General features: G+C 39.0%; 5 protein-coding genes and 1 pseudogene across 6 annotated transcripts; 4 read left to right on the top strand and 2 right to left on the bottom strand.

Annotated features, from left to right (window-relative positions):
* Nucleotides 1–1,163, top strand: part of LOC104422860 — a 7,690-nt pseudogene extending 6,527 nt beyond the window's left edge.
* Nucleotides 1,164–21,675: 20,512 nt separating this feature from the next.
* Nucleotides 21,676–24,664, top strand: LOC104422772 (pyruvate decarboxylase 2). The gene is made up of 6 exons (XM_010035231.3): nucleotides 21,676–22,222; nucleotides 22,620–22,783; nucleotides 22,874–23,524; nucleotides 23,627–23,744; nucleotides 24,049–24,237; nucleotides 24,331–24,664. The coding sequence occupies exons 1-6, from the start codon at nucleotides 21,698–21,700 to the stop codon at nucleotides 24,499–24,501; spliced, it is 1,818 nt and encodes a 605-aa protein (XP_010033533.2). The 5' UTR covers nucleotides 21,676–21,697; the 3' UTR covers nucleotides 24,502–24,664.
* A 10,229-nt stretch (nucleotides 24,665–34,893) lies between these two features.
* LOC104423053 (kinetochore-associated protein KNL-2 homolog) lies at nucleotides 34,894–41,250 on the bottom strand. 2 transcript variants are annotated; one of them, XM_039307742.1, is made up of 12 exons: nucleotides 41,097–41,250; nucleotides 40,924–41,012; nucleotides 40,188–40,344; nucleotides 39,616–39,730; nucleotides 39,008–39,124; nucleotides 38,721–38,834; nucleotides 38,521–38,600; nucleotides 36,750–36,795; nucleotides 36,017–36,075; nucleotides 35,800–35,851; nucleotides 35,219–35,279; nucleotides 34,894–35,098 (listed from the first exon to the last, which is right to left on the bottom strand). In XM_039307742.1, exons 1-11 carry the CDS (start codon nucleotides 41,169–41,171, stop codon nucleotides 35,275–35,277), a joined length of 909 nt encoding a protein of 302 aa, XP_039163676.1. In that variant the 5' UTR covers nucleotides 41,172–41,250; the 3' UTR covers nucleotides 34,894–35,098; nucleotides 35,219–35,274. The 2 variants fall into 2 exon arrangements, with proteins under 2 accessions (XP_039163676.1, XP_010033846.3); XM_010035544.3 differs by lacking the exons at nucleotides 34,894–35,098; nucleotides 35,219–35,279 and adding an exon at nucleotides 35,284–35,386.
* A 9,948-nt stretch (nucleotides 41,251–51,198) lies between these two features.
* Nucleotides 51,199–55,559, top strand: LOC104423256. The gene is made up of 3 exons (XM_010035798.3): nucleotides 51,199–51,438; nucleotides 52,958–54,622; nucleotides 55,147–55,559. The coding sequence occupies exons 2-3, from the start codon at nucleotides 52,960–52,962 to the stop codon at nucleotides 55,527–55,529; spliced, it is 2,046 nt and encodes a 681-aa protein (XP_010034100.2). The 5' UTR covers nucleotides 51,199–51,438; nucleotides 52,958–52,959; the 3' UTR covers nucleotides 55,530–55,559.
* A 4,983-nt stretch (nucleotides 55,560–60,542) lies between these two features.
* LOC104423355 (transcription factor bHLH140) lies at nucleotides 60,543–64,634 on the bottom strand. Its single transcript, XM_039300874.1, is given in 7 exon segments — nucleotides 60,543–61,101; nucleotides 61,851–62,021; nucleotides 62,101–62,752; nucleotides 63,092–63,465; nucleotides 63,543–64,028; nucleotides 64,337–64,455; nucleotides 64,581–64,634. Coding segments are annotated over 7 exon segments (2,163 nt in total). The 5' UTR covers nucleotides 64,618–64,634; the 3' UTR covers nucleotides 60,543–60,777.
* A 2,099-nt stretch (nucleotides 64,635–66,733) lies between these two features.
* LOC104423584 (transcription factor IIIA) lies at nucleotides 66,734–69,443 on the top strand. The gene is made up of 6 exons (XM_010036077.3): nucleotides 66,734–66,945; nucleotides 67,116–67,253; nucleotides 68,012–68,306; nucleotides 68,406–68,641; nucleotides 68,772–68,915; nucleotides 69,040–69,443. The coding sequence occupies exons 1-6, from the start codon at nucleotides 66,814–66,816 to the stop codon at nucleotides 69,172–69,174; spliced, it is 1,080 nt and encodes a 359-aa protein (XP_010034379.2). The 5' UTR covers nucleotides 66,734–66,813; the 3' UTR covers nucleotides 69,175–69,443.
* Nucleotides 69,444–71,277: the final 1,834 nt, after the last annotated feature.

Below are 71,277 nucleotides of genomic sequence, written 5' to 3'. Positions count from 1 at the left end.
CCGGAGGGCCATCCATTGAAGTGTGAACCCAAGGAGCCCTTGAGGGTGAATGTCCTCTTCGAGCACATACAGGACATGCTCTCTAGTGAATCAGCTGTGATTGCTGAGACTGGAGAGTCTTGGTTCAACTGCCAGAAGCTGAAATTACCAAGAGGCTGCGGGTAAGTGGGTGTCATTGTATGGATTCAATCCCTTGTCTTTAACTTTTTGATCTGGAGCTACTTGAAGAAAACAAACTGAAATTGTTTAAATGGGGGTCTGCAGGTACGAGTTCCAAATGCAGTATGGATCTATTGGATGGTCCATTGGCGCAACTCTTGGGTATGCACAGGCAGTGCCGGAGAAGAGAGTCATTGCATGCATTGGAGATGGTAGCTTTCAGGTATGGAATGGTTTCTGATATCTGTTGTATTGCTAAGCACATTCGAACGGACCATCATGAATGAGGTAGTTATGCATAGAGCTTCTGTCAAGAAGATATCCACTAGTTTTGCAAGCTCAGCCTATAAAGATGCTAGTAATCCTGTTGAGCAATTTGCATAGGTGGAGTTATGTCATACAATACAAGTCATGCACTGACCTCATTCATTTCCTTCCCTTTTCCTACTGAATTTGATTTTTTTGATCTTGTCATGTTGATGGAATGTAAGAGATGAGTAATGTCTGTGGAATTCATGGGGTGATTTTCACACTCTAGGCAACTGCCCAAGATGTGTCGACTATGCTGCGATGTGGGCAAAACAACATCATCTTCCTGATAAACAATGGTGGCTACACCATTCAAGTTGTGGTCCGTGATGGTCCCTACAATGTGATCAAGAATTGGAATTACACTGGCCTGGTGGAAGCGATTCACAACGGCGAAAGCAAGTGCTGGACAGCTAAAGTAAGTTGCTTGTATGCGAGTTACAGGGGCGACAATTTGCTAATTCAGGAAATCCCTCCATAGTGAGACAATAAAATCCAACGTTTGCAGGCTCTCTACGAGGAGGAGCTTATTGAAGCGATTCAGACAGCGACAGGGCCCAAGAAGGATTGCTTGTGCTTCATAGAGGTGATAATTCACAAGGAGGACACCAGCAAAGAGGTTCTGGAATGGGGGGCCCGCATCTCGGCCGCCAACGGTCGCCTTCCCAATCCTCAGTAGAAGCCTTGATTCTCATCAGTATGTTGCTTCAAGTACTACTGTAATTCAAAACAGAGCATCTTCTCGAGTATTGCCAATGCTCCGCGAAATGAAAATAACCATGTCTCCTGATTGGTGATATTGATAATATATGTTGACCATCGGCTTCGAGTCGACATCTTAAACATGTGGAAGGAACAACTGCGAATGCGCAAATTATGTTTGGTGGGCTTAGAGTCGGGGACAGGGGCCTCCATGAATGCATGCATTGCCTCAAATCTATCTTTGATTGGTATGAGGATCCTTCAAGTAGCCTTATCAAACAAGTGGGTTAGGTCGGGTTTGGGTAAGATTATAAATGGTCTGACCAAACTGACCTCTTTAACTCATTTATTCATAATGCAAATCCATTAACTTATACCCAACTTATACTAGAACACTTTAATATTTAATCTAATGTAGGAAAACTCATATCCAAACTTAAGTAAGAGTGTGGGAACAAGTGAGCATGAGATCGAGTGAGAGTGAGAGCGAGAGAAAATAAAGAGAGAGTCATAAAAGTAGATTGGGTCTAATTAAATTGTAAACCTATTTATAACTCATTTACAACCCACTTAGAACTTGTGTTATGTTAAAACTCATTTATGACTTGTTTACGAGGTACGGATACCTAGAGTGCCAAAACTTGGGGACACTTAAGTGTCAAAAGTTTGGAGAGTGACACTTAAGTGCCAAAATTGGATCAAAATTAATTATTTAAGTGTCACTCCAACCAAAATCCGACCAAAATGCCAATGTGGAGATTTTTGGCAAAGGAAGTGCAAAATGACATCGTTTTGCACACGACGTGGCTAGACAATACAAAAATGACATCGTTTTGGTACTGATGTGGTAAAAAAAAAAAATATAAAAATTATTAAATTAAATTTAAAACTAAATTTATTTAAAACATTTAAAAATAAAATAAAAATATAAAAAAAACTAAATTTTTTTAAAAAGGGCAGGTGGCGAGAGGGGGAGGGTCGGCGGGAACATATCATTTAACTTCTAAGGGTTTATTTGGTAATATTTTTGTTCTCGAGAACAATTTTAAACAGAAAAATATGTTTGGTAACTATACAAGAATTCTATTCTGGAATATAAAAAATAATGAAAATATATTTGGTATGACCCTAAAAATTTCTATTCCCATTTTTTTTTATTTAATTATAAAAATATATAAAATTTCAAAATTTGGATAAAACTAGACTTTTGTAATAATTTGATTGATCAAGATATTTTAAAATGACCTAAGAAAATCCAACAAAATAGTTAGCCAAAAAATGGATGGTTGAAATCGGAAATAGAGAGTCCCATTGGTTTATAACTTACAATATAAGGAGGTTGGTAGTAAATTTTTGGGCATTACAATAAACTGTATAGTTTTTTTGCGAAAAAGAGTAAATGTTGTTTGGAGTCATCAAGTTTTTGTGACCTAAAATGGTCTCTACAAGAAATAACATTGAAAAATCCATATAGTAAAGTTCTTAAAGCTTATTCAATTTCGAATCCAATTTTCACCAAAATATTTTCATATTTCTTATGATAAACTAATTCTAAACTAGAATTAACATTCAAATATAGTAAAACTACACAAATTCTAATTTCTAAATTTTTTCCTTATTTTATTTTTTTCCAAAAATGAGACTTGGATTGGTTAGGGACCTTGTGTTGATTGTGCAAAGACGAGTATTAAATTATATTGAGCTTGTTATTCTAAAATGACCTTATTTATATTTTGTTCACGGGAACAAAGAGTAAGTTTTTCTACTTTATTCTGAAGCCGAGGAAGGGTCGTGCGTGTGAGATAGCATACTTGCCAAAAATTTTGTTTTCATTTTCCCTGACTCGTATCATAGGCAAATTTTCTAGCTAAAGATGCTTAGGTAACAATATCAAGAAAAAGGTAACTCCAATCCTTATGACATTCCATTTAGCTAATACCAGCCTCTAGATCCTCCAAGCTATTGACGCCCTCCATTGTAAATGATTTTGTTTCTCTTAGTCCTGCTCTTGAACTCCGCTGGAAAATCTCCTTAAGTCTATGTATGGACTTAGTTTGTTGTGGTCCCCATGGAGGAGCATCTTGATTCTTAACTTAGGCTTTCGACAAGCCTGGTCAAATTCCTTATTGCTCTTGAAAAAGATAACATTTTGATTGATTTGTCGGGGGCTTCTTGATGGATAGCTTATGGTATCTATTGTGAAGGTATGATAACCGTTCAATGGTTGTGTCTTCTCTAGTGATTGCCATTAGCTCTATCCATGTTCATTTATTCCTGTAGATCACCTTGCCCATACTTCATATAACCATCCTAATAGTATTTTGAGTATTGTGTAGATGTTGATGGTCATTCCATGACTATTTTATAACATGTGTCTTTGATTCTGGCTATGTTGGCGACTTGATTATTGTTCAAAGTGTCTCTATTCAAAAAGTTGCTACCAAGGATCATATAGGCGGCCGCCAACCGTTTATCATCTAATTTCAACAACGAGACACGTGGCATTTCTTTATCTTATCGTCGATAGTCCTGCATGCATCAGACATCATCCATGATAGGCACGGTAGATGTAGTATTTTATTAATACATTCATGATGGGATGCAATTGGAACGCACCGTTTCACCTTGATACGCTACGATGAATAGACACTATTGAAATGTTATGAAGAGAGATGTATAAAAGCCTTCTGAAGACAACCGTTGATCGTTGTTGTTGGAAAAATGTATGCTCCTTTTTCTCTCCCTTTTCCATCAAGGCGCTCCATTTTCTTCTTTACGAGAACAGTTTACATTTACGCCGTGGAAATCGGATGCTCTCCTTGTGATTGCATACAGACCAATGTGAAGTAATTTTGTTTGTGTTTCATCGGCAATTCAACGTTCGTTCTGGGGCTAATTGTTGTTTTCACATTGGATAAAGGTAAGTCGTCTTTCGCCGACTTGAGATCTAACATTGGTATCAGAGTTAGGTCGTGATTTCTGCTTTGTTTTCATCTAATTTACTCGCTTACCACATGATATCGAGATCAAGAGATTGAATTCTACATTGCTTTGGATGTTTATCGCTTGGAATTACAATCTGAATCCTCAAAATCGAATCGAAGCGAAGAATGGGTTCGGATTCATGCACACTCGTACAGATTTGGCCATTTTTAAGAATATTTTTTCAACCAAAATCAATTTTTAAATATACAAGGTGAAAGTACTTGTTGAGACAAGTTCGACGATGGGTAGATCGTTGCTGGAGAATGCCAGACGTGCCCACACGTGCAGCCAGAAGCCGCTATGCGTGGGCATCATGCGCTTGAAGCGTTGTGAACGTTAGCGCGTGCGCGACACGCACCGGTTGTTGAACCGGCACATGCGCGACACGCGCCGATCGGTGAACCGGCGTGTGATGACGTCATTGTGACGTCATCCAATGATCGGTTGCCGGTCGACGTCACCGATGACGTCACCGACGGCGGCGGTTGGCCGGCAGGTCGCCGGCTGGTGACTCGACCCGAAACTTACTCACGACCTAACCCGACACTGACCCGTGACCCGACCCGACCGTTGACCGGTCAACGGGTCGGACTGGTCAACTGGTCTGGCAGTCAAACCGGTCGGATTGGTCACCGGTTGGACCGATCGGACTAGTGGACTGGCCAGGAGCCATTTGGCTCGCTAGTGCGTGCACCACACGCGCCACGCACTCAGGCGACGCGTGTGAACGCGTGTGAGGTCGGATTGGAGCGTGGTTGGTGGCATTTGGTTCGTATGAATGTGCTCTACATGATGGTATAATTATTTTATACTTTTGAATTTTATAAATGTATGAAAATGTGTAGGAAACCCTAAGTATGCGTATTTTTTGGGGGTTTAATGTATAGTTTATTCATTTGCAGCTGTTATTTTTTTTTTTATGCTTTAGGAAATACAGTTTCTAGCCTATATGAAATTGATGTCATATATACCATGTAGAGCTTGGTTCGATGATACCATGTATATAGTTTAATATACTTGCAATTTTCTAGTTCCTTGAAAATTCAAACAATGGTAGGAAATCCTTGTTTTTCCATTACATGTTTAATTGCATTTTGATTATAGTTTTAGCATGATTGTTTATTGTACCTTGGTTCACATCATGTTATGTTTTTTTGTGTTAATGGAAAATTGTAAAAATTACATGAGATCATGTAATTATTTTTCTTGGTGAGAGTTCGTAGGTTGGTAGAATTGAAAGAAGTTCTCACATAGAACTTAAAATTTGCACAAATTAAACTAATTAATGATAATAGAACAATCGTATATAGAAGTTGATTGGGAACATAATGAACTTTTGTTTTTGTATCATTTGTTGAATTATTATTAAGTTAGTTTGTCTTTGCTGCAAATTAAAATATGTGTGTTACTTTGTAAAGTGTGCTAGTATTGATTCTACGTTTATTATGTCAATGTGTTATAGCAATTGATTATGACTTCGGCATCCAAGACCATAGTGGCTGACCTCAATAAGGGTGAGAAGCTGAACGGTGACAATTATGATATTTGATATCGAAAGATTCAGTATATCCTTGAGGAGCAAGAGGTTTTGGAAACCCTCAACCATACTATGGATGAACTTGAGCATGGAACTTTAGCTCAACACATGAGAGATTTAGAAGCTTATCAAGCTTGGAAAAAAAAAATAGCATTGCTCGCATCACGTTGTTGAGCTGTATGCAAGATGATCTCATGTGTGAATTTGAAAGTTATAATAAAGCTCAAGTTATGTGGGTTGCCTTGAAAGATAAGTTTGGGGGTACATCTGCCACTAAGCTGAGAAGACTCATCATCAAGTTTGACACATTCCAAAAGAGCCAAAATGTAACGATGAGGCAGCATCTTTGGAAGATGTTAAACATGATTTGTGAGTTGAAGTCGGCAGGTCACTCCCTTACTGATGAACAGTAAGTTCAGGCTATTATAAGGCCTCTTCTTGACAATTGAGAGTATATGAAAATCAATATAACGCATAATAAGAATATTGTCACTTTTGATGATATAATGCGTCATTTGGAATTAGAGGATGAGCGCCTAAAGGCTGTGAGATCCTCTACCCATGCTTATGTTGCCGAATTGAGTTCACGCAAAGTTTCGGGCTTCAAGCGTAAAATGAACTCTCAATTCAACAACAAAGGGAAGAAGATTGATCAAGCACCTAAAAGAGATAAGACCTTCTAACGCAAAAAGCGTGGTGGGAAGAAAGACAAGACCAAGATGAAGTGCTACAATTGTGGCAAGATTGGTCACTTTGTTCGTGAATGCACTAAGTCGAAAGTACCTTATTACTCAATTACTTTAAGTAATGCTTTTATTTCTAGCGCTGTAATGCTTGCTGAAGCTCATCTAATGTGGACTATAGACTCAGGAGTAACTGACCATGTAGCTAGAGATCAAGAAGCATTTGTGGAGTATCGTCGGATTCAGCCTGGAAGAAGATGGATATATATTGGGAATAACTCGATAATTGAAGTGAATGATATCGGCATATGTAAATTAATTTTACGCAGTGGTCGAAAACTATTCCTACATGATATTCTTTATGCTCTAGATATTCGACGAAACTTGGTCTCCATAGTTGTTCTTCTTAGCTTAGGTTATGTATTGAATTTTCATGGTGATTATGTTGACATTTTGTATGTCATGTGTCGAATAGTTTTATGGTGTTAGACATTGACTATGATTAATAGAATATTAATGTCGATGGTTGTTTTTTTTTAATTGCATATTTTAATAATGTTGAGAATGATGCAAGTACTTGGCATGCTAGATTAGGTCATATTGGGTTGCAAAGAATGCAAAGATTAGCTGGAGAATGCCTTTTAGGGTCACTCACTAATGTTAATCTACCCGTATGTGAACATTGTCTAGCGGGAAAAGCAACTAGAAAACCATTTGGTAAAGAGGCTAGAGCCAAATTTCCATTACAACTCATACATTCTGACATTTGTGGTTTTTTTAATGTGAGGGCGAGGCATGGAACCTCATATTTCATCACTTTCATAGATAACTTCATGTGTTTTGGTTATGTCTTTCTGATCTCCCATAAGTTAGAAGTCATAAGTTAGAAGTATTAGACTACTTTAGACGATATATAGTGATAGTAGAGAATTAGTTAAACCAAATAATAAAGGCATCGAGAACCGATCGCGGACGTGAGTATCTATCTGAGCAATTCAAGGCTCTTTGTGATGAAAATGGAATTGTACGGCAATTGACTATTCCTGGTACTCCACAACAAAATGGGGTGGCTAAGAGAAGCTATGTAGCACCGACACGTGACACGTCATTTCTAAAAAAGTAGAGAATTTCGACACGTTTCGACACGTTAAATATTAAATAAATATTTTTATATATAAACGCATAAATAAGTAAATAATAATAAAAAGAGTCTAGAATTAGTCTATACTAAAAACATTAATCATACATTTGTTAATATCACTCATTCTTTTAATTTGACAAGTTCAACTACATTTCATTGTAATAAACCATAAAACTTGAAGGAAAAAACAAGTAATCAACATTCAACCATAAAACTTTTTGTTATATTACATCAAGTAATATAACAAAAAGTCATTCATTTACATTATCCACTTCTTCTGCAAAAAAAAAATAGACTCCATCTCCGGCTCATCAAGTGAAAGATTTGCAACTTCAAGCACCCCAACATCTTCAAACGAGTCAAATGCATCTCCGCCAATATCCCACATCTTAGTCTCTCCTTCTGCGTATTGTGGGCTTTTTCTTGATAGAAGACGGAAATTGCTATGAATAAAAACCAAATCTTCTGCACGTTTTGGGGTCATCTTATTTCTTCTCGCCGAGTGCACAAATGAATAAGTACTCCAATTTCTCTCAGCACATGATGAAAAAGAAGGTTGTGCAAGAAGCTTTAAGGCTATGCTTTGAAGTATCGGTGCACATGCACCATGATTGACCCACCAAGCCTTAGGATCCATTGAATATCGATTTTGAATGGAATCAAATTCTCTAAAATCCCCATTTTTACTTGCAAAATCTACGTACTACAAATTCACCTTGTTGCGCTAATCTAAGTTAAGAAAGTATTTCTTGAAGCATTTCAATATTTCTTGGTTGATCTCCTTATTCTTGTATGGAGAAATTCGAGTAGAATCTTCATCAAGCCATTGATCACTATAGTACCTTTATTTAATAAAATGAAATAAAATTAGAAAACAATAATAAATAAAATGAGTATTATATTATCATGTTAAAGAAAGAATAACTACTAAAGTAATAATCACATACAATTTTAGAACTTACCTAAGATTTAAGGCATGTGCCAAGTAATAAAGTAGAGTGTTGTTCTTTGTCCAACGATCTACAAGAATTGTGTGAATCACCTCATAAAATGTGGACTTCTCATCTAGCCTCTTCACTTCATGTGCATATATAACTTTCTTTACTTTTTCAATCATCGAACCCCACATATCATAAACTAAGTGAAGACAAGGCTTATCGGTGTCACAAACTCTAAGCATATCATAGATAGGAGTCGTGAAGGAAAGTATATAATCAATCAAATCCCACCAAAAATCATCCAACACCTTCTCCTTGACAAGCTTAGCTTTCTCTTGATTAACATCCCGATAGATATTCCATTTGTCACAAATCACCATGTTTTGAAGACCACTTTTTATCAACTTGAATCTCTTAAGCATCACAATCATTGAAGCAAAACGTGTATCCTCTACAGAAAACAACTTCAAGCTAACAAACTCATTGTATATTGCTAATCTCATAGAATGGTTCATGATGAAATATTTGATATGCATAACTTCCTTAACAATATATGAAATCCAACTGCATTCCTCATAAACTATTTGATTGATCTCAATATTTTTTGCGGCGCAAATGTTCTTCAAAGCTAGATTAAGGGCGTGCATCACACAAGGCGTACACATAATGGATGGAAATTCTTGCTCAATGAGTTGTCCCGCGCCCTTATCCGTAATTACTTGGACCACATTCTCATGCCCAATTTCATTGATAACTCCTTTCAGCAAGTTAAAAATGAAATGCATATCTTTGTTTCTCCCGAGCAATCAACCGATTTTATAAACATTGGTTCTCCATCCGATACCGCCATGAAATTAATAAGCGGTCTTCTATGTGAGTCGCTCCATCCATCACTCACAATACTTACACCTTTCTCCTTCCACATGATTTTGATAGGTGTACACAATCTATCAATATTTGCCTTCTCCTTTTGCAACAAAGTGGTCATCAACAAATTATATTTCGGTGGTACATAACCCGCAATATTATGATTAGCAGCATAATTGAAAGCGGATTGAAAATAATGATTCCTTGCTAGGTTAAACGGCAAGCCCGCTGAATAAAACATCCTAGCAATCTCACAATCTAGATGTTCCCGTTGAGTCATATTAAATACATTTTCAATTGATTTTCCACTCCTACTTTCACCTTTCCTTTTTTTGGAGTTCAATGATAAACCCATTCCATTACCACCATCACCACTAAGTGAATAACTAGCAGGAGGCAAAGGTACATTTCTAGGTGCAATACTCATTAACTTAGTATTGACCTCTTCCTCTAATCTTTCCATCTCGAAAAGATCCTTTTTTTTTCCTACTTTTGTACACTTTCCAATTCATTTTCCACTTATCATCATCAAATGGCACATCACTCTTGTATATGAACTCTTAAAATCTTTTTCACAAAAGTTGCATTTCCAAGACAAATTTCCCCCCACATCAGTATGATTAACTAACTTAGTAACATACCTCCATAGTGGTTGTTTTACAACTTCGTTGCTAGAGGTAGCTTGTGTACTTGAAGTACTACTAGCCATGTTTGAACTTGAAGACATTTTGCAAAAAAAAAAGAAAAAATAAACATGTTAATATCAATTGCTATAAGATTTCAAGTCGGAAGCAAGTGAACTAACATCAACGCCAATCAAACACCAAGAAGAAAAAAATCAGAATAGAGCACAATCCATATCGCCTTAAAAATCGAGCTAATATGGTTGAAATCTCAACAGGATAAGACTCATGAACTCGAGACTCTGCGCTTGAGCTCGGGTGGAATATTTTATTTTGTGGCGAATTCATGGATCAGTGCTGATCGAGCCAGTAAATCCCATAGTTCTGTTCTGTTTTGGTTCAAATTTAGTTTATTTTGACGTAGCCATTTGACAGTCACCAAGCTTCATTAAAATCTCATCAGGAAATTGAAGAATTACTAACTTCAATTGCAGATTTCGCAAAGTGAAGTGAGATTATGGACATAAACATGTTGTAACTATTAAAGCAAGTCTAGAGATGCAGCAAGCCTGTTTCTACTAAACCCCGAAAGCCATATACAAGCAAAGAAGAGGATTCCAATTGGAGTCCCCACTCGACAAGGAGAGATTAACCAACATATAGTTAGAGACAACAAAATCCATCCAAACCCTACTGAGAAGCTTTCTCTTTCGATATTTCTTCCAGCAAAAATCTAGACTTTGCAGCGAAATCAACAGGAGCAATTCCTCTCACTGTTAGCCTTTGCCTCTTTTCGCAACCCCAAAACTGAAACACAAGCGCAAAAGACGAGTACCCACCTCGGAATCAATACTTTGAATTCGAAAGGCAGCTCAGATTTATGGCGACGATCGTGATGGTAGAGAGAGTTTCCAAGCAGCAATTGACGTAAAAGACAATTCATGGAAAATCTCACAATCAAGTGAAAAAACAGAACGGACGGAGCACCAAAATCTGAAAAAAAGAAAGAGAATGTGAAGCATCAGTCAGCGAGTAGTCTACCGAACAAAAACAACAACCACCCGGGGAGCGAAATCGGCAAAAGAACGGCACAAGAGCGCCGGAGACAGAGAGACGGAAAGAGGGTCCGAAAATCCCCCTTTCCCCGAACTAGGGTTTGCCAAAAAAATCCCAAATCGCAAGATGCTAACCTGAGGTGCGGGGGCTACGGTGAGTCGGCAACTGGTGGGGTGGGCCGCGCGGTCGGCAAAGCAACACCGGCGACACTCACGGCAAAGAAGAGAATCGAAGTGGTCTGCTCACTGCTCGGGCTCATTCGCTACGATTGAAGAAGACAGAGAAGACTGAAGTGAAGATGAAGAATCCGTGCGTGCGAGTGCAAATGTGAAATGACGTTTTAACTTTTATTTTTTTTCTACTTTTTTCATATATTTATATTTAGAGCCCAAAACTTTTGAAAATTTATAAAAATAACCCCGTGCGTGTCGGAGTCACGTGTCGGAATTTTTGACTCGCATGTCGGAGCGTGTCGAAAAAGTTGACCGTGTGTCGGTTTTCCCGACACGCGTTGACCGCATGTCGGAGCGTGTCGAAGCGTGTCGGAGCGTGTCAGACACGTGTCGGAGTGTCGGACACGACACGAAGGGTCCTGGAGAGTGTCCGTGCTTCATAGGAGAGAAGGAATAGAATCCTATTGGAAATTGTTAGGTCTATGATGACGCATACAAATTTATCTGTCTCCTATTGGGGAGATGCGTTATTGACTGTTGCCTATGTATTTAATCGAGTGCCCTCAAAATCGGTCACTTTCACTACTTATCAATTATGAACTGGTAGGAAACTAAACTTGAGTAGTTTACGTCCATAGAGATGTGCAGCTTATGTTCACGATTATTCCCATTAATATGGAAAATTAGGTCATAGAGGGAAGAAATGTATCTTCATAAGATATTCTGAACACTTCAAAGGATACATGTTCATAGGTGAACAAGCTGATGGAAGTGTGACCAAAATGGAGTCACGAGATGTCATGTTCTTGGAGAACGATTTTCCTAATAGAGGTGAGATTGATAAGGACTTCCAAGTATATGATATGAAAGTTCCTGATAACACACCCACTGATGTTATAGAGGGAAATGAAATTTTACATCAACATGCAAGACCTAATGGGAGTGTTGCATTACCTAATGAATTGAATTCAAGAGAAATTCAATTGCGTAAAAGTAATTGTAAAAGTATTCCTCGTCGTTATTTTGAAATTGAAGGGGAAACATTTATGATTGCTTAAAAAGATGATGCCGAGCCTAAGACTGTTCTAGAGGCTCTGTCATCCTCTAATAAGGAAGAATGGAGAAAAGTTTTGGAAAATGAAATGGAGTCAATGAGGGCAAATCATGTCTGGGACTTGGTTGATCTACCACATAATCGTAAGGTCATTGGAAACAAATGGGTCTTCAAGATTAAGCGAAGGTCGGATGGATCCATTGAAAAGTATAAGGCTCGCCTTGTAGTGAAAGATTATACTCAACAAGAGGGTATAGACTATAAGGAAACATTTTCACCAGTTGTAAGGTTTACCTCAATACGCCTTATTTTAGCTATTGTTGTACATTTGGATCTTGAATTATATCAAATGAACGTAAAGACGGCATTTCTCAATGGAGAATTAGATGAAGAAATCTATATGAAACAACCAATAGGTTTCATAGCTAAATATCAAGAGTATAAAATTTGCAAGCTTCATCGCTCATTATATGACCTTAAGCAATCATCTAGACAATGATATCTTCGTTTTCATCAAGCCATAACCACTTTTAGTTTCACGATGATTGAAGAAGATCACTGTGTATATGTCAAGCGGTCCGAAGGTAAATTTGTGATTTTATCACTTTATGTTAACGATATTCTATTGGTTAGAAATGACAAGGTTTTGGTTATCACCATAAAAGAATGGTTGCCCTCCAATTTTGAAATGAAGGACATGGGAGAAGTTGCTTATATATTGGGAGTTAAAGATCGAAAGAGATCGATCAAGGAAACTCCTTACTTTATCACAAGAGTCTTATATAATGAAGATTCTTGAGCATTTCAATATGCAGCATTGCAATCGTATTGATACCCCTATCATGTAAGGTGAAGGCCTAAGTACTAAGATGTGTCCTAAAACTTCAGAAGAAATTAAAGTGATGGAAATCATTCCTTATGCTAGTGCGGTCGAAAGTTTGATATATACTATGATGTGTACTAGACCTAACATATGTTATGCCGTGGGATTGGTGAGCTGATATCAATCATTTTCCGGTCAAGCACATTGGAAAACAGTGAAGAGGATCTTGAGATACTTGAAGGGCACCATGGACTATCGACTTTATTACTAAGGGAATGATTTATGCCTATTGAGTTATTCAGATGTCGATCGGGGTGGAGACCTGGATGAGCGTAAATCGACTTCTAGATATGCGTTCTTGCTCAATGGAGGTGCAATTTCTTGGAATAGTAAGAAACAAACATGCTCAGCCTTATCTACGATGGAGGCTGAATTTATTGCATGTTTTGCCGCAGTGCAAGAAGCAGTATGGCTAAAACGTTTCTTGGAAAATTTAGCCATTATCACTGAGGTTCCAAGATCGGTGATAGTTTATTGCGATAGTCAAGCAGCTATTGCCTATGTGAAGGATCCCAAGTATCATGGAAGGACAAAGCACATTGACATAAAGAATAACACATATCACATTCTACGCAATCCTAGTGACATCATGTGGGTCAAGAATATGTCTCTAGGAATAGCCTTCGTAAATGGATCAGCAACCATTCTATTGGTTGAAACGTATTGTAGGATCACTTCTTGACTTGGATGAGCATAAATTGACTTCTAGATATGCGTTCTTGCTCAATGGAGGTGTAATTTATTGGAATAGTAAGAAACAAACATGCACAGCCTTATCTACGATAGAGGCAGAATTTATTGCATGTTCTGCCGCAGTGCAAGAAGCAGTATGGCTAAAACGTTTCTTCGAAAATTTAGCCACTATCACTGAGGTTCCAATACCGACGATAGTTTATTACGATATTCAAGCAGCCATTACCTATGTGAAGGATCCCAAGTATCAGGGAAGGACAAAACACATTAACATAAAGAATAACTTCATAAGAGACATAATAGCACATAAAGAAGTGATCCTACAATACGTTTCAACCAATAGAATGGTTGCTGATCCATTTACGAAGGTTGTTCCTAGAGACATATTCTTGACCCACAAGATGTCACTAGGATTGTGTAGAATGCGATATGTGTTATTGTAGAGGATCATTGGTTTATGTATTTGTGAACATATGTATTGTACTTGTTTGTTTATTAGTGACTTAATGTTTTATCAATAAGACAAATACAGTATGAGACTAGCACTACACACATATATTATTGAAAAGTATATCAGCAGGTAATGATTGACTCACTCACATGAGCAATCGCCTCAAGTGCTTTAGATAGCACATTGAGATGAGACGTTATGTACAAATAAACGCTAAAGAGCAAGTTAGTACATAAAACATGTCGCCTTGATTGGAGTCAAGATGAGGTTTGTGATTTGTTTATAGTAAGACCGAACATGATAGTCCCGCAATCATGTATGTCTGTAAGATGCCGGATGCGAGTACTTAATTGGGTGGTATAGAAAGCGAGCTGATATAGCACTCAGCTAAACATGAGTACGTGAGAAGCACGTGACTATGTTTAGGCTAAGTATAGTGGATATATTTAATAAATGACATACGCTCTTATAGAAAAAGAAATCCACTATAGCATGTAATTCATACTACATGTGCATTGTACAACCGCTAAGGGAAAGTGAGTAAAATTATCCCTATTTACTTATCGTGTGAGCCCTTGAGGTAATTTATAATTTACATTATTTTTGTGCCCTATGTTACTTCTGACTATGTTCTCGAAGTAAAAGATTAATGTTGCTACTTTAGCATGTTGCTGGCGATCATGAATAGATATGGCCTTACAAGACGTGTCTAGGAAAACATTTGTTCTGAAATGGAGAGAGGCATGAGTGCGAAGGAAGACTATTGTTGTTTTACATTTATTACATGTATTTATTGGTCGACCAATTATATCACCTTATGTGGTTGCGGATATAATTGTAAATACATGGTGTTGTGAGAATAGTCAAGTATAGCCTTTAAGGGATAGGTATACTTGGACTGATGTAACAAAATATGTCTAGGGCACTGTGAGACATCGATTGCTTATTTCTTTTCGAGGTTGTAGCTATTATGTCATCCCTAACATGTGCATAATTTGAGCTCCCAAATGCAGGTGTACTCATTGGTTGCACGACTTATTTGCTAGTATGAATTGTTTTGTAAAGTTGATGAATGTTGAATGCCTTACATTATTGATAGAGCGCTATCAAGCCCATCATATATCCGAGTGAGAGATGCAGTATTTTATTAATACGTTCATGATGGGGTGCAATTGGAACGTACCGTTTCACCTTGATACGCTACGATGGACATACACTATTGAAATGGTATGAAGAGAGATGTATAAAAGCCTCCTGAAGACAACTGTTGATCGTTGTTGTTGGAAGAATGTGTGCTCCTTTTTCTCTCCCCTTTCCATCAAGGCGCTCCATTTTCTTCTTTACGAGAATAGTTTGCATTTACGCCATGGAAATTAGATGCTCTCCTTGTGATTGCATTCAGAGCAACATGAAGTAATTTTATTCGTGTTTCATCAGCAATTCAATGTTCGTTCGAGGGCTAATTGTTGTTTGCGCAATGGATAAAGGTAAGTCGTCTTCCGCCAAATTGAGATCTAACAGTAGGTGTCAACACAAACATGGGATGGCAATGATTAGGATGGTCAGTCTCATTTTGTCTATTATAGAGGGACATGAAGAGGGCTACCTAACTCATCACTTTCCATTGCAAAGCCAAAAAAACCTAATGGCCAAATGCAACTTGATGTCGCCGTCCACCAAATCCAGCCAATGTATCATCAAAATGTATCTTTTACTTTTCAGAAATCAATGTTAAATTTCGTGAAACTGGTTTTTGTATATCGTATAATTTGGAATTTTAATTAAATATTAAATCACTTTTTCATAAGTATTACTTGACATGGTTATTTTGCGGATTAATTTCAATATGATTCTGGCTTAACTCAACATTAAGAGTGCACAAAATGGATTACCCGAGCTAGAAACAGCCCAAATCAGATTCGGTCCTGTTCTCAGGAGTGTTGGTTTGGTTCCTGATTCCTAAAAGTGATATCGGTGTCCAAATGGTTCTGTTCCTAGTTCCAATGGGAAATCGGACCAGATCGACTACATATATTTTTTAAAATTTCTTTTAAATAATAAAAGTGACCAGCTTTTTTTTTATTATTATTTCTTTATAATAGAAGGAATCAAGTAATGGGAAGAAAAGAGTGATTAATTTCATAAGACTAAATTGGTCCTTTCGGTTCAGGGACCGATCACCACTACTTAAGACGGGGGTGAAAGAATAAGACACCAGGAGAAAATGATAGACTTGGGAATGAGGAGGTGACCTTTCATACGGGATGAATTTTGACCATTAAGCCAGCGTTGTGTGCCAGGTGCACGAGGAAAGAAAAGATGCTCAAGGTAATGAACATTAAATGGGATTTTGTCTACGAGAATAATTTGTCACTTTCAATGCATGCATTAAAAAACGAAAGTGTTTTTAATTAGTGTTTTAAAGACATTTAATGCTGAGCAAATTCTTTACTAGACATAACCATTACCTTACCTTGAGAAGACTGGAGTAGAAGAAGGGTCAGTACCGTATGTAGTATTTGCAAAATGTTGTTGTTGTCCAAGTCTCCCATGTAACTTGTACCAAATTTCTTAATATAGCCAAATTTACCATAGTAATGACAAGTCCGAGCGGCCCCTAAGGTATCGGTAGACATGTGGGACTGTCTATAAAGATGTTGGCCTTGGCCTCTCCTTATTCCTGTGCCTCGACCTCCACTTCGGCCTCCATGACCATTATATCCTCCACAATATCCTTTATCGCTCCTATTACCACCACTAGTTCGAGATTGGGACACAAAAGCTTAACTTTCTACCACATACGTGGTGCCATGAGAAAACTCACGAGATACTGGAAAACTCTGAGCAAATTACCTATGAGTGATTTAATAGTCTCTCTCCCCAAGAATCTTAAATTTAATGGTTTCATAGTCTAGACCGAGACTTCTTAGGAATCCCATTATAGCAAATCGTTCTCTCTAAAGTTGCATTTGTTGGACATTGGCTGAAATAGGGAGAACAATAGTCAACTTCTCATATATCCTCTTATAATTAGCAAAGTACAATATAATAGGACACCCCTTCCTTTCAAATTGGTAAAACTCTGCGATAGCTCATAAATCTGTGAAAAGTTATTTTGGCCAAAATATAATACATCGAAATATTCCTAAGATTATTTGGCTATGTCAACGTTAGATTGATTGTATTACTTTCCATAGAGTTCAGCATCTGACTAAAAACAAGTGCATCAACAACGTCCCAAGTTGGATCATATGTGGGTTTAGGCTCAGTCGAGTGTATATGCTGATGTCTACTTGCTAAAGTTAGTTTCACAATTTTCTTCCATTGATGAAAGTTAGCACTACCCTCAAACTTCTTATCAATAATTCAACCAAAAGAAGAGGAAATCACCTTAGTTATCACAATATTATTCTTCTTAGGATCACCCACAATTTCACTTCTCTCAAGATCACCCATTCTCCAATAATAAGAAACCATCACAATATTTTTCTTTAAGCAACTCAACTTCAATAGTTCAATAATCCAGCACAATTGAAAAATAAATCACCACATAAAAGATTCTCCATTACCCACAAACGCTACCAATTGAGAGACCATAACTACATTATTCAAAAACCCACAAGTTAAATGCTGAAAAACAAGAAACCCTAAGTAGTCCTGCTAAAAGATAACAGACTTGGCCAACGGATTAGATAAATTGTCGATGAGAATTGGTCATTGTCGATGATGGAGGGGAAGCGCGCAAGGCAACGTGCGAGGACAGTGCAAGGAAGTCGCGTTGGAGAAAGCATGCAAGGGAGACGCACTAGCAAAGAGGAAACACGCAAGGGTAGCGCAAGGAAGACACATTGGAGAAAGTGCGCAAGGGAGACACGCTAGTGGAGAGGGCTCACCGTTTTGGCAATTAGTTGACGGCGATGAGCGGTTGCTGTGTCGACTAGGGTTAAGGACCCTACTCGGATGCCATGTGAAAGGAAAATTGTTGATCATATTATTCACCAAATATCACTATATTTGTATTAGTAATCAGCAACAAATAGGCCTTAAGGGTCCTAAAGACCGTTTTAACATTTTTACTTCCAACAATCATGTCTCCTGATTGGTGATTTTGTTGATATCTATTAATCTGATGATTATAAACATGTGGAAGGAACAATTGCTTATGCACAAGCTATGTTTGGCGGGCTAGGAGTGGGGGACTATGTAGCACTGACACGGACACGCGACACACGACACAACACGACACGACATATTGACACATCATTTTAAAAAATAAAATTCCAACATGTTCCGACACGTTATATATTAAATATATATTTGTATATATAAATAAAAATAATAATTATAATATAGAACTAAATTTTAATCCAATATTTGTTAATATCATTCAGTGTTTTAATTTGACAAAGATTGAACAAGAAATTCAAAAATTGCAAACACAAAGAGTAAACTTAAAGGAATATCTCATGTTTTCTTACACTTGTCGGACATTAGTGAGATTTCTTATAGTCATAGACAGAGTTCGGAGTTCATGGTATAGACTAGCTTGGAGCTCTTTTGTAAAATAAGGTTCAAGAAAAATGAAAATCCAAGACAATGACTCTCGAAGTATGACCAAAAGAAAAAGAAATCACTAAATTTGACATGGAAAATGTGAGAGATAACTCACAAGCTAATAACATAGAACAAAAGAGATAACTCATAGGCGACTGCTTGCGAGAGGAGGAAAGAAGCCAAAATATATATATATATATATAAAATCACAACTTTAAGTATGCGGGGGCGGTGGAGCAACACCGTCGAAAAGAGTGGCATTCCATCGTCATTCACGAGAAGGTCAAAACTCATAAGTAAGAAACTTGAGAATGAGAATTTTCTTCTTTGTCCTTTATTTTTGTTATTTTCATTATTTTTTCATATATTTATATTTTGACCCCTCAAGTATTAAAAATTTTAAAATTGACCACATGCGTGTGAGAATTACGTGTCAAAATTTTAGACTTGTGTGTCGGAGCGTGTCAGAAAAAGTTGATCGCATGTTGGATATTTTGACACTCGTTGATCGCCACGTGTCGAAGCGTGTCGGAGTGTCGGACACGACATTAAGGCTCCTAAAGAGTATCGGTACTTATTAGATGGGGGACCTCCATGAATACATGCATTGCCTCCAATCTATCTTGGATTAGTTTCTCTGCTTTTTTCGCCCCAAAAAAAAATGTTCTCTACTTTTGGAACATGTGAAATGATATAGAAGTGTAATTCCCGTAGTCTCCGGAATCAAGTCACGGCATGATCCACCGTCTTCTAACTTATGTTCAAAGTTAATCCCTTCTTCCTACAAATAATTACTTATAAATAAATAAATAAAATCCACTTTCGAGCTTGGGGACAGGACTTTTAGCTTATAGCATGGGCACTTTACTCCAAGATACGATTTTATCTTTCGGAGGTTGAGAGGAAAAACGCAGTTCAAATTAGGTGGCTCCATATGAAATTCGATAGCAATACAGTAATTACTATAATTCTCTGCCCAGTCGTCAGGAACCTGGTGGAAAGCAAAAGAAAAAGAAAGAAACATCGCGTAGAATGTAGGAAAAAAGTTTTGTGGTTTGGCCCCCAATCTAAGGAATAAGTTTCAATTTTTAGCCCAAAAGGCAGAAAAGCTCGAAGTTTCAAACATAGGACGACAATGATCCGAGGTTGGTCAGGTTCATTTACTTTACTGTAGAGGGGCATATAAAAAGGGCTTCCGCCCGTCATTTTCCATGGCAAAAGGCAAGCAAACCAGGGGTCGAATCCAACTCGACGTCGCGGTCTTCCGAAACCAGCCGATGTATCGTTTCCAAGGACCGCTCGCCGGAATTTTGGCCCCCCAAACACAGCGTCCATGACCAAGAAAAACAAAAAAACAAAAAATACTGTCCACCAATAGATCTCATCTCACCCAGCTATCGGGCAGTGTTTCACGTGAGCAAAAGTACCTTTTCCTTTTGACACGTTAAGTCGCATGTCACTGCTGTCGGCCCATGCATTTAAAAGTACAAGTATATCTTTCTTTTCGGAAATCAGCCTTTAATTTCGCTAGACTGGTTCATATGTTGAATAATTTTCAATTTTTTAATTAAATGTCAAATACTTTTTAAGTATTACTTAACATGGATATTTTACGGATTGATTTCAATATGGTTACAGCTAAATCATGGTGAGGGTGAAAGAATATGATGCTAAGAGAAAAAGATAAATCCAGACACTTCTAAACAACCGTTGATAAGAATCTATGTTGACTTTTCATGTGGGATGAATTTTGATCACGAAATCAATGTGAGAAAAAAGATGCTTTGAATATAAGTAGGGTAGGGTTTTTCTCGATGAGAATATATTTTCTCACTTTGAAAAACTTTATCGTTAAAATTGAAAGTATATTAATAAGTGCTCTACAAACATTCGTTAATAAAATCCATATGAACACTAGAAATATGCACATCCCGAAATAAATAAGTTACTCTATCTTGAAATCTACTCTACAAGGACATGAAAATCTACCCTAGTTTTAGAATTGCTTGAAACTATAACATGCCGGTTTCATAGCTTCTAAAGTACTTCAAATCATTTACGCCTTCTCCTACTATGCCCTAAAGAGAAACACATTCAAGAAAAATGTTGCAATCCCAATTATCAACACATTCAACACTCACGGAAAAAACATCCGGCTCATTCATAATTCTGTACACGTTGATGGCTAACAGCCACGTAAATCCGAAGCGCAACAAACAGCAAAAATAAAATCAAAAGAGTGAAATGTAATTCATTCCCATTACTCGATGGGCGTAAACGGTGTGCACGCGGGTTTTCAAATCTCGAAGCCTCGGAAACCATCAGGCGACCTCTGGTACCCCGTGGCGCGACTCTCGTTTTGGGGTCACGCGACTCACGCCCACAATTTCTAAACAGGGAGTTAAATATGCCCTGCCCCCAGTTCCACGGTGGTTCCACGGTCCGAACGGTGTGGAACCTAAGCATGTGGCAGGCAGGGGGCGGTCGATGTGACACTTCCAACAACACCCAAGAAATTCCACCTTTAAAAAAATCAATCCTCCAAAAAGACCAACAAAATTCAATCATGATTACTCTTCCGCCTTATTCACCGGTAATTGCCAACACCTTCTCTCTCTCTCTCTCTCTCTCTCTCTCCACAGCTAAGCCGCCCATTGTATTTTCTCCCTCCCTCTCTCTCTCTCTCTCTCTCTCTCTCGTTGGCATATATAAAGACTGCATTTTTTAACCTTTCTTCCACGCACAAACCCACAAAAACTCCAGAAGCACCCCGCCAGCCTCCTTTGCCACTCCTCGCTTCACCTTCTCCTTCTCCTTCTCCCTCCATCTCCCCCTCCTCCTCCTCCTCCTCCCCCTCCCCCCTCCCCCTCCGCCACCTCCGCCGCCGCCATGGACACCGGCATCGGAACGCTCAGCTCATACAAGCCCCCTGCAACGACGTCGGGTCCCCCCAACGGCGCCGCCGCGGCCATCCAGGGCTCGGGCCCCGCGCCCGCGGTGGTCGCCTCCCCCGACTCCACCATGGGCCGCCACATCGCCAACCGGCTCGTCCAGATCGGCGTCACCGACGTCTTCGCCGTCCCCGGCGACTTCAACCTCACGCTCCTCGACCACCTCATCGCCGAGCCGGGGCTCAACCTCGTCGGCTGCTGCAACGAGCTCAACGCCGGGTACGCCGCCGACGGCTACGCCCGCGCCCGCGGCGTCGGGGCCTGCGTCGTGACGTTCACCGTCGGCGGGCTCAGCGTGCTCAACGCCATCGCCGGGGCCTACAGCGAGAACCTGCCGGTGGTCTGCATCGTCGGCGGGCCCAACTCCAACGACTACGGGACGAACAGGGTACTTCACCATACCATCGGGTTGCCTGATTTCAGCCAAGAGCTTCGGTGTTTTCAGACTGTTACTTGCTTCCAGGTATCTCTTCGGTCCCCTCTCTTTGATTCTTTTTGCTGAAACTAATTTTTTATTCGGATCGATCTTTGTCTGAAGTGTGCCTCTCTATGATTCTTTTTGCGGAAACTAATTTTTTATTCGGATCGATCTTTGTCTGAAGTGGGTATATTGACTAGAAACATCGCTTCGAGGACTTTCAAGAATTAGTCATATTATAGTGCTTGTCGCTTTTTGGGTCTTGTTGTTTGTGGTGGGTCTGTTCTGTGAGATGATAATAATATACTAATGGTTGCTTAGTATTTTGGGATGGGAGTCCGAGCTGGAGCTTTTGCATAGATTGTTGTGAGAGGGGTATGTATGTTAAGTGCAGATCGAATGAACTTGATTTGTTGATTGTCTCCGTTTCGCCTTTTTCTAGGCTGTGGTGAATAATTTGGAAGATGCACATGAACTGATCGATACCGCGATCTCGACTGCTCTGAAAGAAAGCAAGCCCGTTTACATAAGCATAAGCTGCAACTTGCCTGCCATACCTCACCCGACTTTCAGTCGTGAGCCGGTTCCATTTGCACTCTCTCCCAAGTAATTTTTCATCTGTTCAGTCGATCAAGTCTATTTGCTGCATTAGATTATAACTAGAGTGATGTGATTGATTAATTTTTATCGACACAGATTGACTAATCAGATGGGATTGGAAGCTGCGGTAGAGGCAGCTGCAGAGTTCTTGAACAAGGCAGTGAAGCCGGTAATGGTGGGTGGCCCGAAACTCCGGGTTGCAAAGGCTTCTGAAGCCTTCGTAGAACTAGCTGATGCATGCGGCTATGCTGTAGCTGTGATGCCATCGGCAAAAGGGCAAGTGCCCGAGCACCATCCCCGCTTCATCGGGACTTACTGGGGTGCGGTGAGCACTGCATTCTGTGCCGAGATCGTGGAATCTGCAGATGCCTATTTATTTGCTGGCCCCATTTTCAATGACTACAGCTCCGTTGGGTATTCCCTCCTTCTCAAGAAGGAGAAGGCCATTATTTTGCAGCCTGATAGGGTTGTGATCGGAAATGGACCTGCTTTCGGTTGTATTCTGATGAAGGATTTTCTTAAAGCGCTCTCGAAGCGAGTCAAGCGGAACACAACTGCTTATGAGAATTATCACAGGATTTTTGTTCCAGACGGCCATCCATTGAAGTGTGAACCCAAGGAGCCCTTGAGGGTCAATGTCCTGTTCAAGCACATACAGGACATGGTCTCTAGTGAATCAGCTGTGATTGCTGAGACTGGAGACTCTTGGTTCAACTGCCAGAAGCTGAAACTACCACGAGGCTGTGGGTACGTGGGTGTAGTTGCATAAATTAGGTCTCTTGTCTTCAACTTTTTGATCTGGCACTACTTAAGAAAACGAACTGAAATTGTTTGAATGGGGGTATGCAGGTATGAGTTCCAAATGCAGTATGGATCTATTGGATGGTCCGTCGGGGCAACCCTCGGGTATGCACAGGCAGTGCCAGAGAAGAGAGTCATTGCATGCATTGGAGATGGTAGCTTCCAGGTATGGAATGGTATCTTATCTCTGTTATATTTCTTAGCACATTCGAACGAAAATGACATAGCTATACATAGAGCTTCTGTCAAGAAGATATCCACTAGTTTTGCAGGCTCAACCTATGAACAAGCAAGTAATCCTTTTAAGCATTTTGCATAGGTGAAGAGTTTAGTCATACAATGCCAGTCATGCACTGACCTTATTCATCTCCCTCCCTTTTTCTACTAAAATTGATTATTTTAATCTTGTTTTGTTAATTGAATGGAAGAAATAAATAATGTAAGATTCGTGGGTGACTTTTGCACCTTAGGTAACTGCCCAAGATGTGTCAACTATGCTGCGATGTGGGCAGAACACCATCATCTTCCTGATAAACAATGGCGGCTACACCATTGAAGTTGAGATCCATGATGGCCCCTACAATGTGATCAAGAATTGGAACTACACTGGCCTGGTGGAAGCAATTCACAATGGCGAGGGCAAGTGCTGGACCACAAAAGTAAGTTGCTTGTGTACGAATTATAGTTACGACAATTTGCCAATTCAACAAATCCCTCCACAGTAAAATAATAAAATCTGCTCATGTTTGTAGGTTTTCTATGAGGAGGAGCTTATTGAAGCGATCCAGACGGCGACAGGGCCCAAGAAAGATAGCTTGTGCTTCATAGAGGTGATAGTTCACAAGGACGACACCAGCAAAGAGCTTCTGGAGTGGGGCTCCCGGGTCTCAGCCGCCAATAGTCGCCCTCCTAATCCTCAGTAGAAGCCTTGATTCTTATCACTATGTTGCTTGAAGTACTTGTTGTGTACATAAAAACACAGCATCTTCTTGAGTATTGCCGATCCCTGCGATGATTTCTTAGTTTTGTGCAATGAAAACAATCACGTCTCCTGGTTTTGGTATTTAATAATATCTGTTGACTGTCCGGGTTCTGTCCACATCCTAAACATGTGGTAGGAGCAACTGCGAACGCGTAGGTTAGGTTTGTTTGGCTTGGCGTGGGGGACCTCAAATCTATCTTTGTTTAGCGCGATGGGGACCCTCCAAGTTGTCGACTTTTGGAACATGTGAAATGAGTAGGACTCTGATTGCCTTGATCTCCTGAATCATAGCAGCGTGATCCACCGTCTTCTAACCAACCTTCAAAGTTAAGCTCTCCTTGTTCCCCGGGCGTTTTAGGGCGTGCATGGAAACGTTCCGGAACACTTCTGTACGGTTGCGTTTTGTTATTCTTTTTTTTTTTTTTGTTTCGGAACGAAATAAGAACAAAAAAACAACAATTTGTTGTTTCTTGCTCCAGTAAAAAAAACGAAGGAAACGTTTCTTCTCTCTCTTCTTCTTCTTTTCTTCTTTTCTTCTTCTTTTTTTTCTTCTTTTTTCTTTCGCCGGTCGCCGGCCTCGCCATGGTCGGACCGGCCGTCGAGGCTCGGCCTCGCCGGATCTGGCGAGCCCGAGCTCGCCCGGCCAAGGCGAGGCCGGCGTCGCCCAACCACGGCGAGGCTCGGCCTCGTCGGCCGATCCCGGAGGCCGGTGGCCGGCCGAAAAAAGAAAAAAATAAAAAGAAAGGAAAAATGAAAAATAAAATAAAAATATTTAAAAAATTAAAAGAAACAAAAAAGAATAAAATTTACCAAACGTGTTTCGTTCATTTTTTTATTTCCGGAAACGTTACCAAACACGTTCTTTTGTTCAAAAATTGTTCCCTGAATGTAGAAACACTTTTTTTGTTTTTGTTCCGGAACAAAAAAAAAATAACGAAACGTTACCATTCGCACCCTTAGGCATGCCGCGTTTGTTATTGTTTCTTTTTCTGTTTTTAAACAATTTATTTTGTTTTTTTGTTCTTGAGAATAAAAAATGAACATAAACACGTTTGTGTGCGTTTTTGTTCCAAAATTATTTTGTTTTCGAAACATATTTGGAACGAAACAAGAAACAAAAAAAAGGTTTTGTTTCTTGTTTCGTAACAAAATTTAAGAACACTTTTCTTCTTCTTTTCTTCTTTTTATTTCCTTTTTCTTTGGCCGGCGAGCCTCGCTGTGGCTGGGCGAGGCCGCTGGCCCTCGTCGGCCGGTCGCCGGCCATGGCGAGGCGGCGACCGGCCAAAAGAAGAAAAAAGAAAAAGAAAAAAAGGAAAAATAAATAAGAAAATAAGAAAGAAAATAGAAAAAATAAAATAAAAATATTAAAAAATTAAAAGAAATAAAAAAATTATACAAATTTACCAAACGTGTTTATGTTCATTTTTATTAAAGAATAAGTTTACAAACGTGTTTCTTTGTTCAAAAATTATTTCCTGAACAAAAACATTTTTTTTTCGTAGCTCTAACGATTTTAAACATAAATGTTATCAAACGCGCCCTTACCTTATAGCTTGGGCACTTCAAGATACGAAATTTTCTATTGCGGGTCGAGAGGAAAAATGCAGTTCAAGTTAAGTGGTTACATTATCGAATGTCGGCATCGATCATGTCCCGACCTTTGACACATGATGCTAGTGTACTTGCTAGACGGACGATCTGCATCGCACGACATCCCATCGGGTTTTGTCCCGATTCTAAAGAGGCAAAGCTAATACCCGCCTCTATTGCCTTTGATCTTTCTTGCATTTGATGGAGACGTCACCATGCTGCCTTTGATAAAACGTGGATTCCAACGATAGCTGCGCCTAAACTGGCTCTCAATCATATGCAGGTCCAGAAATTTTTGGGGACGGGTATGAATAGGATCGTGGGATTGGCGCGCATTAGGATGAACGGGACCCTTTGCTTGGTTCCGTCCTTCTCGGGTCGAAAGTCGCATCCGCTCGGCCGGTCCCTCTAATCGACACTCGAAGGGACTTTGGTGGTGAGATCTGTCTTGCCACGAAATGTAATTTAGTGTTGATGGAAGAACCAGATTTTTTTTTTCTCTTTTTGAGATGGTAGAACCGGTTCATTTGAAGTAAATCTGCGTTCATTACAAGTAAAAATGGACTTCTCGTTTGTGAGGAAAATTACCAGAAAACAAATAATTCTTAAACCTATTATATTGGTGTTAATTTAATAAAAAAATCTTTCAATTGTACCAATTGAGTCATAAACATTTTCAAATTTTACTAACTGAATTCATCCAGTCAAATTTTGCCGAACATTGCTGACATAGATGATGATCGTCTACGTGGCACAATCAATTTGTCTTGCCATGAAAGATAATCAATTGTAGATATTAGGGCTAGTTCATTTGAAGTAAATTGCATGCATCACAAGTAAAGATGGACTTGTCTATAATGCCAAGAAGAAAAGCTGAACTTATTTGTGGGCAATGTCTTGTTTTCAAAACCAGGATAATATCTATTTTAGTGAGGTATATTAATTACTAATATCATCTTTTACTTTGCGATAAACCACAGTCATCAATAGTAAAGTGACTTTGTTTGTGATAAACCTTGTTTATTTATGGAAAACATTAGTTGTTTCTAGTAACTTGAAGGTAATTCACATTTATTGCCAGTAAAATCCATGAATTTTTGGTAGATCTTACTAGTTCACGGTAAACTTTTTTCAGTTCTCAGTAATATTACTTAAAAGGGGTAAATTGCACTTCTTACTAATGAAACTAAGTTATTTTTGCAAAAAAAAAAAATTGGGGAAAATAGAAAGAAATGAAAATTCACCAAGAGCAATAAATACATGTTCCTTCTACACTTATCAACATACTTTCTCCAAACAATAGATGAGTTCTCAACAAATATAGAAAAAACAGAGGAAGAAATATTTAAAAAAAATACCTGTGTAATTACATATATCTGCGGTCAAGCTTAAAAGTACCTCCAAAATAATAAAAAAAAAAAAAAAAAAATTCCATACAGAGCGTCAATCTCTTCCACTCAGGATCCCATGATAAGATATCCCCATAGCAGACATTATGATACCAAATATTCTTTCCATCAAATCGAATATCTTATCGATGATGTGGACAATTCCAATAGTAATTAAAAGATTATTAATTTGGTTGTTTTTTTTTTTTCTCCCGTTTAACTCATATAAGAATTATAATACGATATCCATCAAGTTTCTATTCAATGAGCATTTTCCTCTAAAAACATCTAATGCATTTTTTTTCCTTTGGATTCTTGTTATTCTTTCTTTTCTTAAGCATCTTACTGTTCAATAAAATATATGGATTGGTTGGTTGACCAAATCCTGACCCCAAGATAGAGAGTGTACCTATGTGAGTTTAGGTAAAATTATAGCCCATGGTGAATCGGTTAGCTCTTTTCTCTTCCTCCGCCCCCCCCTCTTTTTTTAATTGTAAAGCTAATTTGAGTTCATACCCTTATTGCTCTAGAATATTTTTTTCTATTAGGTATTCATATCGATGTCGATATTATCACCTTTTGTCGGGCAATGTCCCTACCTTAATATGGAAGTAAATAAGGAACATTATGTTCACTTTTACATCTTAGATGATGATTCTGTTTTCCATGAGATAAACTTCATATGAAACTTCATATAGAACCTATTTAATTTAGGAAAAATTGTCCAAAAAGATTGTCAATTTAGTCATTTCGGCCAATATTGGCTGAAAATCGATGACATGGATGACAATTGGCTTACGTGGTGTAATGTAACCGACACTAAGGTGAACACTTTTTTGGATCTTTTTGAAATTTCTCTGAATTTTTCCTTTTCTTTTTTCCTTTCATATGTTTCCCTTTTTTTTGTTTCCTTTCACTTGTGACCAGTACTCATCTTAAAAAGGAGAAAAAAAAGGATTTTTTTTATAAAAAAATACAACAATTGTCTGCACCAACAACAATTCCAACTCTTGTGCTTGAAAGTCTTCCATTTCTTATGGTCAAAGAGCTCATATACAGGATGCCTAAACAAGTCATGCTCTCTCGATTATCAAGAGAAATTTCGAACAAAGAATTAACAATAGCATATTTGAGATTTGAGATTTAAGTAAAAGTTGATAATTTTTTATGAGGCAAAAAAAAAAAAACTTCGTGTAGATTAGGAATACAATTAGAGATGTGGCTTTTTATGAGACAAAAAAGTTCAGGATAGAATTGGGATAATTATCAATTTAGTGATTTCGGCCAATTTTGACTGAAAATCGATGACATGGATGACAATTGGCTTACGTGGTGTGATGTAACCGACACTAAGGTGAACAATTTTTCACATCTTTTTTAAATTTCTCTTAATTTTTCCTTTTCTTTTTTCCTTTCATATGTTTCTCTTTTTTTGTTTCCTTTTGCTTGTGACCAGTACTCATCTTAAAAAGGAGAAAAAAGAAAAAAACAAAGGAAGTTTTTAAAAAAATACAACAATTGTCTGCACCAACGACAATTCCAACTCTTGTGCCTGAAAGTCTTCCATTTCTTATGGTCAAAGAGCTCACATACAGGATGCCTAAACAAGTCATGCTCTCTCGATTGTCAAGAGAAATTTCGAACAAAGAATTAACGAGAGCAAATTTGAGATTTGAGATTTAAGTAAAAGTTGATAATTTTTTATGAGGCAAAAAAAAAAAATCTGGTAGATTAGGAATACACTTAGAGTTGTGGCTTTTTTATGAGACAAAAAAAGTTCAAGATAGAATTGGGATGATTATAATTTTAGTGATTTCGGCCAATTTTGGCTGAAAATCGATGACATGGATGACAATTGGCTTACATGGTGTGATGTAATCGACACTAAGGTGAACATTTTTTTGCAACTTTTTTAAATTTCTCTGAATTTTTCCTTTTCTTGTTTCCTTTCATATGTTTCCCTTTTTTTGTTTCCTTTTGCTTGTGACCTTAAAAAGGAGAAAAAAAAAGGAAATTTTTTTAAAAATACAACAATTGTCCGCACCAACGTCAGTATTCCAACTCTTGTGCTTGAAAGTCTTCCATTTCTTACGGTCAAAGAGCTCACATACAAGATGCCTAAACAAGTCATGCTCTCTCGATTGTCAAGAGAAATTTTGAACAAAGAATTAACAATAGCATACTTGAGATTTGAGATTTAAGTAAAAGTTGATAATTTTATATGAGGCAAAAGAAAAAAACTTCGGGTAGATTAGGAATACACTTAGAGTTGTGGCTTTTTTATGAGACAAAAAAAGTTCAGGGTAGAATTGAGATAATTATCAATTTAGTGATTTCGGCCAATTTTGGTTGAAAATCGATGACATGGATGATAATTGGCTTACGTGGTGTGATGTTAACCGACACTAAGGTGAACAATTTTTTGCATCTTTTTTAAATTTCTCTGAATTTTTCCTTTTCTTTTTTCCTTTCATATGTTTCCCTTTTTTTGTTTCCTTTTGCTTGTGACCAGTACTCATCTTAAAAAGGAGAAAAAAAAAGGAAATTTTTTAAAAAATACAACAATTGTCCGCAACCAACATCAATATTCCAACTCTTATGCTTGAAATTCTTCCATTTCTTATGGTCAAAGAGCTCACATATAGGATGCCTAAACAAGTCATGCTCTCTCGATTGTCAAGAGAAATTTCTAACAAAGAATTAATGAGAGCAGATTTGAGATTTGAGATTTAAGTAAAAGTTGATATTTTTTTATGAGGCAAAAAAAAAAAAAACTTCGGGTAGATTAGAATACACTTAGAGTTGTGGGTTTTTTATGAGACAAAAAAAGTTCAGGGTAGAATTGGGATAATTATCAATTTAGTGATTTCGGCCAATTTTGGTTGAAAATCGATGACATGGATGATAATTGGCTTACGTGGTGTGATGTTAACCGACACTAAGGTGAACAATTTTTGCATCTTTTTTAAATTTCTCTGAATTTTTCCTCTTTTTTTTCCTTTCATATGTTTCCCTTTTTTTGTTTCCTTTTGCTTGTGACCTTAAAAAGGAGAAAAAAAAAAGGAAATTTTTTAAAAAATACAACAATTGTCTACACCAACGTCAATATTCCAACTCTTGTGCTTGAAAGTCTTCCATTTCATATGGTCAAAGAGCTTGCATACAGGATGCCTAAACAAGTCATGCTCTCTCGATTGTCAAGAGAAATTTCGAACAAAGAATTAACGAGAGCAGATTTGAGATTTGAGATTTAAGTAAAAGTTGATAATTTTTTATGAGGCAAAAAAAAAATTAAGGTAGATTAGGATTACACTTAGAGTTGTGGCTTTTTTATGAGACAAAAAAAGTTCGGGGTAGAATTGAGATAATTATCAATTTAGTGATTTCGGCCAATTTTGGCTGAAAATCGATGACATGGATGATAATTAGCTTACGTGGTGTGATGTAATTGACACTAAGGTGAACAATTTTTTGCATCTTTTTTAAATTTCTCTGAATTTTTCCTTTTCTTTTTTCCTTTCATATGTTTCCCTTTTTTTTATTTCCTTTTGCTTGTGGCCAGTACTCATCTTAAAAAGGAGAAAAAAAAAAAGGAAATTTTTAAAAAAATACAACAATTGTCCGCGACCAACGTCAATATTCCAACTCTTGTGCTTGAAAGTCTTCCATTTCATATGGTCAAAGAGCTTGCATACAGGATGCCTAAACAAGTCATGCTCTCTCGATTGTCAAGAGAAATTTCGAACAAAGAATTAACGAGAGCAGATTTGAGATTTGAGATTTAAGTAAAAGTTGATAATTTTTATGAGGCAAAAAAATTAAGGTAGATTAGGATTACACTTAGAGTTGTGGCTTTTTTATGAGACAAAAAAAAGTTCAGGGTAGAATTGGGATAATTATCAATTTAGTGATTTCGGCCAATTTTGGCTAAAAATCGATGACATGGATGATAATTAGCTTACGTGGTGTGATGTAACTGACACTAAGGTGAACAATTTTTTGCATCTTTTTTAAATTTCTCTGAATTTTTCCTTTTCTTTTTTCCTTTTATATGTTTCCTTTTCTTTTTCTTTTTTGTTTCCTTTTGCTTGTGACCAATACTCATCTTAAAAGGAGAAAAAAAAAAAGGAAATTTTTTAAAAATACAACAATTGTCCTAACTCTTGTGCTTGAAAGTCTTCCATTTCTTATGGTCAAAGAGCTCAAGTACGGGATGCCTAAACAAGTCATGCTCTCTCAATTGTCAAGAGAAATTTCAAACAAAGAATTAATGAGAGCAGATTTGAGATTTGATATTTAAGTAAAAGTTTGATAATTTTTTATGAGGCAAAAAAAAAAAAAACTTATGGTAGATTAGGAATACACTTAGACCATGTTTAGTAACCATCCAAACATGGCCAAATTCTGATTCTTTGTTCCTAGAATCAGTTTGGGCCTAGAATCGTGTTTAGTAAAATTTTTGTTCTCAGGAACAGATTGGGAATGAAATCATGAATAAATAAAAAAAAGTTGATTCTTGTTCCGGAAACAAATTTGAGGATCAAAACCAACAACTCTTCTTCTTCCCTTCGGCCATCTCACGACCACCGTCCACCACCGTCCGCCATCGCCGCTAGTCGCCATTCGCCGGTCCGGCAAGCTCACCGAAGGCTCGCCAAGCTAGGGTGAGGTCCGGCAAGCTCGCTGGAGGTAAGTCCAGCCACCGGCGAGGCTCAACCTCCCTAGATCTGGCGAGGCCTGCCTAGCCACCGGCGAGGCTAGGCGAGCCTCGCCCAGCTGCCGGCGAAGTTCGGCCGATGAGGGCCGGTGACACTCCGATGAGGTCGCTAGCCCTCGTTTACTAGCGACCGACCACAAGAAGAAGAAGAAGAAGAAGAAGAAGAAGAAGAATAGGAGAAAAAGGAAAAAGAAAGAAAAAGAAAAAAAGTAATTTATTTAAATTAAAAGAAATTGATTTGGAACAGAATTAATGAGCACGGTACCAAACACAATTCTCTTTTAGAATCAGAAATTTTGGACAGTTATCAAACGGCTTAAAATACTTAGAATCGTTCCAGGAATAGAATAAAAAAGAATCATTTCTAATCAGAATCTATTCCTGAAAACAGAATCGTTACTAACCGCCCTTAGAGTTGTGGCTTTTTTATGAGACAAAAAAAGTTCAGGGTAGAATTGGGATAATTATCAATTTAGTGATTTTGGCCAATTTTGGCTGAAAATCGATGACATTGATGATAATTGGCTTACGTGGTGTGATGTAATTGACACTAAGGTGAACAATGTTTTGCATCTTTTTAAATTTCTCTGAATTTTTCCTTTCTTTTTTCCTTTCATATGTTTCCCTTTTTTGTTTCCTTTTGCTTGTGACCAGTACTCATCTTAAAAGGAGAAAAAAAGGAATTTTTTAAAAATACAACAATTGTCCGCAACCAACATCAATATTCCAACTCTTATGCTTGAAATTCTTCCATTTCTTATGGTCAAAGAGCTCACATATAAGATGCCTAAACAAGTCATGCTCTCTCGATTGTCAAGAGAAATTTCTAACAAAGAATTAATGAGAGCAGATTTGAGATTTGAGATTTAAGTAAAAGTTGATAATTTTTTATGAAGCAAAAAAAAAAAAACTTCGGGTAGATTAGGAATACACTTAGAGTTGTGGCTTTTTTATGAGACAAAAAAAGTTTAGGATAGAATTGGGATAATACCTAAAGTTGGAGGTTTTTATGAGATAAAAAAAAGTTTAATATAGAATTGGGACTAAATCTAAAGTTGGGTTTTTTTATTTAGGTATTATGGCTCTGCAACATTTCTAAAAAGTTCAAGTTTCCTTTAGTTTCAAAATGCAAAATGGAACTTTAATTTAATGAAAAACACAGCAAACATTTTGAGATTATAAAAATAATACCATTTGAAGAATTTTTATGTTTTCTATTTTCCAATTGTATAAATCAATCTCATTTTCAGTTTGATGGTAAATGAAAACTTATTGGTGATTGGCTCAACTCGAAACCAAACAAAACTTCGCTCCAATTTTCACTTTGATAAAGTTTTATATTCTGTTTGGGAGGGTGTAAAATGAGGAGAGAGGGAAGAGAACTTTCGAAACTTACCTTTTTTTTCCTTTTCTGAAGGGGTTTATGTCTCCAATACCAAAATCTGTGGTTGCTATAATCTGACTTTCTATACTGGTATTGATGCTACATTTGTTTCTTGCCGGCATAAAAGAAACATCCTACGTGTTTTGCATTGACTAAAAAAGCTCATCCATGAGCTCCAAAATTTCGTTTAAAGCGAAAAGATAAAAGCAGAAGTGACCTCAAATTCAAAAATCCGTCTCATGTGACATTCTTCGCCCACTGGTTATTGGAAAGATACCAAAAATAATTATGAGTTTAAGCCTAATAGCAAAGCCATGTCTCTAATTTTAAAATTACAAGGTCCGTATCTGAGACTTTATAAAATGAGTTAAACACCTTCACGTGTTAAAAAAACCCCCAAATGCCCCGAGCCTCCATTAACACATGGTTGCCCGTGGCATCTACGGCATCAATCTGAGGTCGCTATGCCAAGGCGACCTTCATGGCCTCAAATAGAGAGACAGAGAGAGGCGGTCGAACCTACGTGGTAGGTGTATGGAATTTGTGGTTATGGTTTGTGTGTTTGGAGCGTGCAAGAAGGGTTTTATCACAGGAACAAGGGCAAGATTGTATTAAGATGTCCAACATTGCGAAAGCGAGGTATAAACTTGTAATTTTAAAATTAGAGGCGTGTTTTCAATAGCTAGATGAGAATTCATGTATATTTTCCATATTATTCCTAAATGATTTAGTCTGCAAATACTACATTTTGTTTCATTTCCATTTCTATCAATGATTTTATGAAATGGAAGAGAGGGTCACACACGCTCACGCACATCTTCTCCGCTTCTCGCACAAAGATTCGTGTTGGACGCAAGTTGTGATCCAAATTATGGAGGGTATAAGGTGAAGAAGAGTAAATTACAATGGGAAAATTTCACTCATTGATGCATCATATTTAAAAATAACAAAATCGTAGGCAAACTAACTAGGAGGTTGATAAGATGTTCCGGACTTGATTTACAAGTCAAGGATCATATGTTCAATTTCGCACTTTATTTTTTATCTCAGGAACCTTTGTTAGCCTGCTAAAGATGGGCCTGCGCTTATATGTCTCACCAGTCTCGAGCTTTCCCACTTGATAGTGTTGTGGTGATTGGCTCCGCCAGTGATTAAATCAAACATTCAAGCAACAAGAGAGAAATATATCAACTCCATCCAAGCCTTCTTTTGCGAGCGAAAAAAAATCCGTGCAAAGCTATCAAAATTGAGGATAGAAACAAGACTATAAGTGGAAACGAGGTAGCATTTTTGCAAAAAGTTGCACAGCCGCCCAAACTTGAATGCTCTCTATGCTCATAAAAGTCAGTGAGATAGGGGCGATGCTTTCGATTTTATTTGAAAATTAGTCACATTTACCAAGAATATCTTCTCAATTTGTGTAAAGTATGTTCATAATGGCACTTCACGCTTGGCTACCCTGCATCCCATCCATACCAAAATGTCAATTTCAAATTAAAGGTCATGCAATAATTAGGGGTTGCCCTAGTGACCACTTTATTCACATGGGAAGGGAGAGGTGGAACGTTCTATTCCTCACCTTTTTGGAGGAGGGGCTAGAGGTGGGGACGTTCAATTTCAGGTGTAGGGTACTTTCTAATCTGCAAAATCATTGCAAAAGAACTAGGTTGAGTGTCATGCAAGAATTGCTTATCATTCAGGCTCGATCTCTATGTCCCCCATCTTACTCCAGATCAATTTGCCGAACCTTGCATCATATCCATTTTATCAGCAGCATGGCTTACAGAAGAAAACAAACTAGACTTTCAACTCTACTAGAATTGGACAATGTCATGATATTAACAGTATGCATTTCTATCTATTCTTCAAAAGACATTATCCATTTGATCTGGTACAGAAGATAATTTTACCAAGGACCTCAAAGAGCCGATGGACTGGGAATAAAAACATAAAGAACATCCTATTTCTCATGGGAACGGTGAAGCCTTCTTGTGCATAAGATTATAAATTTAATTAGAGGAAGGTCATGTCAGGACCCAACATATGCAAAATAAGCATCACTAAAACAGTGTCATTAGAAAAACCATTTCATCCGACCATTTGGGAAGCGGAGTAGCTAAAATAACATATATTTGCATTACAAATATTAAGGAGACAAACCATCATCTAAGATCAAACTTGGGCCTTCCTGGACTCCAGCGACTCCACGGTCCTAAATAAAAGTAATATGAGAATGTCAACAAAACCCAGTTAACTTTAAACAGCAATCGGTACAATTATACTGAAATGCAGATATAAGAAGTTTATCCAATTTTGATGACACGATGGAACAAGATTTTAAGGTGAAATTGCAGAAAAGCAGAAAGATGCTACATACCTGTGCATAAACTGCCACTTGGTTTCGCCAGAACTCTAACCTGGGTAGAAGTATTCTTCCTACAAAACACGCAGGACCAAGTGAATTACAGGCCTTTCAAGACGGCAATATATGATTTGGAAGTAGTAGTGACCATTTTGGGAAGGCAAAAACGTGTCTTACAAAAATTGTATTTAAACATGAAGAAAACCCTTGAACAATTGATTGAAATGCTCGCTTCATGCAGGCCTAAGAGGATACAGATGGTGACTACTCGAATACTTCAAAGCATTGACAAATGCATATATAACTAGAGTACAGAATGAGCCAATGATTTGGGAGTAGTACCAAACATTTTGGGAAGGCAAAATGCGTTTCACAAGAGGTGTACTTAGAAAGAGAAAATCCTCCACTATCGATTGAATGCTTGCTAAATGCAGGCCCAACCGTTACAGGATAAAGATTGTGACAACTGGAATTCTTCCCATACAAGTGGATCCATCATTCCAAAGCATGTTCTTATTTAAATTGGCAATATGTATTCAGGTATGTAAAATGCTCTAGTTTCGATTGAAATTAAATTACATATCATTAACTTCATCAAAAATTTAAAAAGAAAAAAAGAAAAAAAAAGAGTAGGTTTTAAAGCATATAACAGGATTGAAAAACTAATACATGCTTATTCTAAATCCATAAGTGCTTAAACAGCAAATTGTAGATCTTGAATGGAAATATGGTCCGGTGGCCTACTCACCAGATCTAGAACGTTTGAAAGAATCCGGAGATATGAGGGAACTTCCCTAAACAAGCAGGAAACAAAGTAAGAAGGCATTAGGCCAAACAAGTGCCCATATATATATATATATGCAAATGAGCATGATGATGGCAGATGCACTAGTGTGTGTGGACAGAAGATCACCATATAAAGGCATACAACTACCAAACTTATACTATAATGGTAAACATACAAACTGATAAGAAAGGCAGACAAAGGGCCTGTTTGGTTCAGCATTGCAAATGCTCATTTGGACTCTAAAGTCCTTTGGCCAAATGCAAACGCGTTTGGTTCGAGTTTTTGAGTGACTTTGGCAAGATGCGATTGCATCTCCAAAGGGGTCTAAGGGCCCTTAGGCCAAAGGAGGTCCAGAGGTCCTTTGGGAACTTGCATTTCGGAATGCAAGTTCCGGTTACTATTCACTTCGCGATTACTGTTCATCCGCGAGGAAAACCACCGCACGGAGGCCGACGACCGCCGGCCAAGGGGGTTGCGCACGCCGGCGACCGCCGCCTGAGGGTCGCCTGACCCGGCGACCGTCGCTGACCTCAGGCGACGCCTGGGTCGCCCGATTGAGGCAATCAGTGGCCTGAATCGCGCGACCCAGGCGGCCGCCTGAGGTCGCGCGACCTCAGGCGACGGTCGCCGCGCGACCGCGACCTCGGGCGGCCGCCACTGGTCGCGCAACCCACGCGACGGCCGCCCGAGGTCGCGCGAACCAGCGACGGTCGCCCGGGTCGCGCGACCTCAGCGAGGCGACGGCCGCTGGGTCGCGCGGCCTCGGGGAGGCCGTCGCGAGGTCGCGCGACCCGGGCGGCCGTCGCCCGGGGGTCGCGCTACCCGGCGACCCTCGGAGGCTGAGATCCGGCCATCCGGCGGTCCGCCGCCGGATCCGCGGTCCGCCGCCGGATCGGCGGTCTGGTGGCCGGACTTAAAAAAAAAAAAGAGTGTATTTTTGCTTTTTTTAATTTAATAAAAATTAATTACAAATGCAAATTTAACCAAACGGTATTTTGGCCAAAGTTGTTTTTCAATGCAAATTTTACCAAACGATATTTGCATTTCGGAAAACCCCCTTCACCCAAAGGTATTTGCATTACTGCAAATACATTCCCCAAAAGCCGAACTAAACGGGCCCAAAGACTTCCCTAAGTTCAAATAAGTAATGACTAACTAGATTCCTATCTAATTCCCTCCACTGATCACACATCATATCGGCTGACAAGTCAAGTATTAGTATGTTTTTTTTTTTTTTTTTTGGCAAACAAGTATTAGTATGTTTTAGGTGCTATATTTTCCCCCCTTCAAAAGCTTTTTGAGTAGTTTGCAGTATTTCATAGCTTTCGATGTTGTGTCAAAACGGTGAGTTGAATTAAAAGGCTAAGGTCTGGGAGGAAAAGGCACTGAGAAGGAGTGAGAAAATATATTCAGGAAAATGTGGTCAAAGGCATCAAAATTTAATTACCTGCCACTGTTAATAAAGCTTACAGGTAAAACTATAAAATCCCAGGAATCTCTCTCGGTTGACAAGATAATCAGTATTATGACACTCCTCCTCCTCAGTGGGAAAATCAATCTAAGGGGCATTTCATAGTATTACTAATCTATGTTCACTAAAACCCCACCGCATGGTTCTCCATATTGTATAGGGAAACTGAGAATGATACTGTAAAGGTTTAGTATCGAAACAAGAAACTCTTGCTAAACCACTCGAACATTATTGACAGAATCAGAAATTGAGAGCACTTACTTGGGAGCCTGCAGGAGTTTTAAACACAATTGGCTCCCCACAAAAATTATTTTTATTTACATTGCCTTTTCCCTTCCCACCTGCAATGATAACTTGTTAGATAACTGCCAAACGATAAATAAAATGTTTCGGCCCCCAAACTTACTAGCAATTATTAAAGGCCATCATATACAATCGAAACACCAAAATTGTTTCAATACCTGTCTTTTGAGGAGAGTACACTTTAGACTCATCAACAGCTGCAGAACAACAACTATCTTGTGTGACTTCCACTTCAGCGTTAGGAAGATTTGGTTCCATCATAGCAGAGCTGTCTGCATTCAACGGAAGTTAAAATGTTGAAAAGTCAATGAAGATAAATAACCATTGGGTAATTGTAATATTTTAACTTAAAATGGTTTTAGAACCTAGAAATAGCTTTTCATGGATAAAAGTTTCTCCTAAATATACTCTCCTTACTTCAAGCAAACTAGACATGCACGTATACCTCTTGAACTTGATAAGGCAAAAGACTTGCTTCCTGATCTGGTTACTCTTCTGCTTGTAACAATAGTTGCATTCCTCAATGAGTTATCTTCATCTACTTTGCCTATTCTCTTCCCACCTACAAATGTTTAGGCATTAGCAAGCTGAAACAATCTTCCCAGAATTCTACAACAACTACAACTTAGATTACTATCTTAGACAAGGTATAAATAAACAAGAACATTCTTAAATTGATTCGCAATAAGACAACACTTCAACCATATCAACAGATACTTAACTATTATTACTGAAATTACATCAACACAAATTATTAAAAGTCATCACGCGCTGTTTAAACACCAAAATCACTTCAGCACCTGTCTTTAAGCTTATTTACTATTGCCTATATTGTATTTTCCTTAAGTTCTTTCACCCAAACTAAGATTACTATCTCCTGTCGATCAAATGGAGACATCCAAAATGCAAAAACTTGGAGAACAATAAACATCAAACAAGTCTAAAATTTCTAGTTGTGAAGGCACAAACAATTCGAAGCTAAATGTCATCACATAAAACCATACTCCCCAACATATGAAAGTTAATTTAAGCAAACTTTTGTTGCTTATATACCTTTATCAAATGATGCCTTTCCTGGCCTCGTAACTATTTTTGCTTCTTTCTCCAAGCATTTTGAAGCACAATCTTCCCAATTAGGAGGAAATCCAAACAAAAAATGCTTGAAAATCTACAAAGAGCACAAATTTTGAATCTCACATATGAAATTGCAATGAGATGACATAATCAAATAGTAAGATGACTGCACAAAGGACAAACGATCACCAATCCATCCAAATACTTTTCCCCTACACCAGCTAAAGTTCAGCATTAAAAGCGGATTTCAGAGCAGCTCACAACAGCTTGTTCAGAATCCTTCTGCATCTGTGAACAAGTCACCATGTGATGACTTTTTTACTTTTCTTTTGTTTTGAACCCAACCACTTTCAACAACAATCGATATTTGCCCATCTCAAGTTTTCCACAGTCGCTCAAACTAGATTAGGATGGTAAACTTTTCTGCAATTCATAGCTTCTTAAAGCTGAATTAAGCCAGAAAACAATGGTTGTTGCTCTGAGAGGCTAGTGACGTATATGCTAACTGACAGAACCTTCAAGGGGAGAAAAATAGCAAGGGACTCACAAACCTCAAGTGAGAAGCCACTTTCTGTAGTACGCGACTTATTTATCAATCCAGACACCACAACACAAACACCATCTGCTGTTTCAAGAGTTGAAAAATCATATCTTTTGGTGATCGGAGCCGATTTGAACACCCGAACCACTTGTTGAACAGATTGTTGCCTGGAGTAAAAAGTCCTCTGAGCTCATGGAATTGCTACACCACAAAAATAAAGTAAATGCCAACAGAGAAGCCTCATTGAAAGCCTAAGTCACGAGGACAACAATGACTACCTCAAGATGTGGCCCTAGTTAACAGGGGTGGCAACATTCTACACGATACAAGAACATGAATTGAACATCGAGTCAACTTGGTTAGGAGAAACCCAAAAATTAAAAGAACACGAATAGAATTGACTCAAAACAGACACAGCTCGACAAATTCTGAGAAAATTTTACAAAATAAATAAACAATTTATCATTGACTTGAACATGACAGCCCCAGCTCCAATAGTTATCTTGCCAGCTACATTTTCAAAACAAATTCGGACATGAAAGACCCAGGTCGTATTCGTCCCGATTAAAGCCAGCTTTTCAATGGGTCAGTGTCTGCAAGATCGCAAATTTTCCGAAGTCTGGCCCCAAATTGACTAGATTTCTCTCCCCAAAAACCGCTAACCCATGGGAAAGCTCTGTTTTTTTACTTCAAAGGCGCAAACTTTACACGAACGGAAGATGAACCCTATCGCTGTCAATGCTTACTTGGGCGAAGCGAACCCGGAGACGGCCAGCGTCCTTCCCTGAGAACCATCGTCTGCGGCTTGCGTCAGCCACCAATCGTGGAGGCAAACCTACTCGACGAAATGCGAAGGAAGGAAAATCAGAAGAATTCGGAAGAGAGAGAGAGAGAGAGAGAGAGGGTTTGGAGCGCTCACTGTTTTTCTGAAGCGAGAAGCCGAGAAGTCGTCGCCGTCGTCGGGGGACCTTGAAGGGTCGGAGCTCGACGCCATGGACGGAAGCGAAGCGACCGTTGCCTGATTCTGCAGGTTCCACACCAGACCATGATTACAGATTTTTTTCCTTCTTTTATTTATATATATATATATATATGTATATATACATATGTATATTATTTTTATTTTCAATTTTTATAGCTTGTTATTTTATTCAATTTGCTTCGATCACGCCCTCGCGAAATGAGAATGCATTCGATAAATGAATGACTTAAGATTGCTTCGAGCACAGCTTTTTGCTCAAAACATAATAACCCAACTACGTTAGGTCGTCCAGGATAATAATCGGGATATGATAGGATAAAATAGGATATTAAATCATTTGGATAATAAATGCGGGACATATTTAATCCTATCAGTGTTTTGCGACTTTAGAATAAAATGAGAAAATAATATGATATTCATTTAAATTATAAAATAAAAAATAAAAATTCAATTAATTAAAGGTCATGGAAAAACCCTAGATCTAGGAATTGTGGCCACTCTCCGCAGTGGCCAATTTAAAACGGCCCAGTGATATCTTCTTTTTTTGTTAAGTTATTCATTTCCTTAAATAAAAAATCTTATCCAATCGACATCCCACCTCCTCCCGGATTTTTTATCCAAAGCATTTTATCCAGGATATATCTAGATTTGTCCGATCCGGTGGACATTTCCAAACATCGGATATGATAACAAATTATCTTATCCGGACTCAAATCCGGACTACCAAACGCAGCCTAACTGTTCCCGTTAGCGCCAAAAATTAGGCCTGATGGGCCATGGGCAAATAACGAGGACCACCAAGCCCGATACATAAGAAAACAGGATTACAATAGTGTGGGCGAGACATGCTATCAAAGGTACTGACAATTCGGTACTGAATAATATGAAAGCAGTTTCTGAAGAGTTTGGTAATTGGTATCGACGACATGGCAGATAAGACGATTCCGGACGATTTGAAAATTGAAATAATAATTGCTGAAGGGCGGTTATTTGTAATACCTCGCTATAAATAGCCCAAAAACATTATTGTGAAGGACCCTTTTCTTGACAAATAAGAAAACAACACATGGGCATTTGTCTCTCGACTACTTTACCTTCAATTACGCATTTACTTTTGATTGCACACTATCCATCTTTAGTTAACCTTTATTTATCGCCATTAGTGTAGAACCTAATTACTTCTTTTCTGAAATGACATAGGACTCGGTTTTATTATATATAAAAAAAAAAAGCCGAAGACCTACTTCTTCTGTAAAAGATATTTGACCGAGGACTTGTTCACGGCCAAACACTAACCATTCAATTAAACATGCGAATCACAACTCAAAAATACAATGCAAAAGTATCAAAAACAATTTATCAAAGATAATAATAAAAGAACGAGTAAAGAGTAAAATATAGTGAATTAACTCGATATGAGTAGGTCAAAAAAGTGTAACATGGCTCGTTATTAAGCTCTACCCCAACAACCCATGAGCTTAGTCTAAATCAAATTCAATTTCTTGTCTAAGAGATCAATTTACCTAAATAAACTATGACAAAGGCAATCATTAAAATCTCTAAACTATATTAATATCAACTAAATGACATCAAGCTAAATCTAATATTAAAATCTAACTATCTAATCAAGACCTATTTTCTAATCATTTTATATTTTCTATTATTTTTATTTTGGGTAGATACCACAAAAAATCCTAAACTATATTAACTGTAAGCAAATATGTCAATTTTTTTTTTTTTGTGTAACCAAAAACCTTAAACTTGCCTACTATGACATAAATACCCATAACTTCTTTTTTTTGGTCCTAAAAAACCCAAACTTGTATAAGTGTAACACATATTTTTTTATTTCAGTTCCATTCAAAGATATAATTGTCGCATTGGTATAAATTTATGTTTTTTATAACGTAAGAAAAAAAAATATCAGGGCATTTTTGTTACAATGGGCAAGCTTAAGTTTGGGATATAGAACAGGTATGGTCTGGGGATTTTTGTGACATTAACCATTTTAATTTTTTATTATCCTAAGAAAGGAAACATGAGCTGGGCCTTTGGCCCTATCCGCATGGAAACCCTAGTCCCAGCTCATGAGGACACGGGCCGAGTTCTTAGACTCGGTCTGCATTACCAGGCCAATTTTGAGCTGACAAAAGCAGGACATAAATGGGCTTATTGGCCAGGCCTTTTTCAGTTGGAATCTGACTAGCATTATCTCCAATTTGAAACTACTGAGCCCCTTATTAATCACATCTATTCCAAACCCACACTAAGCCCATTGCCCATCATGATAACACCAATCCCATGCCAAGCCCATCATCGAACACTTTCTTTTCTTTCCCTTTTGACATTAACTTTTTTTCTTTAGGTTAATACCACAAAAAATCTCAAACTATGCCCACTTGACACAAACGTTTCTTTTTATATCCCTAAAAACCCTAAACTTGCCTATTGTGACACCAATGCCCCATTTTTTTTTTTTTTTGTATCATAAAAAATCTCGAACCTATACCTATATGCCAAATATATCTTGCATGAAACTATCATAGAGGTATTTAGGTCATACATGTATAAATTAGTGGGCAAGTCTCGATTTTTTGGCCAAAAAAATTGAAAGTATTTGTATCATAGTGGACATAGTTTTAAGATTTTTTTTTATTGGTATCCGCGCTTTTTTCCTTTTCTTTTCAAGATCGCCATCCTTTAATGTAATCTCCAAACATCTAACAATACAACATACTTGAAGAATCATCAATGGTAAATATTTCCGGATATTAAAACCCGACATAACCTCTGTATATCTCCGGTAACCGGAACACAGCCGTAGTCCACCGGCCATATGGAATAAGTGTCAATGCATATACACCTCAATCAAAGAGCATCTTGGGTGTGCTTCTCGGTTGATCACTCGTATCAAAGTATTCCGGCGAGTATATAGCATTTGGACAAGCACGAAGAAAGAGTCCAGCGAGAAAGAAATAGCAGGACTAAATTGTCTATAGATAACAACTTGCTCGATCAATTTCGCTCAAACGACAAATCACATGAACTGTAAACTGCAAACCAACCAAGCAGGGCCGATTACAATGAAGCTTCAATGAAATGCAAGTCAAATCGGCATAACACAAGTCTCAGTCACAAAAGTTCAAAAATGGAAAACTACTGGACATATTCTGATAAAAGGAAACTGAACTCCAGGCAGGTTTTATTTGCAAATGAAATGCAAACGTAATCAAGCTGCCAAGACATGTCAATGGGCTAGTGCCGTTTGGGAAATTCATCAAACATATGGTGTGCACATCGAACGAGAAGCCTAGACCCGTTGTCGATGCGGTCTTTTCAACTAGAATGATTTCCTCAACAACAATGTCATCAAATAACTTATGTTACCTTAATGATGAAGGGTTATGGAGGGAATTCGCCGTTAATGAAGATCGACGCTAGCTACGAAGCAGAGGAAATTTGGCAAGGCACCCTTCGTCAGTCATGTCGCCGAGCACGGAAGCAGCGAGAGAGTCGAGCATGCGGCGGCGGAAAGTTCTACGGACAGCGATTAGTGGTGTTCGACGGCGTCGGAAAGATGATGAGAAAGTGAGAGAAGCTTTGAGGAAACTTCTCCAACTCTCAACTCTCCCTCCGCTTGTGCCCTGAGAAGGCCGGCGACCGGAGGTTTGGACGATGGTTGATGGTGATCGGAGCTGATGGATTCCTATATTTTCTTTACAAATTACCGTTGCATCAGATCGAGAGAAGTAGCAATTCCGTCTTTTCAATACCTTTCATTATTGAGCTGACATGTTTTCCATTTTCATATATTTAAATAGATTACGGATCGGACCGATGTAAATGTCTAAGAAAGCAATCTTTGTTATGAAATACATGAATGGATAGAATACATGAATGAATATTCATTATATTAATCTTATCCAATATACTTATTATGGTACATTTGTATCAAATGTTCTAAGTACATCTCCCTATACAATGAACATTCGTCTCCTTTATCCTGTACATGTATCATTCGATACATTGATATTAATGATAAGTACATTCTTGTTCTCCTATAAATAGGAGTTTAGTTTTGATGTATAATATACAATCACACAGAAACACGACAGTGAGATACTAGAAATAAAGCTCTCTCATCTTGCTACTATCTCTAGTGTTCACTTGCTTTCTCTTCTTTAATTTCTTCTCTATTATATATTCGCCACACGATCTTTTACAACACGTTATCAGCACGAGGATCTATCGATTGAGTAAGTAACTTTTGCAAGCATGAAGATCTACCGATTGAGTAAGTAAATTTTGCAAGGTGGGTATTATTTTTATTGATCAACTTATACTTCATCTTCTTCTATCAATTCTTCATTTTTATTTTTCTTGGCCGGAAGCCAAATTTCAAATCTAAAAGTATCCTTCTGCTCCTGAAGTGGCAACAAATATTTGAAAATCTTTTTAATTAATTTAAGGATTTATTTTTGCAAGGATATGACAAATATTGAAAAGCCCAAATTCCACATCCTGGAAGTGAGTGGAAAGAATTATATATCCTGTCGCCTTGACATGGAAATGCACCTCCAAGGGCAAGGTTTCGCTAATACAATTACAGAGGATGGAACCTCAAATGAAAAGGATAAAGCAAATGCGCTGATTTTTATTTGCCGTCATTTGCATGAGAGCTGCGAGACTCAATATTTATCGTTCGAGACCCGCATATCTTGTGGAGGAGGTTGAATGATAGGTATGATCATACAAAAACTGTTATCCTCCCTCAAGCACAATATGATTGGCAAAATCTCATACTACAAGATTTTAAATCGTTGTGTCGACTATAATTATGCTTTATTTGATATCGTTTCTCGGCTAGAGTTATGCGGTATCAAACTCACTAATGCAGAATTGCTTGAGAAAATTTTTTCCACCCTTCATGCTTCGAATATTGTATTGCAACAGCAATACCGGGCAATCAATTTGCCACATATTTTGAATTAATTTCTGTATTTCTTACTGCCGAGCAAACTAATGAATTGCTGCTAAAAAATCATGATCTTAGACTTGCTGGCTCAAAAGCATTGCCTGGAGCACATGCTAACTTTGAGAAAAACACTAGCCATTTTAAAGGCTATAAGCGCAGGCAAGAACATAATCCTAAAAGGGATGGCAAGAAATTTAACCGCCCTAGGAAATCAAACTTTGGCCTGAATCATGGCAAAGAAAAGAAGCAAAAGAAGGTGATTAATGAAAGTATTTGTCATCGTTGTTGTATGACTGGGCATTGGTCACGTACCTGTCGTACGCCAAAACATTTTGTTATCCTATACCGGGCATCTGTAAAGAATACGAGCAAGCGTGGTGAATCTCATGCTATTGAAATCAATCCTACTGCCATAACCACTGTTGAGGCCAACAATATCTCCGTTGGTGGGATTCCTCTTGCTCCGAAGTAGCAAATGCATCATTGGATGTCTCGATTTCTTTGAGGACCTCTGATTACTTTGATGAATCAGATTGGTAGACGATAATTTGAACTTTGAATTTTATGTTGTTTCACTTTAAATGTACTTTTTTTTTTTATTGTTCTTTATGAAATGCTTATGAACCTTATATAATTTTTATTTTTGAAATTTTAATTCGACTATATAACTAAAATGCAACTTTTATGATACTTGACACCTGAAGTTGTCAATATAAATGCAAATGGAAAATACCGAGAAAAAGGAAGATGTTTGTTTGCTTGATAGTGCAACAACACATACTATATTTTGTAGTAGACACTTTTTCTCAAGTATGACATTGCGTAAGGCACAAATCCATACAATATCAAGTCCTGTTCCAATTATTGATGGTTTTGGGAATGCTGCAATTATTTTGCCAAATTGCACAATCCTGCATATTGAGAATGCGATTCTAAGCATTTGATCAAAAAGGAATTTGCTTAGTTTCAAAGATGTACGCCGTAATTGGTACCATATTGAGACTATTTATGAGCAAGATAATGAATATATTGGCATTTCCTCTTATAAGATGGGCTCGAAGACCATCCATGAGAAGCTAGAAGCTTCTTCTATGGGTTTGTATTGTGTCATGATTAAAAGCCGTTGAAACCTACGCTACCACATCCGGAGATTGGTAAGCTACGATCGATTTGGATCGTGGCATGATCGCCTTGGTCATCCTGGCGCTTCAATGATGTGTAGGATAATTAAAAATACAAAAGGGCACCCTTTAAAAGATATAAAGATATTGTTGTCCAAAGATTATAATTGTGAGGCTTGCTCACAAGGAAAGCTCATTATCAAACTTTCTATAACAAAGGTTAATTTTGAATCTCCTTTATTCTTGCAAAGAATTCATGGTGATATTTGTGGACCAATACAACCACCAAGTGGACCATTTAGATATTTTATGGTATTAGTGGATGCATCCTGTAGATGATCCCATGTTTGCCTATTATCTACGCGCAATGTCACATTTGCACGTTTATTTGCACACTTGAAGTGTGGTATACCGATATGATTAAAAGATATTATTCCTCGAAAACGAAGGGGAAAGAATCAGGAACCCGCTCCAGAAGAGTCTGGCGTTGTGCTTGCTCCCAAAGAGCTTATTGCCCCTGAAGAGGCGCAAACCCATGAAAGGAGCACTAGCCCGGAATGCGAGAATTCCATTACATATTGTAATGAAATTTGAGATCGAAATGAAATCATCATTGATGATGCTTTTGCATTCTCAGTTGCTCATCAAATTATGGATGATGATTGTGAACCACAATCTATTATTGAATGTCGTACAAGGCAAGATTGGCATAAGTGGGAAGAAGCAATTAAAGCTGAATTAGTTTCCCTAACTAAACGAGAGGTTTTTGGACCTGTAACTCGTATCCCCGATAATGTAAAGCCCGTTGGATATAAATGGGTATTTATTCGAAAACGAAATGAGAAAAACGAGGTTGTCAGGTATAAAGCCCGACTCGTTGCCCAAGGATTCTCCCAGAGACGGGATTGATTATAATGAGACATATTCACCTGTGATTGATATGATTACATTTCATTTTCTCATTAGCCTAGCAATCTTTGAAAGATTGGAAATGCATCTTATGGACATTGTGACGGCATATCTATATTGCTCATTAGACTCTGATATTTATATGAAAATTCCTGAGGGATTCAAAATGCTTGAAGCATGCACTCCCTGCAATTTATTCTCAATAAAATTGCAAAGATCCTTGTACGGGTTAAAGCAATCCGGTCGCATGTGGTATCAACGCCTAAGTGAGTACCTAATTAAGGAAAAGGTACTAAAATGATCCTATCTGCTCATGCGTGTTTATTAAGAAATCAGAAACCAGATTTGCTATTATAGCAGTTTATGTCGACGATATAAATTTAATTGGAACTCTAGAAGAGTTAGCTAAAACTGCTGAATATTTGAAAATGGAGTTTGAAGTTAAAGATTTGGGTAAAACCAAACTTTATCTTGGTCTAGAGCTTGAGCATAAAGCAAATGGAATAATCGTCCATCAATCAGCATATGTTGAAAGATTGCTTAAACGTTTCAACATGGACAAAGCTCACCCATTGAGCACCCCTATGGTTGTAAGGTCTCTAAATCCCCAAAAGAACCCATTTCGTCCTAGAGAATCTGATGAAGAGATACTTGGTCCTGAAGTACCATATCTCAATGCAATTGGGGCTTTGATGTACTTGGCACAATGTACGAGACAATATATCGCTTTTTGCGGTAAATTTATTGGCACGTTTTAGTTCGAGCCAACTCGGAGACATTGGAATGGAGTTAAACATATTTTCCGTTATCTCGAGGAACCATAGATTTGGGATTATATTATTCCAAGGATTCCACTAACTCGGTTTAGTTGGATATGCCGATGCTGGATATAGATCCGATCCACATAAGGCTCGCTCTCAAACCGGGTATTTATTTTGTTATAACGGCACCGCTATTTCTTGGCGTTCTATGAAGCAATCGCTAGTAGCTACATCTTCTAACCACTCGAGATTATTGCTTTATATGAAGCTGGAAGAGAGTGTGTTTGGTTAAGATCCGTTATAACACATATTCATAATTCTTGTTGCTTAATACCGGTTACAAATTCTCCCACTATAATTTATGAAGATAATGCTTGCTTGTGTTGCACAAGTCGGGAGGGTATATCAAAGGTGATAGGACCAAGCATATCTCTCTGAAATTTTTCTATACTCATGAACTCCAAGAAAGTCGACAAATTGATGTTAAACAGATTCGATCCATAAATAATCTTGCAGATCTTTTTACCAAATCATTGCCAACAGTAAGTTTTGAGAAATTAGTATATGGCATTGGTATGAGACGAGTTCATAAGGTGTAAGATTAATTAGCCTTGAAGTGGCTATATGGCTCTATTGAGGGAGATATTATGAACTATGCATTGCAGCATTGATATGCAGCTAGTTCACAAGATGCAATAATGATTAGTCATAGGAGTGGCTATATATACATTGCACTCTTTTTTTCTTTATGTCCGGTTTTTTTCCCATAGGGTTTTTCCGGCTTAAAGTTTTTAACGAGGCAATTAATGCATCCATAAAAGGGAGAGATCATAACATGTGTGCTCGCACTCTTTTTCCCTTTGTCCGGTTTTTATCCCACCGGGTTTTTCCGGCTTAAGGTTTTTAATGAGGCAAAAGTATCATTCAATGCACATTTGTAATGAATATGATGAATATTCAAGGGGGAGTGTTATGAAATAAATGAATGGATAGAATACATGAATGAATATTCATTATATTCATCTTATCCAATGTATTTATTATGGTACATTTGTATCAAATGTTCTAAGTACATCTCCCTACACAATGAACGTTCGTTTCCCTTATCCTGTACATGTATCATTCGATACATTGATATTAATGATAAGTACATTATTGTTCTCCTATAAATAGGAGTTTAGTTTTAATGTACAATATACAATCACAGAAATACGACAAAGTGAGATACTAGAAATAAAGCTCTCTCATCTTGCTACTATCTCTAGTGTTCACTTGCTTTCTCTTCTTTAATCTCTTCTCTATTATATATTTGCCACACGATATTTTACAACAATCTTGACTCCTTTTTTGTCCCGGGAAAAAAACACAATGTCCTTACTTGCTTCAGTTTATTTTCATGAGCTGTGGTTTTCATTGATAAGGAGAGGAAATTGTTGATACTCACACTTTTACCATCAGGATCTTTCTAATATGTTTGAATGAGAATGTCAATTATATGACATTTTGAAATTTAGATTTAAGCCCAACAACTTTGCGCACAATTATTTCATGTATTTGTGAAGACCTGTTACATCAGTGAAGTATCGCTCTCTGAATTTCAGTGGAAGCAATATCAAAACTAGGTTGGTGCTCAGCTAGGGTTCAATTTTTACTCTCTCTAGGGCACTCGTGTTTCATGGTCTATGACAATTATGCACAAATTCAGCCTTAAAGCCTTGGGACTAAGTCTATAACTATAGATAAACAGTGCACTGGAGGCCGAGGTTTTTGTCATTTGGTGATGTACACTTAGTTTTATTAATTGTTTACACAAATAAATAGAAAAAAAAAAAGAAATTTTTTTATAAATTTAAAGTTGGGGCTTTTCTAAGGCATTATGCATCTCGGTTAAAACTGGCAAAATTAATAGGCATATTGAAATTGTAATAAATTTAAATTCTATTTATTTCAGAAAAATAAATAATTTAAAAAATTATATTTTCAAAAATTATTAGTTGTATCGATTGAAATAATTATTCTATTAAAAATGCTTTCATTATTGACAACGATTTATATTTAAATATTTTCGTGAACAATGAAAATACTTTCTATTAATTCATTCTTGTAAGGAGAAAATTGTTTTTAAAAAATATTGTCTAAATTATTTATTTTTCACTAAATAAATAGAGTCTTGAGATTTAAATGGACAAAACAAAAATTTGAGGGTTTTAATGTACGGATAGTATAAATTTTAGGACTTTGCTGCAATTTTCGCAAAAGAGAAAAGAGAGAGATTTGCGGGAGTATTGTCCGTGCAGCTTCCGACAAGAAGAAGATCAGGACATAGGAGGAGGATTCGCCAACTGTGAACCCCAGATATTTCAGATGATGGAGATGGAATGTGGGTCCATCGCGATCTCGCTCTGCAAGGACGACCTTGAATTGGGTCGCCGTTCAAGAAGCTGGAAACGATAATTTGGGGCGCGAAAAGCAGCCGGTTGGATGATACTCGTGGCGTTCCAGCTCCGTACGAGGTAATATTTTTGAAATTTGCATAGTTCTTTGAGAACGTTGTCTTGTCAGCTTGATCCGTGCGATGTGCATTGGGCACGTTGATGCTTGTTGACAGCTCTCTGATCGAACGACCCATGATGTTCTTGTGGCTGTGCATTCTTCAAGTTGAACGCTTGCACTCTCAAAATTGTTCATTTTTTCATTTGACGAATGTCCATGTAGTCGTGTTGGTGTATTGTGGTGGCTACTTAATGCGTGAAACCTTGCTTACGTAAGTGCACAAGCCTTTTTGTCTTCGTAATGTTGAGTCATTTGGATGTTGCTGCTCTCCATTTGATTGATATTTTGAATCATGTGTTGAGAAGGAATCTGTTGCATTGTGGGGAGTCGGATTTTGGACTGTCTCTTCGGAATCGGGGATGCATAAGTTAGGCAAAGTAGGTGAACATGACAGAGTGAAATGCTGCTCCTCCTGAAATGAAGTGTAGAAAGAAATATTTCTCATCATAATCTGAGACTTGGGTAGAGAACTCATTTAATGAATGAGAACATGCAGCTTTTCAGTTTGTGTTCAGCTCTATGAATGAGTCTAAGCATCCTCTTTCCTTCCTAAATTGGCTGGAGCAGAAAGATCTGCTTTTGTTCTGATGCTAGTGAAGAAGTGAAGTAGCATTCTTTACTTCATGGGAATTAAATTTTATGAGCAAAGCTTTCTCCAAGTTCAATGTGCCAAGTGAGTTCTCTGCAGAATTTACATAGTTTTTTGCACTGTGAAGGCAATCAGGGCAAGAACGTTCATATTGCGATTGTGATAAAAGAATGCAGTCTGTTAAGTCATCTCTCATCTGTAGGGTATGCATAACAAATAGCAGTCTGTCATTCTTGGAGTAAATGCTTTTCATCCTGATGCAGGAGGAAGTTATTGAAATCTCCTGATTTTTGACCAGCTCACCTTTATCTAGCTTAACTCTATGCTGAGCTTAAACTTTAGCAAGCTCTGCCAGTTGCATCTTCAAAGTATAAGTCAGATCCTGATCTTAAACAAAACCAACTGAATTCACTATGTCATGACTTGCTTTGTATCCTTAAATATATGAGAGAGATTTTGAATCGGCAAGATCCCATTTAGTTAACTGTAATACTTTCCATATATACTTCTAATCATTATTTGGTACTTGATTGCCATTTACATTCAATAAGAGCATGCTACACTATGATACATCAAGTCTATATATTTCTTTCCTGTGATACTGCTAGTGGGGTGCACGTATAGTGAGTAATTAATGCTTTGTTCTATACATCATGCTCCACAGTTGCTTAATGCTGAAAGCAGTGGTTAATCATTTCCAATGCTCAGAAAGCAGTGGAGTCGTAATTTTGTTCTCCGGATCTGAATCCCATGTCTTATTCTTGTCATAGTGGAGTGCTTTGAGAAGGATGAAGCTATTCAGAGATAATTATAATAGTAATGTCAATTTTCATTTGTTGAGTGGGAATAATGGTATGTGACTGATTTTTCCTTTGTTTGTGTATTTAAAGATATGGTTCGGGGTAGAGATGCCTGTTGGGAGCACTGTGTCCTGGTCGATGCGACAAAACAGAAGGTTAGGTGTAACTATTGCGAAAGGGAGTTCAGCGGAGGGGTTTATAGGATGAAGTTCCATCTAGCCCAGATCAAGAACAAAGACATTGTGCCTTGTTCAAAAGTTCCAAATGATGTGAGGGACCATATTCGAAGTATATTGAGCACTCCCAAGAAACAGAAAACTCTAAAAAAACCTAAGGTTGATTGGACTGCTAATGGTCAACAACATAGCTCTTCGGGTAGTGAGAACTCCCATGCAAACCATTATTCTAGTGGACAGCGTGAAAGCTCTTGTCCCCCTTTATTTCTTCTGCAGAATTCACCTAGTCTACCAGCAGCTGATGATGCCCAAAAACAGAAACAGGATTATGCTGACAAAAAAATTGCTACATTCTTTTTCCATAATTCTATTCCTTTTAATGTTACCAAAAGCATTTATTATCAGGAAATGGTGGATGCTATAGCAGAGTGTGAATTGGGCTATAAAGCCCCAAACTATGACAGCCTGAGATCTGTTCTCTTGGAGAAAGTGAAAGATGACATACAAGATTGCTATCGAAAATTGAAGGATAACTGGAAGGATTGTGGTTGTACAGTTTTATGTGAGAGCTGGTGCAGTACCAAGAGTCAATCACTTGTACTATTTACAGTCACATGTCCTAAAGGGGCAATATTTTTGCGGTCAATCGATGTATCGGGTCATGAAGATGATGCTACGTATTTGTTTGAAGTGATAGAAACCGTTGTTTTGGAGGTTGGTTTGGAAAGTGTTGTTCAAGTGATAACTGACAGCACGGCTAGTTATATTTATGCAGGAAGACTCCTCATGGACAAGTACTCATCACTTTTTTGGTCCCCCTGTGCATCTTATTGTGTTAATAAGATGTTGGAGGACATGAGCAAAGAAGGCTGGGTGTGCACAGTGCTGGAGGAGGCAAAGATTATCACACAATACATATACAGCAATACCTTGAGGTTAGGTGTGATGAGGAACTTAAATGGCGGTGAGGAGTTGACCAGGCCAAAAATAACTCAGTTTGCAACTCGTTTCCTCTCCTTAAGGTCCATAGTAATCCAGGAGGACACTTTGAAACATACGTTTTCTCACATGCAGTGGTTCTCATCTGACTACAGTAGGTTCCCTGATGCCCAGGCCTTTAAGTCCTTGTTACATTCCGAGAGATTTTGGAAGTCTGCTCATGAAGTCGTGAGTGTGTCAGAACCGCTAATTAAAATCTTAAGGATGGTTGATGGGGACATGCCTGCGATTGGTTATTTGTCTGAGGCAGTGGAGAGGGCAAAGATCTCAATCAAAGAATACTATAAGGGTGTTGAGGAGAGATATATTCCTATTTGGAATATAATTGACCACAGATGGAATATGCAGCTTCAGTCAACAATACACGCTGCAGCTGCATTTCTGAATCCATCGATCTTTTACAATCCAAACTGCAAGATTGACCTTAGAATTAGGAATGGATTTCAGGAAGCCATGAGGAAGGTGGCTTGCAGTGATCTGGATAAAGTGGAAATTACAAAAGAACATCCCGTATATATTAATAAGCATGGTGCCCTTGGGACTGATTTTGCTATCATGGGACGAACTCTGAATGCTCCAGGTATGTTCCATAAGCAGCCAGATTTGGACTTTTGTATTGCGTGATACACAATGGGGAGATTTTATATGTTTTCAAGACATAAACAGGTGCACGGTATAAATGTTTTTGAACATGGCATAACTCATTAGCGAACAAATTTTTGTATTATCTGCATGCACATTCAGCGTTGGTGTCCATCATTAAGATTTACAATCCTTAAGATTAGCTAACTGGTTGAATTTGTTTTAGTGAAAAGGCCATGAAAAGTAAGTTTTATGGATCGCAAAGTATGGGATCAATAGATGGGGTCCTTCCACGGTCGGTTGAAGACCCGGTTATGCATTGACTTAATTAGTAGCCTCTTCTCAAGACTCTGGAACTGATCATAGATTGGCTTACCAGATCAAATGTTACTCCCTACATTTGGTTCAATGCTATATTGCCTGGTTTTCTTACCACATTTTCGGTCATCAAAGCATATAGCCTAAATATTGTTTTGTCTTATTCAAGAAACTTTGTCTAACCTGTCAATATGCGAACTCTAGGTGATTGGTGGGCAGCATACGGATACGAAATCCCCACGTTGCAGAAAGTTGCAATTCGCATATTGAGCCAACCTTGTAGTTTGCACTGGTGCAAATGGAACTGGGCCACCTTCGAGAGCCTGCATACCAAGAAGCGGAATGCAGAGGAGTTCAAAAAGTTGGGCGATTTGGTGTTTATGCACTCCAACCTTTGGTTGAAATCCATCCACGAAAGTTGGGACAGAAGATGTAAACCTATAAATTTCGATGAGATAGATGTTAGCTCTGATTGGCCTACTGAGCTGGATCCTTCAGCTCCTTTGTTAATCGACACTTGGTCGGACGATTTGCAGGCAGAATGTAAAGTTGTCCCTGACTTTGCTGATAACCAGAGAATAGGATAGAAACAGAGCAACGGAGTAGAATATGTCTAATTTTCATATGTTTCGTCAACAGTGCAAAGGAGATCAGCCACCAATCACTGCCACCATCAGAACAGAGTGAATATGCCTAATCCAAAGGATCATATACTTCAAGAAACGGTGCAAATTGGGATATTTTTCGAGCCTGCTCAGGACATCCAATTAACATCCCTAACTAAAAAGAGACAACGTCTTGGCCAAATGTCCCGACTGCGTTGTGATCTATATGTCCCAGTGGAACATTGGTTGCACCTCCACAAATGTCCCAAAGATCAAAGCGATAGGACGTCTCTCATATTAACTAATTTTTGTGCACTTTTACGATGCCACATAACTGTAAATGTACCAATGGCCCCTTGAAAGGAACCAATCCCTTTCATCATGATGAACTTGAATGCGCATTGACCAGCGCCAACTGTCGATATAACAACCGAATATAGCTATAACTGAATGACTCGCATGAATAACCGATAATACAGTAAAGCTTAGATCCCAAAATATGTCCGCTTGTTGATAGTACTAACGGGGAATGCTTGGTACAGTTATCTAGCGTGACAAGTGGTCCAAAGCGCTTACATTTTCTTACAAAATGACTACAAGCAAAATGAATATAATATAATCATCAGTTTCTCCAAGACCTCGCTCTCTCTCGGTCTTCTTGATCATCATTTTCTCCTCCAAATCGACAAATCAAACTGCATGAAACAAACAATATTCAAAATGACAGGTTTGGGGCAACCACCAATAATAATCAAGAAAGTATGAATCAATTTAAGGAAGTTAAAACATCCAACGAGGATCATTTCATCACACTAGGACGTTGCTGTATCATAACATGAAGTGCGGCCAGTTGACCTTCACAACAGACATCTCTGAATCATGCTTCGTTTGTAAAACGAACGACACCCCGTCGACCCATTTCGCACGGCTTTCTTAAGGTTCTCTATGCGTCTAGAGAACCTTAGGTAGAAGACAAAGTGTTTGGTAAAAAATCTTGGATGCTTATTTGGGTTAGCATTTCCAAAGTCCTCTACGGCTTTTATCTCATGGCCTCTACTCATCGGTGTCGGGCATTCAGTATTATGTGAGAGTGTTTATCGAGCTCTCGTTGGAGATTGTCCACGTGACTGAGTCCAAAGCTCTGTTCGCATTCATGGATGGACCAGTCCAGATTGGAATTTGAACGCCGAGGAGTGCAAGAGCTATTGAGAGCTCTTGTCGCAGCCGTTGATTGATCGCCATCGGTCTTACTCTTCCAAGTCCAGGGGTGAAGATGGGGAATTGGATTGTCACCTTCACGAGGAAGAAGAAGAGGAAGAGGAAGAGGAGGAAGAGGAAGAGGAAGAGGAAGAAGTCATCCATGGTCCAAGGGACAGAGGGGAACCTCGGCGTGGCAAGTGGAAGAAGCCACAGAGAGATATGTTGTGTACAAGGAACTCGAGAGAAAGCCGATCAAATGTTTCTTTTGGATGACTCGCACCTTGCTTGGGATTTTGCGAAGAAGAAAAGGCTTTTGGCAATACATTCCATGGAAGAGGAGGAATCGTGGCAAGAGAATCGGGACTGTAGGTTGGGGCGTTAATGCTACTCAATTCCTTGAAGGTTCAAATACTGCCCAAGAAGCCTCCTAGGTCAAATTTGCCGTTCGTGGAAGTCAAGGATAGCAATACAGAAGTCCGGCAAACTTGTTCATGTCGAGTAGAGTTTGGGTCTTTCAGTAGAGTCGATCGAACATTGGTTCAAGACGGTCCTCTTGGGATGATGTATTGGCCATTGGCATTGTTTGAGATGTGGATATACGTGTCAAAGATTAGAAGGGCGAGTTCTCTCTTGAGATAATTCCGCTTGATGGTAATGATTTTGTTTTGGGTGTAGAATTCTTTGATAGACTGGATGCCATGATCGAATGAGGACTAAATCGCATATTATCACTGATCCGAAAATACCAATGCCAATTAGTGGTGACGACTGTTTGTGGGCTGTTAACAACCGAGAACATTTGTGGCACGATTCATGGAGAGCAGGCCAAGAGTTGAGGAGCTTGTGGCCATTGGAGACAAGGCCACAACCTACGGAGAGGCCAAAGGTGGAGGTGGAGCTCTCCGAGGGAGCTGGCGCTTTCCAAGGCAACTCAATACTGGATAATCAATGCACGTGCTTTTTCCGGAAGTGGGGACTTGGTTGGCAACATGAAGTTAGCCCAACTGAGGGAGGAATTGCCTGTGGAGCAAGTTTGATTCAAGATCCATGCAAGTCAAAAGGGAATGACTAACGTATGACATGTAAGAATCGCCAACTCCAAGGGAGCTAATGATCCAAAAGAAAGATAAGATCGGGAAAGCAAACAATTGCGAGTTGAGAGTATCGATAATGTCGCTTAAATGGATGGAGGAGAATGTCAAGGATCAAGATGATTGGCTAGACCTTGAAACTTTTGGAAATCTAGAGTTTTAATATTCCTATAATCAAAAGGGGTAGTTCGTAGATAGGGATATTGAATCTTCACTGTTAAATCCACTGTTGTAGTGAGAGGGGATTTCCTTATGGAACATTAGAACATTCTTTTTCGATCTGGAGTGGGGCCAAGTGAGTGAATAAACAATACTTTAAGGAAAAGACTGAGCTTATGTGACTCTAGTAAGGGTGAAAAAGTCAAAGGAAACCCGAATCAAGTCTGTGACACGTGTCGTTGCGTCAGTTTCGGTAATTAAAAAAAAAGTGCCCCGTGGTTGTGGACCCAGGACGTTTGCTGAAATGTCGCCACAACATGACACCGGTTTAATGACGACCATCCCTATATTTTCAAGATTGAGACGCTTGGTCACGGCGCCCTTTAAATTTCGTCCCAATTTGCACTGTTTTTTTTGGAGTGATACCATTACGCCAGAACTTCACTATAGAAGAAAATAATTGGGAAGTTCAGCACGCAAGGATGATTCTTGAGCGAAAGACGATTCATTTGAAATAAAAAAAAAAAAAAATTGATTAAAATTCGGTGGTGACTCTGGACCTGGAGCGAATAGAAAGCGTTGGTAACGTTTACGTCGAAAAATTGTTCGAAACATAAATAGAAAAACTATTTACATTAGGGGAATAATTTTTACCGGAAAGACGCGTTTAGTAAACTTGTTTCGAGAATAAAAAATGAATAAAAACACGTTTAGTAAATTTATATATTTTTTGTTTCTTTTAATTTTTAAATATTTTTATTTTATTTTTCCTTTTTCCTTTCTTTTTTTTTTTTTTTTTTTTTTCTTCTTTTGGCTGGTCGTCGACCTCCGACGACCGGTCGACGGCCCGGCGGCCTCGCTCGAGATCCAGCCGAGGCTAGGTCACGCTGGCCATGGCCGAGGCGGGGTGACCATCCAAAGAAAAAGAAGAAGAAAAGAAAAAGAAAAGAAGAATAAAAGAGAAGAGAGAGAAGTGTTTCTTCAAAAGTGTTTTTGGAACAACAAAACAACTTTTTTGTTTTTCATTTCCGTTCTTTTTTTGTTCCGGGAACAAAAATTGAACAAAAACGCAAATAAACGCGTTTATGTTCTTTTTTAACAAAAAAACAAAATTTTTGTTCATAAGCAAAAGAAAAAACATTACCATGCAGCCCAAGAAAGCTCCGGTGACTAGGGGTGTAAACGGTTCGGTTTTCAAAAAACCGAACCGAACCGTTACAAATAACTTCCGGGCGAACCGAATGAGACCCGAACCGAATACGAACCAACCGAACTTCGGTTCGGTTCGGTTTTTTGGTTTTCGGTTTTTAGCTTTTAGTTTTGGTTTTTGGTTTTTTGGTTACTCGTTCGTCGACGAACCACACGACGACCTTCTTGGCGACGCTCCTAAGGCGTAAGCTGAATAGGTAAGCTCGTCCCTGCTCTTGCCCTGTTTTGGGTGCTCGGGCCGGAGCTCCGGCCGTCCGGCTCCCTCGAGCTTCGGCCGGCGTCGCCCGTGTTTTGTTTCTGATGTCTTCCTCGTCGCGTGTCGAGAGTCCCAGTGTGGGTCGAGCTTCGGTTGACCCAAAAATCCCTCGTTATAGTAGCGCGCCCCAATTGTTTGATATAATGCCCGAAGTGGATCTGAAAGTTTGTGTGGGGAATATTTGTTCTCGTTGTGTTGTTTTGTCTGTGGCTGTTGTTGCCCCTTTCTTTGATCGAGCAAATGGAGGCAAGCGTCGCTGAGGCGTGGTTTTCGGATGGTAGGGGTGTGTCAAAACCTTCGATTGGGTCTCTATTTGGGTGTTATGGGCAAAGTTTGGCTTCCACCGTGAAGAGGCCTGCGAGGGCAAGGGGGTTCCGGCGATGGCCGTGACTCGCCGAGCACCAGGTGTGGTCGGACGTGGAGGTCCGGACGCCGGTAATGCTTCTCGGCTGGTCTAGGCGGTGGGTCTTGGTGGAGGCTCGGGCGTGGAAGAGAAGTTGCTGTTCGGGAGATGAGTCCATCGTGGAAGGCTGGTGAGGGGCTCGTCGTAGCGGTGGCGATGGTTCGGGCAGGAGGGCTGCAGGCAAGTGTTCGGTGAGGAGAGAGAGGGGAATCGTCGAGGAAGAAGTAACCGAACCGAAATAAGGTTTTAGGATTTTATCGGTTTATCGGTTCGGTTAACCGATAAAAAACCGAACCGATAAAAAAATTTCGGTTTTTAATGAGAACCGAAAACCAACCGAACCAAACCGAAAAATTCGGTTTTCGGTTCGGTTCAGTTCGGTTCTCGGGACGGTTTTTGACACCCCTACCAGTGACTGCATTTAAAGTCTCATATTTTCTTCCGCTGCTCAAGCAGTCAGTTTCACCTTTTAAAAGTCATAACCAACTCTTTGCCATTATACATAATGAGCGGAAGCCTAAAACGCGAAATCCACATGCAGTTGTGAGCTTCCTGCCTGATCAATCTTTAGAATCTATAGAGCTATAATGCAGAGGCAGCTAATGCGTGGAACAGTTTCATTTGCTGTTATAACGTCTCAGGCAAACAAATGAAAGAAATCAGCATCGAGATACTTGTGATTTTCAAGAGTTATGTCACAACATCTGGTCATTTAGTATGGATTCCGCTGTAATAGAAAGCACAATCAATGTACAGAAACTTTTAACATATTATCTTGCCCAACAACTACACTCAACACCCAAAAGTAAATCAACATTGATGGCTGCGAGACAGCAGATACTTGCTATGGGAAGGTGAAAGCCACCGCTATGTACAACAAAATTTCGAGGAAAACTTTCTACAGACTGGGGTTTAATTACTATCCGGTGCACGCACAAGGCGATCACTTTGAAGCAAAAAAGCTGGAAAAGGGACCTGGCAATTCTGAATATGTGATTTCAACCGGGGAATGTTTGGATGTGCACTTCTACATCTGTGGCAACGTAACTCCATAGAAAGTAGACTCTCGTCGTCTTTTATAATTGCTTTTCCATTCTTGTTCACCTCCTCAATGACATCAACTGAGTCGCGGAAGAAAGCAGTGTTAAATGAGTTCCAATGCTTCTTATTCTTGAGATGAACTGAATTAAAATCTTGGCTGATAACATGAAGGTGAAGCTGCCTCATTGATGGTGCCTGCAAGAGGAAGTATCTTAATTCCCTTCTGAGGTTTCATCGCAGAATTTTAAATTGATACTGAAGACAATCCAAAGTACACAATGAACATGCTGGTATATGCAGGATAGAGACAATTGTCACTTGTCTACAGTAGTAAGTCTTTCTCCAACATCAACAATTGCTAGCCACATTGGAGGATGGAGGCAAGTTTGGTTGCTCAATGTTCCATTATGAAAAGTGTCACAGCAAGGCTGAAGACTAAATCTCAGTGACGAAAGCCAGACACAACAATACTCATCTGACTTATTTACATTGACATTTTGTAATAAGCACAGGCAACATCACCATCGGAAGGCTTTCTACCAAAAAGTTTGCAGCCAAAGGAGATTGCAGCGATATAGAAATAGACAGTGATGACAGGTAGCATAATGCTTCTCAATACTTTCCCAACAAAACCAAGCCCGAGTTCCTAATAACTGATTTTGGCATTCTGGCACAAAGTTCTGCCAGTCCACTACATACCTTCAGCACACTACAAAAATAGCATTGTCATTACTATAGTGCTCCTTTTAAATTTTGTTATTTGAGCATATAATATAGGAGTTTATATTGCAAAATTTGGGGGAATAAGGAACTTGAAATAAGGTGCATTAGATTGCCATATCCATAAGCTTTTAGGTGCATGCCATCTCAGTGTGCAAGTGCCTGCATCAAATGTCAAGACATTTGAGCCAACTAATAGCCCTGGGTAAAAGGTTGCAGCATACCGAGTGATATCCGAGACGGAAAACTAGTTGGGAATCTTCATGCAAGAACTTCTCAACCCACTTCAAGCCAATGGCATGCATTCTCCTCAACAGTTCAAGGTGTACTTCATGCACATCTGCCAGGCAATCAAGACCTCTAGCTTGTGCCAAGATGAGAATATGCTTCTGTGCCTACTCAAAGAAAAATCTTACATAAATTGAATTTGCCAACCCAGAAATCAAAGGAACAAAGAAGCAAGTTAGTATTTACCTTAGGATAAGCATCATTTAGCACAACAACATCCTCTAGTATTTCCAAAATGTCATCCTTATGCCTTTCTGGATTCATAGCAATATGATAGAGAGCCTGGGCCCAAGAGCCCCATACTTTTGTCATTCCGCTGTTGGTAGTTTGGGTACCTGAATCTGAATTTCCAGTTCTGGGACGTGTGATGTGAGTCTCAACTTCATCTCCAGATCCTCGACTCTTTTTGCTGCTAATAGATACATCGGCATCATCCCTCTTATTCTTCAAATCACCATTTGCAACATTTTTATCAGGACCATGTCCGGAGTGATGCAGGAACTCTTCATGCCTTTTTGTAACTGATTTTTCTTGTAACTTCAATAATGACAAGAATCCTTCAAAGAGTGATGTATATGCTTGACGGAGAACCATGCAGCCTTTATTATAATCGTTGTTAAGACAATTTGGTCTTTGTGGGTTCATATTCGGCCCAAGGACATGGATGACATGTGTTATCCCTTCCCTGTTGTACAGTGGAGAAGTTGAAGGAAGAGGAACAACCACAGCACTACCTGGGAGAAGTGACTTAACTCGTTCATTTGTTGCCTTTTCCAGGTCCCCACCTGCAGCCTTAAAAATAGCAGCATTAACGCCTCCACCTCCAGGTTTTAATCGCCTACACAATATTTTGTTCTGGTTAATCCTCAATGAAGTGCTATTAAAAATTGGAACAAACTATTCAATTCTTTTACATTGTATGAGTGAAAGAAATAAGAGAAAGGGTCACAAAACCAAATATATTCATAACTTTTCCTTTTAAAATTTTTTAAGCATAATGATCTTGGAAACAATAATTGACCCAATTACAACAAGAAGTTATGAGCTGAACCCTAAAGGATATCCTTCATGCATTGTTTGCAAAACTCCATGGTACAGCATCTCACTATCTATTTCAAATAGAAAAAGGTTGGCTTCTACTAGATAACATGAATGATTTCTATTCCAGAACTCTCACCAATTGGCAGCATTAGCTATGACATTGCAGTTTAAACCTCCTTTTGTAGAGAGCTCAATTATATTGCCTGCAAATGTGAAGAACTTGCTTGAGTCAATACTCTTCTTCGCAGCTTTAGCCCGAACCAAGGACAAGATTTTCGATTCATAAGTCAAGTCCACTAAAACAAGCCTGGCATTTCCAAGCTTAGGCACAAATTCCTCAACTGTCTCGACAATGATATCAGAAGCCTTTTCGAGGTTAAACTGGAAATCGGCTGTCGAAATGGATGGAAATGCCAGCGTGGAACATCATTATCTATGGCCTGGACTGCATCTTCTTTGCCCTTGCTTTCTTCTTTCTGAGGAGCATTCGGAAGAATAGGCATTTGTTCTCTTTCCAAGGAAGAGTCTTTCTTCTCTGAGCTCCCAATCGATGCAACAGACTGGTCGCTATTGACCTTGGAAACAACTGGAGAAGGTCCCTCTGCTTTCTTTAGGAACTTCATGATTCCCACTTGAACCTTCGCATCTTGGCTTTTCTGGCCGAAACAGCCTGGTGGAAGACCATCCGATGGACCAAGACCACTGTATGCACCCAGAGCAGCCTGAACTTCAGCATCATTATGGCAAAATGTAATCCGAGAAAACCCTTCACTCAGCTTAGGCAATTCTTTCTTCTGCAGCATTCTATTCACAACAGCAGCAGCTTTTCCACCTTGCAAGTTCCCTTCATGCCCCGTCCGCTTGACAGATCGAGAAATACAAAGCTGAGTAGGAAGATCAAGCATCACGGCATGCACCTCAATTTGGGCAGAGCCGAGTTTCAGGAACTCCGCACGCTGTTCCCTGTCTAGATTGCATCTGTCGATGAAGACGCTCTTGCCGTCCTTCAACGCACTCAAGGCACTCTTGACGCACTGTGCCTTCGTCCCAGCTTTCCCATTTCCAATTGTGTCCTGCAAAGAACAAGCAGATAATTAATGGGTATCGACCATCTCGCGCAAAAGCCTACGACACTCTAATGTCACAATGGAAAAGCTAGAAAGCAAGAACATTTCGACATTACAAGCGACAGAGAAACAACAAGAATTTCAGCGATACCCATTTACAAAAAGACTCCAGGAAGGGAAGCATAACAAACATACTTAACCCAAAAGCAACACGGGCGCACGAAAGAGGGAAAGGCTAACCTTCCACAGCGTAAACAAAGAGCCAGGCCCAGCGAAGCATTTCATCAAACGAATGGGGTGCGAGAGAGACGGACCTGACAAATTCGGACCCACGGCCTCCGAGAAGCGCCGACGACGGCGTCGCAGAAGGTGGACTTGCCACTACCGGGTGCTCCCACCAGCAGCACCACCAATCGCTTCCCCTTCTCCTCCACTTCCGAACAACCACGACGACAAACACCAGAAGAAGGAAAGAAAAAATTTCGAAGGTGTTAGAGCTCAGCAACCCTCGAAACATTTCGAATAATGCAAGAAACGACTCGAGAACTTTCTCGTTACCTCGTGCTTCCGAACCGTCATCAACCTCCATCTCCATCGCGGAAAATCTCCCTCGGCAATATCTGCAAAGAAAACCTCACGGTCGCCCTGTGTACTTTTACATCCTCGGATTGAACTGGGGTGAAACCGGACCGGACTAGATTGCGGTCTGATCCGGTCCGACCTAATAGAACCGATCGTTTAATCAATTTTTTTTTTTTTTTAAAGAAATATTAAAATTATTTTAAAATTATTACTATTTTAAAATTTACTATTATTTTTAGAAATAAAATATGAATTTATAAACTAAGAATCGATCGGATCCACCGGTTTAGCTTCCCATCAGAATTGGGACTCCAACCAAAAATTATCATTGCGAGAACTTGATCAAATCAGCCAATTCAATTTACTTCAAATGATCCGATTCGATTTGGACGGTTCTCGATTCAATTCATATGATATGCTTACTCTTAGATTGGTATTGGAAGTAGATAGAGGTGGCAAAATGGGTTTTAGACTCATATAAATCATAAATGGGTTATATATGGATTACTTGTTTTTTTGACAAAAAATAGTTAAATGAGTTTAACATCTAAAGACTTTTAATAGATGTGGCTTAAGTGGATCTTAAATGGGTTGGATTTTAAAACCCATTTTCACCCCAAATCTCACAATCCCACTCTTCTCTCTTTAACTTTACAAAAATATTTTATTTATTTATAAAAAGCGAAATTATAATTATTTTTTATTTTAATTTTTTTTTCTTTCTTCTTCCTCCGGTTGCCGGCATAGCGATGGCCGGCAACTGGCCAAAGAATAAGAAGAACAAAAAAGAAAAAAGAAAAAGAAAAATTATATTTAAAAAAGAAAAAGAAAAAGAATATAAATTTAATTTTAAAAAATAAAAAATAATTAAAATTCATTTTTAAATAAAAATTGTCTATTAAATTTGTGTTGTATAAAACTATTTTAGCAATACCATATTTTTAAATATATATAAAAAATAAGCTTTCTTAAGTTTAATTAAATGGGTCGGGTATGTATCGGGTCGGGTATGGGTTGAAAAATTTACATTAGGCATAAATTAATCATAAATGGATTAATGGGTCAATTTGGTCGGGTTATAATCCGACTCGATCACCTGTTTAGGTAGCGCATGCAAACGTTTCGTTAGGGAAGAGTTTTTTTTCGAAATGGTTCTTTTCTATTTCTCGCTCCGGAACAATTTAGAGTAAAAAGAACCCGTTTGATAATGACACAAAATTTCTACTCAGGAATAGAAAAAGAATAGAAATGCGTTTGATAACGCAACAATTTCTTTTTTGTATTTATTCATTTTTAATCTTGCCGACGGATTGCCCGCCTCCCGCGCGTAGGTCGCCGTCGCAAGCCCGCTAGCCACCCGCCGCACGACCGCCGGCCGCCGATGGGCTTCGGCGGCGCGGTGATGACGGTCGCGGCGGCGGCCGTCGTGCGGCGGTGGCTATGGCCCGGCGGCAGCGGCAGCGGCCCAGCGGGCGGAGGCCGGCCGGAGGCGAGTTGCCGGCAAGAAGCGGCCCGGCGACCGGCGCGACGGCGGCGGCTGGCCGGCGCGCGGCGCCGGCGTCCGGCGGCCCGCAGCGTCCGGCGACGGCCAGCGGCGGCGTCCGGGCGGGCCGGCGGCCGGCGTCGCGGCGTCCGGCGGCCCGGCGGCGGCCGGCGACCGGCGGCGGCCGATGGTGGCGGCGGCGGCGGCGGGCGGTGGCTGGGCGGTTGATGGTGGTCGCGGCAAGAAAAGAAAATTAAAGAAAATTAAACAAGAAAATCGAACATTTACTAGCAATTGTTTAACAAAGCAGTTAACTTTTTTTCGCTTGAATGCATCCCCAAACCATTTAGGCCAAGTTTTATTTAAGAAAACAATGATGTGGCGTTAGAAACATGTTTTCTTTTTTGTTAGGGGAACAAAAGAACAGAAACCAAGAGAAACAGAAACGTTTGCATGCAGGCCCTTAACAACTCTAGACATAGGCAACGATCGCGAAGTCAATTCCCTTCCGTTCACAGATCTTATTCGGTTCCCCGTGGGAGTTTATTGGGCCGGGCTAAATTTGGGCCCAAGCCGATCACGGGCCCAGAACGACACCGATCCATGTATATATATGTCGGTTGGTTCCTTCGCAAACCCTAGAGACGACAAGTCGAGCGTCATCTCCTCCAACTGTTAGGGTTTGACCTCCGCTCTGCAACATCGGCGAGAGCGGGCGCGAGAGCGATGGGGGAAGAAGAGAGCTGCGAGAAAGCAGGGCCCGTGTTCAGGGACATCAGGCGGTACTACTGCGAGTACTGCGGGATCTGCAGGTCCAAGAAGTCCCTCATCACTTCCCACATCCAGTCGCACCACCAGGTCAGTTCTCCTAGCTTCGTCGCCTTCCGATGCTTCGTGAGCAGTGCGGTTCCTTTCGGGCCGCTAGTTCTGGTGCTACGATTTGAGTAGCTCGATCGGCAATTGCTGTTTTTGCGGTTGCGGAATTTGCTCGCGTTTGAATGTTTTCGTGTTGGTTCGGTCTTTATCAGGATGAGGTGGAAGCGGCAATGGCTCAAGGTGTCGAGGGGAAGGAGGGAGCGAAAGCTAATAATACCTGCGAAGAATGCGGTGCCACGTTCAAGAAACCCGCGTACTTGAGGCAGCATATGCAGGGCCATTCGCTCGAGGTATATTGAGCTCTCTGTTTTGTTGTTGATGATGCAACATGAAAGCAAGTTCTTTCATAATTTTAGTCAAGTTTTGACGCGATTAGACCTGTCATGGAGGTGGTCGACAGTGAGGTTCAGTTTGTAAAGTGGAGAGTTTCTGATCACGGTCTCACCGGTCTTGTTGAACAGACAGTTTTGATGTACAATGCTCGGTCTTTGCTCTTAAAATTTTCACATTTGTAACTTCTAATGAGGTGTCAGAAACGGCAATTCGGATGTTATCGTTGGGGATGTACATGATTTTGCTGGGCTATGGAATAGTGATGCCGTGAATTTGTGAAGCCTCATCACATGCAAGCACCCATGAGAAAGCATTGATCTTAGATAAAAAAGTTGTAATTTTGGTTGAAAATTGAAACGTTTTTTTTTTTTTTTTGGATTTGTCTACTGCAAGTTTGCCTATACTAAAATCAAGACCTTGCAGGATAAAGTATGTTGGCTCATCTGATTATGATATGATAATGGCAATGGCGTGAAGCATTGGATCCCACCAAAAAGAACTCCAAAATGCAAGAGGCTGCAATCTTATATCTTGATTGGACTAGTATCAGGTTGGGGGACCACCTGAGAAGATCCATCAAGTCAGCCTCGGTCACGCATGTTCTATCTTGAGGTTTGAAGCATTGTTTGTTTGTTTTTTTTTTCTTTTCCCTATTGATGTCTAGAGATTTGGTATGCTCTGTATCTGTGTGTCAATATGCTAAATTCATTTGCAGAGGTCTTTCAAGTGTTCTATAGAGGATTGCCCTGCTAGCTATAGGAGAAAAGACCATTTGGCTCGTCACTTTCTTCAGCATAAAGGCAAGATTTTCAGCTGTCCTGTTGATGGTTGTAATAAGTCATTTGCATATCAAGGGAACATGAAGAGGCACTTGAATGAAATTCACAATGATGAGGAACCATCAACGTCTGGTGAATGCAAGAGTCTGAAGCAGTATGTTTGTCCGGAGGTTGGGTGTGGAAAGGTTTTCAAGTTTGCATCGAAGTTGCGAAAGCATGAGGATTCTCATGGTGAGTCACTTAATTATGAAGGTGTCTTGGTGAAGCCGAATGATATCTATGAATTGTTTAACATGCTTTTCGATAATAATGTCATTTCAACTGCTGCAGTCAAACTAGAGACTGTGGAGGCTTTCTGTTGCGAGTGCATGAAATACTTCAGCAATGTTGACTATCTGAAGGAGCACATGCGGTCGGCTCACCAATTAGTCAATTGCGACATATGTGGCACTAAGCAGTTGAGGAAGAATATCCAACGGCATCTCCGCACGCATGAGAAGAAAAATTCAGCTGATTCAGAAGCATTCAGATGTGATGTTGAGGGTTGTCTCAGCATTTTTTCAACAGTAAGATGCAGTCACCTACTAAGTAGATTCTCGCTGGGCATGGAATATAATTGTTTGGAACTTTGAAGCTTGAGCTCATTTATCGTGTGCCTGCTGAGTGTACATTAGCTGATTATTTTCTTGTTGACAGAAATCAAATTTACGTCAGCATGTGAAGGCTGTTCATCTTGAGGTGAGGCCATTTGTATGCGGCCATAAGGATTGTGGCAAGAAGTTTGCGTATAAGCACGTGAGAGACCATCATGAGAAAACTGGTTGCCATGTTTACACTCCAGTGAGCCCCATTCTCTCATTCTCTCTAATATTGCAATTGAATTTTACTGCTGTTGAAATCCAGCTTTTTACTACACGAGAGTTGGATGATTCTCATTTCTTGCAATTTGGCTCCTTGGGTTCAGGGTGATTTTGAGGAGTTAGATGAGCAATTTCGATCTAGGCCCAGAGGCGGAAGAAAGAGGAAATGTCCGACGATCGAGTCCCTATTGCGAAAAAGAGTTACTCTACCCAACGAGCTAGCTTTCCTATCGGATTAGTGACTGGAGTCTCTTGGCAGCACTTGGCAGCAGCGGAGGGTTATGTATAGGAGCTGTGGTTTTTGGCTTTATAGGCTGAGCAAGGGGACAAATTCACTCATCATCCTCCTGTCTCCTGTCTGTAGTTAGTAGATAGAGCTTTCTATTGTTTTGTATATGAAGATAAGAGAGCGTGTTAATAATCCTTAGCAAAAGATGCTTGTGATGAGCTATTGTCGGCTGTACATTATGCAATATAATAGTAAAATTCAACTGAACCATTGGTCTCATACTAATGTGTCACTGTTCACTTGATCAATTTCTATTTAAATGTCAGAGGCTAAATCCCAAGAAAGATCATGTACACATTTCCAGGGGATAAAAATGACCTCACTAGATGTCCTAAAAATATCACGGGGTTTCACTACAAGGACGAAAGTGGCCATCGCCATCTCTTTTCATGGCGGATGATGCTGGCGCTTTAATTTATTCCTAAAGTTAATAAAACAATAACAAGTTAAAAACTAAAATGTTGTTGGCCAAAATATGTTGGAAAGTAAACCAGAGTTTTAAGGGATGAAGAAACTGTCAAGTGCCAATGAAAATATTGAAAATGGTTGAATTAAAGAATTGTCTTCTTCAGATCATTGCCTAAGATCGTCCCTTGAAGAGAGTCGTCCGTGAGCGTCACCCAAACCCCACGTCTGAGCCCAGCGATGGTTACTGCCTGGAATCTGGTCCAAATCGAGGTTGGACGACCCCAACCAGTGGACCAGATCGGGTCCAGGGATGTGAGCACTGTCCCAGAGGGCTTCAAGCTCGTGCCATAGGAGCTCTCACGGCCGCTAGCACTACCTCGATTGTGAGAGAGAGTGCGTGCCAGGGGGGATGGGCTTGTCGGTGACTATTGAGAGCAGTTTCAGCCAAGTTTTTGGCTGCACTCATGAGCGTCGTCGATGGTGTTCCGTATTTTGTTTCACGAAATGCCAAACTCGTCCAGAAACGTTTTCCCCTTTGTAGCCCAGAAAACAAGAGGAAATTGCAAGTAACTATCACAAGCAATGCCCTGTAAAGTAAAACAAAAGGAAAATGTCATCAGAGCCTGTACTATTGTCTGAAATTCATATGCGTTTGTTTTAAGATAAATTCAATATTTGAAAAGTATTTGTCCAAAAATGATTGGTTATATCGTACAGAAAAGTTAATCAATAGAAATGCTTTCATGATCAACAACAATTTATATCAAATTATTTTCATCTATGATGGAAATATTTTCATTCATTCATTTTTGTAAGCGACATAGACGATTATTTCCTGGAAAAATAGAATTTTAAAATTTTGAATTTTCTGTTGAACAAACGCATCTTTAAAATCGTTCCTTTGCTCTCCGATCCTGCGGCTACCTGTCCAAGAGGATACTTGCCATGTCGAGACACATGTCGAGACAAGGGAAGAGCGACTGTTTTCTTGTTTGTTGACGATGACGAGTCATTTAATAATTACAAAGAAGTGTATAACATTCCGTTTCGTCCAAAGAGAATAATCTTCCCTTTAAAGTAATTTTGTAATTCATGAAATTTCAAATTACGGTGTATGCTGATGATATTTTGCAACAATATTTGTGAATTATAACCGTAAACGTTCTAGTTATATATTTACTACTCAAAATTGAATCTCAACACAATAGATGGTTTTCTAATATTGAGTTTGTGGATGGTAAGATTATTATTTCATTGGTGACTTTATAATTATGCACCCACTTGTAAAATATGAAAGTTAGTGTCAATCAACTATTAGATTTGTGGATGATAAAACTGTTATTTCTTTGGCAACATATACTTATGCGTCCATTTGTAAAATCTAAAAACAAGTGGAAATATACTGTTGAGTCTGTCAATGGTAAAATTGTCATTACATAGCTAATTACGAACAGGCTAATCAACAAGTTATTGGTCACTTTTTACTTATCATCGGCATTTCAAATTGATTATCAACATTACCTAATTACCATCCACAGAAAAAATTCCGTTTTATTCATCAACAGAATTTTATAAATCACCAGATGGAGGAGCTCCACTGAAAGGACAATTTTGCATTCCTAGTCAAGTCAACTGAAAACTACTG

The sequence above is a fragment of the Eucalyptus grandis genome, chromosome 1, assembly GCF_016545825.1.
Source record: "Eucalyptus grandis isolate ANBG69807.140 chromosome 1, ASM1654582v1, whole genome shotgun sequence".
NCBI lineage: Eukaryota > Viridiplantae > Streptophyta > Magnoliopsida > Myrtales > Myrtaceae > Eucalyptus > Eucalyptus grandis.
Note: the sequence above shows the minus strand (reverse complement) of the source record. Positions and strands in the feature narration are given on the sequence as shown.

What these genes read in the sequence shown, in the direction of transcription:
- LOC104422772 (XM_010035231.3), top strand. Translation starts at nt 21,698, where the DNA reads ATGGACACCGGCATCGGAACGCTCAGCTCATACAAGCCCCCTGCAACG. An exon ending in AGACTGTTACTTGCTTCCAG is followed by an intron (nt 22,223 to 22,619) that starts GTATCTCTTCGG and finishes GCCTTTTTCTAG; the next exon opens with GCTGTGGTGAATAATTTGGA. An exon ending in TTGGAGATGGTAGCTTCCAG is followed by an intron (nt 23,745 to 24,048) that starts GTATGGAATGGT and finishes TTTGCACCTTAG; the next exon opens with GTAACTGCCCAAGATGTGTC.
- LOC104423053 (XM_010035544.3), bottom strand. Translation starts at nt 41,171, where the DNA reads ATGGCGTCGAGCTCCGACCCTTCAAGGTCCCCCGACGACGGCGACGAC. An exon ending in AAAGTGGCTTCTCACTTGAG is followed by an intron (nt 39,731 to 40,187) that starts GTTTGTGAGTCC and finishes TGCTCTTTGTAG; the next exon opens with ATTTTCAAGCATTTTTTGTT. An exon ending in AAGTGGCAGTTTATGCACAG is followed by an intron (nt 35,852 to 36,016) that starts GTATGTAGCATC and finishes ACTTTTATTTAG; the next exon opens with GACCGTGGAGTCGCTGGAGT.
- LOC104423256 (XM_010035798.3), top strand. Translation starts at nt 52,960, where the DNA reads ATGGTTCGGGGTAGAGATGCCTGTTGGGAGCACTGTGTCCTGGTCGAT. An exon ending in ACGAACTCTGAATGCTCCAG is followed by an intron (nt 54,623 to 55,146) that starts GTATGTTCCATA and finishes TGCGAACTCTAG; the next exon opens with GTGATTGGTGGGCAGCATAC.
- LOC104423584 (XM_010036077.3), top strand. Translation starts at nt 66,814, where the DNA reads ATGGGGGAAGAAGAGAGCTGCGAGAAAGCAGGGCCCGTGTTCAGGGAC. An exon ending in ACATCCAGTCGCACCACCAG is followed by an intron (nt 66,946 to 67,115) that starts GTCAGTTCTCCT and finishes GGTCTTTATCAG; the next exon opens with GATGAGGTGGAAGCGGCAAT. An exon ending in GTCTCAGCATTTTTTCAACA is followed by an intron (nt 68,642 to 68,771) that starts GTAAGATGCAGT and finishes TCTTGTTGACAG; the next exon opens with AAATCAAATTTACGTCAGCA.